The sequence below is a fragment of the Chenopodium quinoa genome, unplaced genomic scaffold (assembly GCF_001683475.1).
Source record: "Chenopodium quinoa cultivar QQ74 unplaced genomic scaffold, ASM168347v1, whole genome shotgun sequence".
Classification (NCBI taxonomy): Eukaryota; Viridiplantae; Streptophyta; class Magnoliopsida; order Caryophyllales; family Amaranthaceae; genus Chenopodium; species Chenopodium quinoa.
The window spans coordinates 1905364-1966227 of NW_018742418.1; the positions used below are offsets into that span (position 1 = coordinate 1905364).

The window sequence follows — 60864 nt, forward strand, 5'->3', positions numbered from 1 at the left end:
TCACTATCGATGTGATAGCTACGTCCACGGGCACCGAGATCGAATGATTTCACTATAAACTGCAAAGATTACAAAGATGATTCTTGTATTTCTCAAGAACGGCTTTCACTCTGTCTCTCTTACCCTAATACTGATATTTGGGAGTTTTTATATTAATCCCTAACATAAAAGATACTTGGGCAAAAAGATAACATAAAAGATAACTTTAAATCGTAAAATCCGCGTTCCGTATTTTTCCTTCTCCGCCCGGTCAGACCGGGCAAGGTCTGCCCGATCGGGCGCGAGAAGAAAACTCCATACGAATGCTTCAACGTATCTAACCCCCACCGCCCGGTCAGACCGGGCAAGGTCTGCCCGATCGGGCGAAGGCTCGCCCGATCGGGCGAAGGCTCGCCCGGTCGGGCGAAGGCTCGCCCGGTCGGGCGCGAGAGCAGCTTCTTCAACGAATTTGCCAGGCACCTCTTCTTCTTCCGCCCGGTCAGACCGGGCAATGTCCGCCCGATCGGGCGGACAAAGCTACGAAGTACGAGTCACCTAATATACTTATCAACACAAACAATCTTAAGTGATTGTCTACTTCGCAGCATTTGCGATACAATTAAACAACAGATAGCAGGCTGGTTTACGAGTTCGGGTGGTGGGGGCGGGGTACTTGTCGGAGCGTATTTTCCATGATTTTCTATTGAGAGTGAAGGTGAGGGGGTTGGGGTTTTGACCAGGGGTAATTGAGAGTGAGAGTGAGGGGGTTGGGTTTGGACTAGGGTCCAAGGGTGAAGGTCGATGGAGGGGTTGGGGTTTTAGCTAAGGTAGAGTGGTGCGGGTTACGCCTAAGGTTTAGGGTGGTGGGGTAAGGGTTTCGACGAGGTGGGGGGTGATGGGGTTGGCTGGTCAGTGAGTTGGGATAAGGGTGAGGGCGTGGTGGCGGTGGATATCTAACAAGAACTCTGTCATAAGAGGAGAGGATCAAGATTGTGTTTTCCATAATCCTTAATAAATAACTGGTTCAGCATAATTCGTGATTGTCGAATTCTAGATGAAATCACAAAAAAACGTTAAACGTTAGCAAACGCCCAGTTAAGTGCCACATCACCAAGAAGATAGAATAACATTAAAATAACTGATTCCACCGCTGATATTTGCAAAATTGCCACTATATTAACATGGCTTGTTATGCCATATTAACCGGGGCTAGCTCAATTATAAAGAATCCCCAATTTCTCTCCTTAACCTTGCTCAGAATTATCCGATCTAGGATTCATACTTCTTGTTCCTTCTTTTATCGGATCAGGTACTCTCTCTCCCCAGATATTTTTTTTTTCCTTCTTTAGCGTCAACTCTTTTATTTTTTGTTTTGGTTTTTCTCTTCGATTCCTTTGATTTCTTCCTGTTGATTTTGATTCTGTTTCAAGGTGATTTGTTGATTCTTTTTTGGTTTTTTAATTTGAGATTTGATTGATTTTTCTAGGTTTCGGTTGATTGTTTATCGTTGTTTTATTTGGTATGTTGTGATTTTTTTAATTGTAGAATTGTTCGCGTGCTATTGACTTTTGAGTTAGAAAGATTAGGGTTTTGAATCATTGATATCATTTCTTATGTTTACCTTGTATGATAGATTGTGTGCTGGTAGATCCTGTTTTGTATGTTGTAGATTGAATGAAATTTGTGTCGTTTTTTATTTAATTAAATTTTTCCTAAAATTCATATTCATGGTTTTGGGGATTAGTATTAGCTTTTTTGATGGCTTAGAAGCTATTTGGTAATTAGATTTGACCCCATTTGTTAATTAATATTCAGTTGTGGTGAATTGATTAGAAAGTATGTTCTTTTCACAAATTTGTTGATTGAATTCTCTGCGTTTGGATTGTTTTTATACCTATATGATTGTGATTACGATTGTTTAGCTGTTCTCAATTATTTGCGGTTGTTATTACAAATTTAGGGAACGAAGATTAAAGAGGACTAACTCTAGATATGCTCATGGTTAAGTGGTTAACCTATGTTATTTGTTACAAAAGTATTTGTGTTTGAATTATTTTGATTATAATGCATTACAACTACTACTTTGCCTTATGGCACTTCAATATTGTACTCCGTATAATTTTAGGCCTTGTTTGATAATTGATTAATTTATTTGATTGCTTAGTTTGACTAGCGATTTGTATGGCTGGTTGACATTTATTTAGATATAATTATCAACTTTAGTGAAAAACTAAAAGCTACTCCAACCATCTTATCATTTCGGCTTAAAACTCAGGTTTTAGCTAAAGTCAAAAGCCATTGAAAAACTAGAATGTTGTTATTCCACGTCAAACTAAGATTAGTTCGGGTCACTTTGGCTATCAAGTCAATATCAACGGATTTCGGATCAAGGTTTTTATGAGTCTTGGTTTGGGTAAATTGGTTTGGGTAATCGGTTTGGATCAACTTTGCCAAGCCTAGATCTATGCAACATAGGACAATTGTTCCCAACGTCGTTTTGCTTGATGCCTGGACCTCAACCGTCTGAAATATACCTCTCAAGCAAATAAGCTCGACACTTTGAAGAAATAGAGAAGACAACGGCTTTGACTCTCAAATTTGCAATTCTATCACTCAGTTTTCCCAGTTCTTAATCTAATTCCAGGTAATTCCTATTGAATTTCTGATTATTCTCAATTTTCATCATTATTTCAATACCTAACTTTGTCGAACGATTCAATATCCCTAATTTATCCGAACAATTCAATAATTGATGACGTAAATCTTAAAAAAATAGTTAAATTACAAACCCTTTAAATTATTTGCAGAATTTGTGTTTTTTTTCATTGTTTGAGCTAAATATTGAATAATTATTGATGGGGTGATTGTAATTTTGTTGGGCAGTTTGTAGAATTGAAAGATGGATGATATTTTGGTTGCTGTGCTTTCGATGCTGCTTGTGTTTAGTTTAGTTCCGTTGTTTTTATGGAAACGTCGTCGGGATTCTAAAGCTGCCGATAGGCTTGATGAAGAGCCTCTGGTTATTCAATCTCTAACCCTTTTATTGGAAATTAGTCGGTCTTATATACAACAGATGTATTGTACATTATTTTTTGTTGTCCGAATACACATGAAAGTCACCCCTTTACAAAGTTGATTTTTATGTAATTTGGAGTGATCAAGTATGTTGTATAAAAGTATGACATTCTAAAACTGTTGGGAGGGGAAAAATGTTTGTGGAAATATGATGGTGGAATGCAAATGTTTCAGGTTCCTCAAAGGGAAAATGTGGTTCGGGCTACTGGGGCTCGTCGTATGCGTCGTAGGCCAGCAACCAGGGCTAGTACATCTACAGCTGCAGCAGCTGTTGAAGGTTGGTTTTACTTCTGGTCGAGGTTTATGTGACATGGTTTTACTTTGTATGTTGTTCCTAATTGGTTATATGGCCGGCTTGTAAGGAACTAGTCTGTTTAAATGTACTGTATGTAAAGTTTGCATATCGCGCAACAAAAGTTTTGTGTGATTTCTACTCTGTAATTCGTTACAAATTGTGAAGTACTTGTGATGGCCAATGCTGTGGTTCATATATGATGTAAATGCAGAATTAGGCGACGAGAGTGATGACGAAGATGCTGAGGTTGAGAATGAAGCTAGGGGACGAAGGAAAAAAGATAAGAAACGACAAGAACGTGAAGCACAAAGACAGGTGATTTACTCCCTCATGTACTATGTATATCAGTATATTCCAAGTATATATGTAATGTCTTCAGAGTCATTTTATTATTCTAACATGCCTTATGTTGTACTCTTATGTCTTACCTTAGTTACCTAACCAATCACATATCATTCATATGATCTATAACCTTTGTCTGTTTCTCTATTAGCTGAAATTTGATGTTTTCTTACCAATTAAAAAATATGGAGGAATTTTAAGGGTCGTGACAATTATCCTTGATCGCTAGGTATTGCTGTAGTATCTGTTTGGTATTGTTCAGTTATCTATCAAAATACTGATACATTAGTTTCTGTTTTTTTCATTGTTTCTTACTGTGATCTTTCTTGAAGGCTGAACAAGCTTCACGTGACTCGAGGCTAGTCAAGCAAGATCGTTATGCAGAATCGCGAAGAAGAAAAGATGAGGAACGTGAAGCAGAAGAGCGACGAATGGTATGCTTTGCTTTGCTTGAACAATTTGGATTGTTTCTGAATTGGTTACATATTGAATAATGTGACTCCATATTTTTAGGAAGAGGAAGCTAAGGCTCGGCAAGCTAAGGAAGAAGCTGCCGCTGCATTAGAGTTTGAAAAGTGGAAAGGGGCATTCTCAATTGATGCTGAAGGCACCACAGAAAATGAGGCGCAAGAGAACCAGAATTTACTTTCTGACTTTGTGGAATACATTAAGGTAGGTGCTGTAGGTCTGAGTTACTCAATGAAATTTTGACTTGTTTATTGCATTTTGAAGATCCATCTCTCTGAATCTGAATTGGTGCCTTTTCAAGCCTTGTCCATTTGTCCCTTTTTCTGTTTTCTCAGTTTTGCAACATTTGAAGTCATGGTCTGTTTGTTGCTACACTAATGATTGTTAGCTGATTTGTTTAATTATCTTAAAACATGTGCTGTAAGAATGCAATCTATTATTAACAGATATATGCCTGTATTTATGCTTCCATTTCATAGCATTATCAAATATTAATATTATGTTCATCTTTACAGAAGCAAAAGTGTGTACCCCTGGAAGACCTGGCTGCAGAATTTAGGTTGAGGACTCAGGTACATCAATCAACTCTCTACTTCTAGGCATATGAAAGTAAGAGAGTAACAAAAATAGAACACAGCTACTTAATTGAAATGAGAAAATCATAAATAGTTCCATACTCATTCAGTTACGAGCATAGAGTTGTTAGAACAGTCAGGTATTGTTTGAACATAAGTTAAACCTTTTGTAATCATTTGATTGTCTATAACTATGTTACTTGGATTTGGGTACTTGTGTAGGACACGTTAGGTGTCCAAGTGTCAGAGTCTGCCTTTTAATGAAAAGAATTCCTTTCTTTCCACTCCAAAATGAAGTATCAAGTGTCCTTGTCCATGCCGGAGTTTTAAGAATTTGATACTAGTTATTGAGGTGAATGAAGAGTCAAAGTAATACAGTTCTATATACTGTTTCTTTCGTACATGCATTCCTTGTTTTACTAGGGTATCCATCTGTTATCTAGTTTTAGATTTGTTTGTATCTATTGGTATCTAATGTTTAATCTGCTAATGCGCTCACTTGTGTTCAATACAGGAGTGTATTAATCGTATCACAGCTCTAGAAAATATGGGTACGTATTAGAATCATTCTCTTCTTTTATTCCCGCTTTATTTATGGATTTTCTTTGGGATTGATTAATAGCATATTAGAATGGAGGCTGAATCATCCTGTATATCATACGAGCCATTTTGTAGTATTTCATCATGTATGGTCGTTGGTCCCCCACTCCCCTTCTACCCTGCTAGTGCTCTTCTTTAAGCTTTATATTAGGCTTTACTATATTTCATCATGTATGGTCATTGGCCCCCCACTCCCCTTCTACCCTGCTAGTGCTCTTCTTTAAGCTTTATATTAGGCTTTACTATAGTTTTGTTTGTCAAGATAATATTGGAGTATTGAATTTTCTTTATTGATATGATGCTTGGAATTTCTTGGAGTTCTGTGCTGCATGTTAGTTCAACCCTTCAGGCAAAATATGTGATGATTGTGAATTGTCTGGATTATAGAAATTTGAAATACTACTTATGGTGCAATTTTCTTAATGAAACAATTGGTGCTTTGTTGTTTTGGTCTAAAATTGCAGGAAAACTTTCAGGAGTCATGGACGATAGAGGAAAGTACATATATATCTCACTTGAAGAAATGAAAGCTGTTGCTGATTATATAAAGCGTGAAGGCAGGGTTAGCATCTCACATTTGGCTAGCAAATCCAACCAGTTCATTGACTTGGAGCCCAAAGTCCAGTATGAGGAAATCACCAGTGTAGATGAGATTTTAGCTGTTTGATTACACACTTAGTTTATGGAATCATATTGCCCGACTGACATGATTGCAGAAGAGCAGCAGGAAATATGAAAGAAAGTACGTTACCAACTTGCTTCATGTCTGTGTTTAGTTTTGCTTGTCTGTAGCGCTATGTGATTCACATAACACAGGTATGAAACTGGGCTACAAATACACTGGGAAAAAGAAGAGAGAAGGGGAGTGATAGGGTTTGAATAGAAAAGAAAAGGACTTTAGTTAGAACCAACCTTTATATTGTAACATCAACTTAAATATGTGAATTACTGAATTACTTTTATATGGAAAAGCTTCTGCTTTTGTGCATCTTATTGTGCTGTCGTTTGCTAATTGAATGCAGCTTATGCTGATTGAGCTATTGTATTTGGGTACTCACAATTCTGCTTCAATTTTTCTTGGTCTCTTTAGGATAAGGGAAGCTTGAAGGCAAGTAGCCTAAGCTTATCTGAACTAAATAACCAATAGAGATCATCTGAAGTTACATATTTTCTTATATCAACATATCTGAACATATTGGTCTGTTTTGATCTTATTAGCACTTGCGCCCTTATTTGAACTTAGTTTTCCTGAAAATATCATATGGATGTTAAAAAGCCTAATTTATCACGAAAATCTAAACCTACTGCTTGGCTGCTTGCCTCATCGTTCTTTCTTCTGAGTCCTGTTATAGCTTGTAATCTGAGGGTTTTTTTTTTTTTTTTTTTTTTTTTTTTTTTTTTTTTTTTTTTGGTATGCTTAATAACAAAGAACTAAAAGAAGGGGAAAAGTAAAATTTTCCAGTGTTGATGAAGCAACTAAACTCTGTTGGACCATCTTCTTCAATGCTTTTGGATGCCATATTTTTTGAGTAAACATAAGACCTGAATTGAATTGGCTGAGTTTGCTATAAAGCTACACATCTATTGTAGACAGTTACATTCCGAAATATAGCATTGGGGAATCAATACTAATATTTAATAACAGGAAATTTTACAAACAATCTATACTGCCACGTGTCCCCTCCCATTATTTAACTTTTTTTTTTCTTTTTTTTATCCTTTAATTATTTTTTGTTCTTCATTTCATCATGTCGCTTCGGCGCTTCCCCTGCAAACCAAAAAAATCAGAGTTTTCATTTGTTGCTAATTGATTCTTATTCACCAACAAAAAGTCAATTTTAATGAATAATAGTTTTCGTTTGCGTCTTTTGAATTCTCTTGATTTCACAATATAATCTTTCAAGCTTTGAAATTTTTCAATATGAGATTATGACAAATCTAATTTCTCTACAAAACTCTTCATAGTTGATAGTTGATACCCATTCGCTTTGTATCGATAGTGATGTTATCCTCTTCACCCACAAAAAACCAGATTTTTTTATCTTCTATTTTCATGTTTTTTACTCACCAACAATGGTTTCCAATCTGAATATCTCAACCGAGAATGGTTTATCAGTGTGAAGAATACTGAGTCAATTGAGGAGGAGACCGGAGCTTTTATTGTGGCAACTTTGGCCGTGTCTCAAGCGCAGTCTAAGAAAGTTTACGACTTCAGAACTTACCCTTTGCCCCCAGAGACTTATACCAGAGGCGTCGAGGATGGATTGCGTGAGATGGCAAATCATGTATTTGATAGATATGCTGATAGGAAGTATTTTGGATTGAATTAGCAGCTACTTCTCTAATTATTGAACAATTTTAGCATATAAGGTCACTAGCATTTAAGTTTCACCAAGCGAAGAAGATTGTTCTCACTCTCGTCTTCAAGCAGCAATTTACTAGTCTCCCTATCTTTCTGGTGCTTTCATGTTTTGCTGCTGTTTTTGGATTTAATGACTTGTTTTGTTGGTTGGTTTTGACTTTTGAGCATCTTAATGCTTAGCTTTTATTGTGATTTGCTGTTATAACTTTGAACCTTGGTTGTAAACTTGTAATATGCTATGTGTTTATTTGAAACTTGTCACTGGTGTTTGTAGCTATTTAACGAAAATTTAGCTTGAAATTTTTCGAAAGATTGGAAATCTATCTATGCTAGACACTTGAGATTGAATCAGAGTAAGTAACATGACCTACAAAATCAGAAGAAAATGCAGGCCTAAACTACAAGCATTGCGAAGTGAAATGATTGAATGCTTACCTCTACTATTCTTGGAAAGCCACTCCATGGATCTGCTGGGTTATTGGCATCTGCATGCAACATACGGCTCCATGGCAATGTTAACTAGAAAATTTCGTCTGTGTTAATCTAGTTTCTTCATTGGCTAAGCTCGAAACCGGTGGAGGATATTATCTCAACCGAAAACATACTATATTGTGGTAGTATCGGCTGATCTAAAGAGCAAGATATATGACTTCAGAACACACCCTTCAAGGCTTCAACCACAAAGATTATGGATACAGCAAAAAAAACATTGTTTGCAAAACATGGCTATACTGTCATCTACTGAAGAGAAAAGGCGTTATGAATTAAATTAGCTTACTTCCCTTGAAATTAAGTTTAAGCGTTTTTAATCATGTCATGGTTTACCTTTTCATGCCTTTGATCTTACATTTTGCTAAATTAAATGCTACTAGTATGTAATGAAGAGAATGTTAGAATAATTCAAGGAGAAAATACAAATTTATTTTCATGATAAAGAAAAAAAGTTTATCTAATTTCATTTAGGTAATTAAATGTGAGCCCCATAGATCTTGATTGTCATGTTAATTTAGATTTTATATTGATTTATTTACAAAAATACCACAAGATAAACATAACTCTGTATTTGTGTATCATGAAGATAAACTAAGGCTTAATAATATAGAGTATTGTAGTAAAATTATGTCATATCTTTAACAAAAAATTCTTGCATTTCTGAGTTAAAGGAGTGTTTGGAAAACATGGAAGTTTATCCATAATATGGCTACATTAGTACATTTGACAGTTCATACCAAGATATATACTTGACAGTTGCAGCTTAACCTAGTAACACAGCCAACAATATCAGCAGCTGAAACACCCTGAACGGTAAAGTACATACACACAAATGCTTGTGAAAGGCCTTTCCATTGGGTTAAAAACAAGCAGTTTCATGTGTGCACATTTTTAGGTTTGAATTTCATTCATCAAACAATCTTCATAACAAGTGCAGATGACTGAGTGACAGCCTCATTTTTATCGGCATTTGGTATTTCGGGTAAGTATACATCTCAGTAAGACATACAAGGAAAACTACGTGATATCATTGGACAGCTGATGTCAAGACAAGTATACCTCCACACTAGCACTTTTAGGGATATTGCAGACTGGGCAGACACTAATGAATCCATCACATTCCTTGCACACACACAGGTGCCTACATGGCATCAACAACATCGACACTTCTCGGGTTCGGCAAGCTCTGCAGGCCAAATGCTCGGTACTGGGTCCAGCAATGGATTTTCCCCGTCCTCCTGCCACCGTTAGGTAATTAGTCGGGTCAATGTAAGAAGTTGCATCATCAACCTCACTGTCTCCAAATCCTTCCTTCCCTTGGTCAGCACCTTGAGAAATTGCATTCTGAAGATTGTTTTTGAGGATATTGACCATAGACTCATTGTACTTAGCTCGGTAATGCCAATTATGTGCATCTGTTGCCACCTGCTTTATTCGCTCCATAAGTTCTCTGTTCTTACGGTTTATAGTTTCCAACTCCGTCTCCTTTTCTCGAAGCTTCTTGCTTATGCCATCCTCTATAGTGTTTAAGAATGAGGCCATGTGTCTTTGCTTCATGTCTCTAACACCCTTTGCTAATTGCTCTTGCTGCTCAAATGTCAAAATGGTAAATGTTTAGCAATTCTGAACTTCCCTCAATGCTAATAGGAATATATCTAAATCTATGATTGTAGTTAGTGAGCAAAAGCAAAAATAAAACTTCCCTCAGAGACAAGCATGGTAGTCATTGCTATGCCAAACATGAATTTAACAGTTCGATGTAGAAAACAAAAAAAAAATAGTTCGATGTAGATGGATGTGTATACCTGAATTTTGATGTACTGATCAAACTCTTCCTTTTGCCGTTCAAGCTCAATCCTTATATTGTCACCAAGTGACATGAGGATGGAGGGTGTTGCTGTCATACTTCCACTAGCAGAAGTGACAGATGAGTTGGGCTCATCATCATCATATGAAAGCCTTAGCCCAGTTGATACTGGATTATGGTTTGGAATGCTAGCGGAACGGTCAACTTCATCCTGGCAGAGGTTATAATTCAATGAGATCTGGAGCTTCTGTTGCCTTGCAAGATCATCAGCCTCTCTACCTCGTTTGTTTGGCCGGAGAATAGATGAATTATGGTCATTCCCAAAATAATTTACTGGGTCAACTGTACATCCGACGGGTACTGTCAGAGGTATTCAAGTGAGAAGACAAATAAGTGGTAGCTCAGCATAAAGATAATTAATAGTATGCAACTCAAAAATCCAATCAGATGAATTATTAACAACAATGAAATTATCAGTACGGTTGGATATGTGAACCACAAAGAGAAAATATAGATAAAAACATATTTAAGAAGACACAGCAATCTGTACAGCCCAAATTCCATAAAGCACTCTTTCATGCGAGAGCAAGGTAGCCAAGTCCATATGTTAGGCAGCAGACCAAGTAACTAAACCCCATAATGTGAACCTTCTGAGCAAATATTTTAGAAGTTATTTATCATGTTGACTTGTGAGTAAATGTAACATACAATAAGGAAGGTGTATCAACTTTTCCCTCTCAGTCCATCATTGATAATATCTCATTTTCATCTGCTACCTTCATCTATTGCAGTTAGAAAATGTAACCGGTAACTCTTCTTGTTTTCGGTTACTTAACAAAGTTCCAACTTCCAAGGCACCCAATAGGCAACATCAAGCATAAAAAGTAAATAGAGCGAACTACTTTTCTTGTTTTCTTCAGGTTAAACTTCAGTGAGGTTAAAAGCTTTGCTCTAATTACCTGTTTAGGTGTTCTGACATATTGACAAATAGGTTGAGGTAGCCTATTTCGGAAACTTATGGGAATCATATCATCGGCTATTAGGCTGGACAATGACGAATCTGCTGTTTTCGAACAAGCTGAGCTAAATTGCATGTTTATCAACCTCCAAGATCAACTTCGATCACTAAAAACAAGATATACCCATCCATGACGAGGGATGGAAACAATTGTGGTTGCTACTGAGGGGAAACAGATGGAAGAGAGGAATGTATGATAGCTGATGAAAAGTAAAGAAAGCGAACAAAAAATGTAAGATGAGGAATTTACAAGTTTACAGCAAGCAGAGGGGTGGATTTTTGTAGTCAAACCTCTAGCTATACCACATGCATTTACCAAAAAATGCACAAGCATGATGCCACAACAAGCCCAAACCTCCAATTAGCTAACTGAACATGATTTATTTCTCTCTTATCATCTTAACAGAATTATCAAGGAATTCAACAAGGGTGAAAATTGGTTGTGCTGACCCAACAAGGGTGGAAATTCAACAAACGTAACGAGTACAAGATCGCAATACGCTACTTATTTATGTTAAATTAACCCAAACAGTGTGTTTCTAGCGTACTAGTACACGTGTTCAGATAGTACATTCCCAACACTGGTTAAGACTCTGTCCACTTCTTTCTTTATCTTAAGTCTATAGCATTATCTCCAGAACTTCAAGGATAACTTGGACACATACACTAAAAATGTTAAAACCTTATAATATATCATACCATATAACATAACCAAACCGTCATGCTTCTCAGACAATTCCTTTTCATGCAACTAGAGTTAAGACGATAAAACAGAAGAAGATACAAAGGCGAACAACCAAAAAAAATACTATGATAGCCTTCCAATTTCTGTCATTCTAAGGGACCTTAAGTGCCTGTCGATGAATACACGGAATAATCAAATTTGGCTCATGTAGCCGACCCCACTTATGGGATTAAGGCTTTGATTGATTGATTGAGGAACCTTAAGTGTAAAAAGGAATTAATTCATTATCCACTCATGCAACCAAGCTCCAAATACTAAGACTTGAGGCTGGAGAAGTCTATCACGTCAAACTTCCAACTACTTTATTTCCGATACCCAACTAACCCTTTCCTTCTCTAAATCTTCAAAAGTAGTCAGAAATCTAATCCTTAAATATATTCAACCCACGGGAAATAACAAAGAAAACCTAATGGAACAGCTCAGAGTAAAGTAAATGTGATGAATGCAGGAGGGGCTTGGGAAAATAATATCAGTACTTACAATTCCCAAAGAGCTGAAGTTGGTGGTTTGGTGCATTATTATTCAGCTGAAAACGATTATCATCCAGAAACATGGGAAGCGCATGATTGCTGTTGTTACCTCCATACATTTTGATTTATTAATGTGCAATTTCAGCTTAATTTTACAGGCTTCTTCCTTCCCAAATGTTTTCACAGACAAGCAGCTCCTGAATAATTTTATACAAGAATGCATATGTTAGTATAAATTCAAGATTGCTATCATAAGTAATTTCAAAACATCCTTCCAACACATCATTAACTACCGGGAGGATTTGTGGGTTGAGTCAAGCAAGATAGGTAATCAAAAAGCAATACTAAGCCTTGGCCAAATAAGAGAATTTCAATGAAAATTCTATCATGAGATAGATCAAATACGAAGTATGAGTCAAGGAATGACATGGTTTTGCAGATTGATTCAAGTTTGTAATGCATGCAAGGGTCAGGCAGTAGTATTACTAGAAACAAGTGCCATACGCTAATACTTCCATTAATTAATTTTGTCAGCATCTCTAGACCATATGAACAAACATGAAATGAAAAATCATACTTGTATATGTGTAAACACTAATTGAAGTGGTTAAGCAGTCAGTCACATGAAAGAAAATTCTAACGAGTCACAAACCCCAAAGATACTCACATGGATTGAAATCCGGTAAAGATGCTTAAATGACACATGACAAGATGTGGATTCCTAGCATGTATGCACTGTAACTAGACTTATTCCCTCCCTCAACCTTTCGTGCAAACAAATTTACAGCTTTAGCAAATCATATCTTCACTTAAGACATGAAGTTAGTCCATAATCCTGCGCACCAAAGAGAGGGAGGCACCACCCGGCAGAAAATGGTTGAACCCTGAACCTCCTCCATCCAACCCAAAATAAAAAGAGGGGGGGGGGGGGGACGAACAAAACAAAGGATCGCCAGGGTCCAGGGAAAGCTGTTAATGCCTTGATATCAAATTGGTGGCCAACTATATGAACTTCCTATTACTAAGATGTCAAAGTGTTGCTTAACACAGCAATCAAGTCACGGCTATGATCATTCAATCTCCTAAACACAAGCAAAGCCGCCCAAATTGATTGCATATCAACCAACATCAAGATGGTCTTTCCCTCTCTACATCTAGTTCCTCCTACAAAACTCATCCATTATCCCTTTCATCCATATCCTTATACTTTTCACATATTTAGGATTGACCACATATAAGGCAAGATATGAAGATATACACATCATCAGCTTTAAAAGGGAGAAAATCTACATAAATTCATCTAGTGATACAAGAATCAACACAAATGTAAGCAGATACTCATCACTTGGAATATACCCTAAAATGAAGAAACTGCTAAAATTAAGATAGATAAGGTAATTAGATGAACTTTCAAAAAAAAAAAAAAAAAAAGTAATTAGATGAACCCTAAAAAAATCCCAGCTTTTGTTAGTCAACACTCAACATGAACCAATTAACCATCCCAAATCAACCAAAGAAAAAATAAAAACAAAAAGAAAATCCTTAGATTCCCTTAAAATATAATCACAAACATAGATAAACAAGCTCATCAAAAGCAGGGATAAGAAGAAATTAGTTTATTTTATAATTAACAATAAAATAAATTGATTACCTTTAATAATTAATCTCCTTTGAATTCAACTTCAGCAGAAAACCCAAGAACAGATCCTGCCATTTTCAATACACATCAACAAAATTAGGGCACACCCCATCAAATAAAAAAACCTAAAAATGAGCTTCATCCCATAAAGATGAAATCTTTACCCAGAAAAAATAAATCAACAAAGAACAAAACAAGTTAAAATGAGCTAGAAAAATCACAAACCTGGAAAAATGGGTATGAAATTATTTACAGAAAGATAAAGGAGAGAGAAAATTGATCAAGAAGAAGCGTGAAATGCCATAAATAAGATAGGAGAGCTCATAAATTATGCACCCAGAAAAATGAAAGAAAAAATGGGGGGACAACAAAATATGGAAAAAAGAAAAGGGAAAAAAAAAAAAGGGAGAGAAATGAATTTGTGGGAATTTTAAGGTGAAGAGAGAGAAAATGAGAATAATTGAGAGTGTGGAAGAAAGAAAAGGGGTGGGAGGTGGTGCAGGTGCTCGTGCTTGTGTTGCCGTTGTGTGTTGGGTAATGGTACTGGTTTTACGCAAACTCAATTCTTTCTTTTGAATTTAGCATAAAAATAAAATACACTAAGAAAAAGTATTGTACTGTATTGTTTAGTTGGTACACAAACTACATGATGATAAATGAGTAGAATAGTTGGTATAGACTTAATGTGAAATTTGATGAATCAATAACATAACATAATATTAAAACAAAACTTTCTAATATTTTATTTTTTTCCCTCCAAAACTTTCCCTCTTTTTAGAAAAAATATTTTACTTTTGAAATATTTTATATTTTTATATTAAAATTATAATAATATTATTTCTAATATTATATATTAAAACTTCCCCTCCAAAACTATGATTGTATTCCTTTTTATTTCGTATTTTATCTACTTAAATTAGTTATATAAGATTTTAAAACCTTTTAATTAAGGGAGAATAAGCTATAATTTAGATGGTTGAAATATGAGGGAGAATATAAAATAACGGAGCCAAAAATACAATATTAATATTTTAATTACCATTATATATATATAGTTGTACAATAGTGGGGTTCAATGGAGGAAAAAAAAATCTGAATTAGTTTTTTGTTAAATATTTTTGTGATAACTTATCAACTTATAACTTTTTTTTCCTTAAAAAAATCTATTAACTATTACTAAAAACAGGTCATGCTTACATCAATCATTTTGGACATATGTCAAGCTATCATTAAAAAATTCCGGAATACAATATATGACGTCAAAAGTTTAGCCTAGTTTTTGGAAGTATATTTTAAAACTTTTTTTTGAACTAAAAAAAATATTTTTTTTTACAAATATTATACTTAACTTATTTTTTGGAAGTATATTGTATAACTTTTTTTTAAAATAAAATTAATTCATTAAAAAGTCATACGGCATCCACATTGTATATTTTATTGGGAATAACATGCATTATTAATGTAATATAATGTATACTATTTTTAAATATTTTTAATACAACTAAATAACTAATCAACAATAATTTTTTTTTTTCTCAATTATAATTTTTACCTTATTATTTCATTTTTCTTATATGCATTGCATTTTTGTTTATTCTACATGAATTGTCTCACTTTTTATATTACATCACAAATTAATTATGGGAAAAAATATTATTAATACCGTAAATCGTACGGGCACTAATCTAGTTATGAATATGACTCGATAAAGTTTTTTCTTTGAGAATTTTATAAATAAAAATAATACGGAGTAATAAATAGTTTAGGTATGTTATCGTTAAATTAAAAAGTTGTGTACGGAAAATAATTAACAATTTATGTTCTTTAGGTCTTTTTTGTTTGCTTGAAATGACATAAGGAGAGTTGTTAGATCGAGATTGGTTTGCCTTTTTACCGCTATGTATGCATGCTAGAGATTAATTGCCGAATGTATCTTAGGCTCATAACTTCAAGAAGACTACAAGAAAAAAGGAAATCAAATTAAACATAATATAGGTTCAAGTCATATAAGCAATCCGACAAAAGTTAATCATATTTACATATCTACAGAGTTCTACTAGACTTGTAATTTGTTTTACCCATCAAAACAAGGTTAACCCCCACTGCAACCATGGGATTAGAGAAGTTAAAATATCGATATTTGCCTAGGTTCAATAGACGTCTTGGCCTATTAATTCCTGATCCGATCTAGTAATCCAACCCGACCCAATCTGATTTCAAACTTGTGTTGCTGAGAGATTATTCGAACCCAGCTCAGCCCAAATGACCCAAAACTAACCCGATTTGACCCAATCATCATATTTTGTAATTACCCAAACAATTCAAACCATTCTAATCAGACGATTCAAACGACTCGAAATTTGACCTGAACCCGACCTGTTGATCCGAATTGACAGGTCTAGATGTCTTACGTATTTGCTTAAGCATAGTAACATCTTATCAATATACATCTTGTTGTTTCCATTTTGAAAACATTTTCCCACATTGGGCCTTTCATGAGTAACATAAATCTTAATTTCTGTAAAATCAATTGATTAAGAATTTGAATTATATGAGTAGTGTTATATTAAAGAACTACACTTGTCTAACGTCAATATATATAGGTTAGTCTACGAGAAACCATGATTGTTACCTTGGTATCAATGAACTACACTTTTCAAAACTAAAATAACTCAGATAACCTAATCCATACTCAAACTGTGTCCAAAAACTAAATGATCCAAAACTAACCTTACCCATAGAAAATCTGCATCTTAAATTAAAGATATTATTCTTAGCTCGGTGAACATGAATCCACGTCAATTTTTTAATGTAAATTTGGTGGTAACCTAATATGAGTACGAAATGTAACAAGTGATAAGAAATCTAGAATCATAAAATAAAATGCGCATTCGTGGTAATAAACAAATGGAATATGTTCCTAACATGATTAAGGGTATGCTCTTGTACAAGTCGTAACTTATTATCGTCAACCTCCCATATCGTCCCTCAGTGTTGCCCCATTCTCAAATTGATCAGGATAAAGTAAATATTAATAGGAAAATTTAACAACAACAAATCAACCTATGAGCGGTTCTCTCATAATGGACCAACCTTTAAATCTTCCCAAATTAAACACAAGTTTTATTTTATTTTTTTTTCCCAAAATGAACCCAACAGGTCACCTTACCTGTTATACCAGGTAAAAATCCACTTATCATTAAATCATTGGCTAATTTTGTTTTTGTTTTTTTTTTAATTTTTTAATTTTGACAATTTTTACAAAAAAAATATAAAGAAAAAGAAAAAAAATAAATTAAAACCACCCTTTCCCACCACTGCCAGCCCCCCTCCCCACCAGTCACCCCTTTCCCTACCAGCAGCCAACGCCCAACCAATTCCCCTGACGTCGGCGACTTTCAACGCCACTGTAATTTTCGCCACCTACACCTTAACCTTCACCACCATCACTTCCACCCATTGCACCACCACCTATGTACACCACCAACAACCATAACAACCAACAAAACCACCATACCAACCCTCCGAAACCACTATACCAATCCACCGAAAACACCATACCAATCCACCCCACTACCACCAAGATCCAAAAACCCACTTCTTTCACCATTACCACCAAGATCCAAAAACCCATTCCTACCCGATAGCGATTTGGTCGAATGGTTTGCTTTGCTCCGAAAGCAAGGGGAGTGGGGCCAATGGAGAAGGGGGTTTGCTCCGGCGAGCAAGAGGTAGTTATAGGGGGTTCCGGTGGTGGTGGGAACTGGTTCACGTGGGAGATCGGAGGAGGGAGAGGGATTGATTCTTTTTTTTTTTTTTTTGTACTTTTTATAAAGGTTTTTAATTAAAAATAATAATAATTAAAGAAAAATTTAAAAAATGACTGGTTGTACAGGTCGCCGGTCATTTGGGTTCATTTTGGAAGAAAAAAATGAAACTTGTGTTTAATTTTGGAAGATTTAAAGGTTGGTCTATTATGGGAGAACCGCTCAAAGGTTGGTTTGTTTATGTTAAATTTTCCAAATTAATACTACTTTGTTTTTTTAATTTTTTTTTTTTTTTTTTAATTCATGCATCATTTTGACACCTATGTGATAAATTGTTTTGTAAATTGTGCTTACTTGTTGAAACCCCTATGTATTCCCGCATAAACAACTTCATGTGATTTCTAGAACTTGTTTGGTTGGTAGTAAGGATTTACAATTAATGGAAATTAAAATTACTAAGGTAATTTATTTCTCGGTTTTGTAAGAAATGAAAATTCCCATGTATTTTGAATTCTCCCACTCGTGTATTTTATTGTCAACTAAACAATAAGCTCTTATACAAATTTATAGAAATTTTCAACTCTCATATTTTAAGCACAAATTCTTATATATGGCTAGTCACACCCCCATCATGGGGGTTACTTCTTTAGCAAGGGCGGAACTAGAAATATATATTAAACGGGGTCATAATAAAAAATTTGTACTTTTAGAGGGGGCCGAATATCTAAATTAACCTATTTTTAGCAAAAATTAACAATTTTTTTTACTTATTTTTAAAGATAATTAAAAATTAACGGGGGTCATGACCCCCACCGGCCCTGTTCATTAGTGTTACAAGGGTTTCTCAATAAGTATTACAAGGGTTACTTCGTCAATGATATAGAGGTTACTCAGCTAGTATTATAGGGATTACTTTATTATCTTACAAGCGATAACGTGGTATGGCCAGACCAACACAGAAGATGAACTGATGTTTCAAAGCCCTTTTTTTTTTAATCAAATAAGATTTTTCTTTATACATTCTTGATTGAGAGTAGTCAACTAGACTCTAGATAATTCCCTCCTAATTGTTCACCCCAAATAGTCGACAAGCAACTCTCTAGATTTAAAGATTCATAATAATCCTAGATCATTCTCTTATAATGACGATGAAATTTATTTATATATTTAATTAAATTCTGAAAAATTAAGCAAATTGTTTGATTTGGGGAAAAGGTAGGACCCACCACCGGCAAAATTCAGGAATCGCGCTCATCAGTCATTAACTACTCACATCAGTCATCACGCTGCCCACCCTCCTTCTCCTTCTCATCTTCCCTCCCTTCTCGTTTTCCCACCAATTTTTTCGTCTTTTTCTACCTTTCTTTTTTTTAGATTTCCTTTTGAATTTTCTACAATCATTATTTATTTATGTAAAAGTGATTTTACAAATATACCCCTATACCTCAACTCCCAAGGTTTGATTCCGAATCCTGACACTTTCCACTTGCTTGTCGTCTTCTTTTGACCTATACTTAAAGGGTATTTCCGTCTTTTCACCTCATGAAAAGAAAATAAAAATAAAATAAACAATTTTGTTTAAAAAAAATGTTTTAGTTATTTTTAAATTAATTTATTAGGTGAGGTGGAATGGATACGAGTAAGCACGATAATAACGTGGGTAAAGTTAATAGGGGAGATTAGTGAGTGGTTAAGAAGGTGGGTTATGTAAATGTGGCATGATTTTTTATGATAAAAGTCAATTGCATCCAACTAGATCATAGAGAAAGAGAATATGTTCATTTTGGACCTGCCCAAATTCATGTCATATGCCAATTATGTCACTTTTGCTTGGACTTTTATTATTTGGATCTTTTATAAAATACTATTACACTGATTTCATATTAGACTGATTCCATATTTGCATTCACTTCCCTTTCTTGTAATTATTACTCTTATCACATACTCTCTTTATATTCATAAGTTCTGTTCACTTTTCGTTTTCATCCGTTTTTTAAATTGTACTTACTTTTACATTATTTCTTTTATGACAACTTATTATTACAAAGAGCTTCAATGTTTTTCTAAGTTCTAAAACATACGGTATTAGAAGTCAGTTGGTTTTATATATGTTAATATTGTATATTTGTCAAGTTTATCTGGTTAGGAGTTTTAGGCAAGTTAGGTCTTGTTTTGTATTGTGTATATATATGTCGCTAATATCAATACAAATGCTGAGCCGATTTCTCCAATCTTTCTTGAGTTTAATATGGTATCACAACCTCTCTAATTTAGAGAATTTTTTTTTCGATCCTGGTTTGTTCATCACATTAATTTTTTAATTCCGCAATTTGTGAGATTAGGGCTTCATCCTCTCAAATATTTTTTTTATTGTTGGGTGTGTTTGAGGAATTAGGGTTTTCCTTCTCCTTGAATTTCTTGGTTTGTGAGGGGTGTCTTATGTGCAGCGCTGGTGTGTTGTGTGTGTGTGTGGTGTTTGTGGTGTGTGTGCTGCTTGTGCGGTACGCATATTGGTTGCGTGTAGTGCTGCGTGTGTGGTGCTCTACGAGCGTTTTGGTTGGTGCGTGTGGTGCTTTGCTTGTGGTGCTATACAAGTTTTGTGTGTGATGTGTGGTGCGTTGCTTTGGTGCGGAGTGGTGTGTTGTGCGTGTGTGTGTGGCATGCTAGTGTGTGTTGTTGTTGTTGTGCGCTGTTGTGTTGCGGCGTGTAGTGTGATGCGTGTGTGCTGCTAGGTTGCGTGTGGTGTTTGGTGTCTTGTTGTTGCGATGGGTGAGAAAGGTGGATCAAAGTACGAACCATTTACTAATTACTACCTACCTTAGCGAAGGGTCTCAGCTGATCATTTGTCCCGTGTTGGTTACCGTCGATAATTATGAAGAGTGGTCTCTGTTTATCCGCAACAATCTTCGTTCCAAGAGCAAGCTTGGCTTTGTTGATAGCACAATCAAGAAGCCGGCTGCTAAGTCTGCCGATTATCATCAGCGGGGTATTGTTAATTCTACTGTTGTTGCTTGGATTTATAATACTCTTGATGCTAGTATTCGTCTACTGTTATTATTCGTGTTGATGCTAAAACTTTGTGGGATGACTTACGTGATCGTCATTCTCTTGGTAATGGTCCTCGTATTTTTGAACTTAAGCATGATATTGCTGATTGTAAGCAAAGGGGTAGTTCTGTTGCAGTTTATTATGGTGAATTGAATAAATTGCAGAGTTTGTTGTCTAGTTATGTGAAATTGCCTAAATTTACTTGTTTCCCCGCGAAATAATATGCTAAGTTGCATGAAAATGATTTGTTGCATCAGTTTTGTCTTGGTTTGGATCCTAAGAAGTTTGGATTTGTTGTTTCCACTTTGTTGATGAGTGATCCTTTGCCCTCTATGAATGCTGCTTATGCTAAAGTTGTTGCTGATGAGCGTAAGTAGTCTGTGTCTGAGGCTCATGAGGCCTCTTCCTCTACGGCCGTTGGGTTTGATGCAACAGGTACGGCTTCCGGTCGGACATCGGAACGGAATGAGTGTACTTATTGTAAGAAGTTTGGTCATGACAGGGACCATTGTTATGATCTGCATGGGTTCCGGATGGGGGTCGTGGTGGTCATGGTGGCCGTGGAGGTCGTGGCGGTCGGTCGTCTGGCAAGGGCAAGGGTGAGTTTGTTGGTGCTGTTGGTAGCTCTCGTGGTTCTAATGAGCAGGTTTCTGATTCTGATCGTAGGAGTGTTCCTACGATTTCTGGTACTCAATGGAAGGAAATCATGGCTGCTGTAAAGGGTGTTAAGTCTGGTTTTTTGTCGGATGGTACTACACTTGGTACGTACAATTCGGTTGAGTGGCTCATTAACACTGGAGCTTCGAATCATATGTCTGGTAACATTGACTTAGTTACCTAATTATATGATATATCTTCGCCTATTGGTTTGCCTAATGGAAAGAGCACGATTGCTACGAAAGAAGGCAGATTTGTTTTGTCTGATGGTTTAACTCTTGATAATGTTTTATATGTTCCTGCTCTTAAATGCAACTTGTTATCTGTGTCTCAATTGTTAGAAAAACAATGTTATTTTATTATGTTCACTGACAACACTACTTGAAATAGGTCGATTTCCGACGGAAAGTATGTATTTCCGTCGAAAAAATCATAAATTCCGACGGAGTTTTCCGACGGATTTTCTATTCCGTAGGAAAGTTCCGACAGAATTTAAATCCGTAGGAAAATATAGGTTTTCCAACGGAATATAAACTTCCAACGGAAATAAAATCCGTCGGAACATCAACCTTCCTACGGAAATAATATCCGTAGGAAATTTCCTACGGATTATTCCGTCGGAACATTAAATTTCCGACAGAATATTCCGTCGAAATCTAATTATAAAAAAAAAATAAAAAAATAAAAACCCTAAATACACGGACCCTTCCCCAACCCATTTTATTTTCACTTTCCTCTCATCTTCTCTCTCACCGCCCCTCCTTCTTGTTCTCTCTCCTCTTATCTTCTCTTTCTCTCTCCTCTCTTCTAGTTCTTTCCCTTCTCATTTCCTTCTCGCCTTTTCTTCCATATCCTCCTTCTCGCCTCTTCTTCCATCTCCTCCTTCTCTCCTCTTCTTTCCCCTTTTCTGAACACCTCAACGTCAACACAACAACCACACCATCGTGCAGCGACAACAACAACAACAACACCAGCAGGCAGCCGCAACGACACAACAACACCAGCAGGCAGCCGCAACGACAATAACCCACAACTGTAGATCTAGGTCTTTTTAAAAAAAAAAAAAAAACAAATTCTGATTATAATTTATTTTTTGATATAGTTGTAATGTTATTTTATTAATTTCGTAAGATAATTGTATATTTATTTATTTGGTTTGATTTCAATTTTTTTGTTTATTTTTTTCGATTTTTGGTTTTTGTCTCGATTGTATTTTGGGGTCGGGGTTTCGTTGGTAGTGGGTTTGTGGGTTCGTTGTGGGTTCCGATTTTGGGGTTGTGGGTTTCGTTGTGTGGTCTGGGTTAGGTTTCGTATTTTGGGGTTGTGGGTTTCGTTGTGTGGTCTGGGTTGGGTTGGGGTGGTGGGGGTGTGGTCCGGGTTGGGAGGGTGGTGGATCTGGCTTGTTGTTTAGGGTGAGGGTGGTGGTGGTTGATGTTACGAGGTGGTGATACGCCCTGCTGGAGGTGGTAGGGGCGTGTTTTTTTTATTTTTTTTTAGCAGATTCCGACAGAAATTCCGTCGGAATATTCCGGCGGATTTGTATTCCGTCGGAATTTTCCGACGGACTTTCCGGTGGCCGGAATAGCTCTTCCTACGAAAATATTCTGTAGGAAATCCACCGGAAAACACTGTTCCGACGGAAATTCCGTCGTTTTTCCTACACATGGGTTTACGACGACCTGTTCCGACGAAATTCTGTCGGAAACCGGCAGTTCCGACGGAATTTCAAGATATTCCGAGGGATTATTTCCGTCGTTGATTAGCTGTTTTCTAGTAGTGCAAGCTATGCGTTATTCAGGACCACAGTTTGAGGAACCTTATTGGAGCTAGGGAGCAGTGTGATGGGATCTATATTTTTCGTCCAGTTTGTGCTCGGAATCTGCAGGCGAACAAAGTAGTTATTTTAGATGCAAGTTTGTTATGGCATAGGCGGCTCTGGCATCCGTCAATGCAAGTTGTGAGCTCTCTTTCGGGAGTTTCTAGCAGCAGTAGTACTCGTAGTAGTAACTCTAGTTGTTCTTTTGATTGTGACATTTGTTTTATGGGGAAGCAACCCCAAAAATCGTTTCCTTTAAGTATGAATAAAGCATCTGAAATTTTTGATTTAATTCATTGTGATATTTGGGGTCCGAATAAGATTGCTTCTTGTTGTGATGCTCGTTATTTCCTAAGCATTGTTGATTATTTTTCTCGTGCTACTTAGGTGTTTTTGATAGTTAATAAATACGAAGCCTCTCAGTTGATCCGTGAGTTTTGTGCCATGGCTAAGACTCAATTTGGCCGAAAGGTGAAGGTGGTTCGTAGTGATAATGGCCAAGAGTTTCTTAGTTTGGGGTCGTTCTTTGCAAAAATGGGCATCTTGCATCAAACGTCGTGTGTTGACATGGCTCAGCAGAATTGGTAAAGTTGAACGTAAGCATCGTCGCATTTTAATCGTGGCTTGGGCTCTCCAATTTCAAGCAAAGTTGGCCAAGTATTTTTGGGGTGAATGTGTTATGACTGCGATTCATCTGATTAATAGGACTCCGACTCCGGTTCTTAATGTAAGACCCCTCATGAGTTTTTTCTTTTGTCAAGTTCTGTCTTTTGATAGTCTTCGGGTCTATGGTTGTCTTTGTTATGCTGCTAATCGTCCTCGGGTTAAAGACAAGTTCGATTCTCGGTCTAAAAAAATGTATGTTTTTTGGGTATCTGAATGGAAAGAAAGGTTGGCATCTCTATGATTTGGATACACGTGAGTTATTTGTTAGTCGGGAAGTGACGTTTTTTTAAGACAAATTTCCCTACCTTGAGTCACTTCCGGATGAGCGTCGAGTTTTGTGGGAAGCGTATTTTGCGACGCCTCCTCCTCAGGATACATTTGAAGATGAGTTAAGGCCCTTAGCAGCTAGCTTCGCAGCCCAGCTGTGGTGCACCGAGCACAGTCACAGCCACGGAGGTCACAGTGCTGGCCGTGGCGTCCTACAGCAGCAGCTGTGCGCCAACTAGTTTGCAGGCCAGGCAACGGGCGCTGACCAAGCAACAGCCCAGCAGCCTGCGGCGTCTTCTCAGCACGCTGACTATCCAGCGCCCTAGGCGTAGCACCAACCAGCAGCCAACAGGTACTGCCAGCCTACTGGAAACTCAACGGGCGCTGGCCGAGGTGGTTTGCGGCGTCGCAACCCCCTGGTCAGCCTACTATTGTTTCGTCTTCGTCTTGTGATGCAATTGGTGGTCGTAATTTTGTTGATGGCTTGGGTTTAGTCAATGAGCAAATTATTCTTGATGAAGACATTTCTATTACGCCTTTGAATTTGAGGGGGAGTTCTTTGTCGTCGGAGGAGGAACTTGGTCGCGGTCATCGTGGCATGACCAGCGCCCACTGCCTGGCCTACGGGCTGTGGCATACGGGGCTGCTGCTGTGACTGACCACGGCCAGCTAACGCTGCATGGTCTGTGGGTTGAGCAGACCCTTCCGCGGCATGGCTGTGGCTGGGCTCGGTCTGTCGCCGGGCTGCGGACCCTGCTGGTTGGGATGAGTTTGCGTCACCGTTTTTCGCATCAAACACCATTGAATCGACCTCGACATCATCCCAAATAGGAGGATTTGCAAAGTATCGTTCCCATTGTAAACGACATGCATTGGGAAGCGATTCAAGACACGGGAACTTGTCTTTAAAAAATTGCACATCCCGACCAATAAAAAATTCACTTGCATCCAAACCAAAAAGACGCCAACCCTTCTTTCCATGTGGATACCCAACAAAAATACACTTCCGGGATCGAGAATCAAACTTATCCTTAATCCGAGGACGATTTGCAGCATAAGCCAGACAACCAAAGACCCGTAAACTATCATAAGACAACACTTGACCAAACAAACACTCATGAGGGGTCTTACCATTGAGAACTGGAGTCGGAGTCTTGTTAATCAAATGCACAACGGTCATAACACACTCACCCCAAAAATACTTAGGCAACTTTGCTAGAAACCGTCACGAGCCACATTCAAAATGTGACGATGTTTACATTCAACCCCGCCATTCTACTGAGCCATGTCAACACATGACGTCTGATGCAAAATGCCTTTCTTAGCAAAGAAAGACCCCAAACTAGGAAACTCTTTACCATTATCACTACGAACCACCTTGATTTTACGGCCAAATTGAGTCTTAGCCATAGCACAAAACTCACGAATCAACTGAGAAGCTTCATATTTTCCAACCATTAAAAACACCCAAGTAGCACGCGAAAAATCATCAACAATGGTAAGAAAATACCGAGCATCACAACTAGAAAAAACTTTATTCGGACCCCAAATATCACAATGAATCAAATCAAATATACCAGATGTTCTATTCATACTCAAAGAAAAAGAGTTGCGGGGTTGCTTCCCCATAAAACAAATGTCACAGTCAAATGAACAACCAGAAGTACTACTATGACCATGACGAGAAACTCCCGGAAGAGAACTAACCACATGCATTGATGGATGCCCAAGACGTCTGTGCCATAACAAACTTGCATCCGAAACCACCACTTTGTTTGCTTGCGAATTCCGAGCACGAACCGAACGAAAAATATAGACCCCATCACACTGCTCCCCCGCTCCAATCAGGTACCTCAAACTACGGTACTGAATAAACGCATAGCTTGTCAGTGAACATAATAAAATAACATTGTTTTTCCAACAACTGAGACATAGATAACAAGTTGCATTTAAGAGCAGGGACATATAAAACATTATCAAGAGATAAACCATCAGACAAAACAATTCTTCCTTCTTTTGTAGTCATCGTGCTCTTACCATTAGGCAAACCAACAGGCAAAGAAATATCATACAAATCAGTGAAAAGATCAATATTACCGGACATATGATTCGAAGCACCAGTGTCAATGAGCCATTCAAATGAATTATAGGGACTAGGAGTACCATTGGAGGAAGAATTGGACTTTGAACTCTTTACGACCGCTAGAAGTTCATTCCATTGTGCATCTGTGATTGTAGAGACAATCCCACGATCAGCTTCACTAAGATGACTAAATGCACGATTTGCCGAAACCCCCATTGAGAGAGACACGCAAAAACAAAGCACTCGCACAGCAAGGTCAACACACCAAGAACTGCACGCACCAAACTGCAGCAACAACAAGGCAGCAACAACACCACGCTGCCATACACAGACAACACACACACCAGCAATAACGAGTTGAGGCAACACCAACACCCACTGCACGCACCACACAAGTAGCACCTCACGCAGGAGAACAACAATGCTAGCACGCAACAACGACATTGCAGACACCGCACAATACCCACTGCACAGCACACCTTGCGCACCACACCACAACGCGCACACACACTGCACGCACACAGCAACACACTACACAACACCCACATAGCACCGCAACACAAGCAGCACTACACTACACAACACCCACACATCACCGCAACACATGCAGCACTACAAACCACACAAACAACACACGCAGCAACACAAGCGAGCACTACACCTCACTTGCGCACCACGCACGCAATACCGCAACACCAAGCAACACCACACTCTCGCCAACAACACAAGCAGCACCACACAACACCGCAACAACACACACCTTACGCCTAACACTACACTCGCAGCACCACACGCAAGCAGAAATGAGACAGCAGCACACCACAACTAGGCAGCGCACCAAACTCAAACCAAATCAGATATAACCAAACTAGACAAATGCAATACGCTCTTCAAATTAAACCAAACCAAATCAGAAAAGAAAAAAGGGTAAATAAGAGCCCTAAATTTGACAAAACCAACCAGAAATTAGGGAAGAAGAAACCCTAATCCTAACGTAGATGATAAAAAAAAAATCGAAGAAAATTGAAGCCTTAATCTCACAAAATTTGTGGAATAGAAAATTAAGCGGAAAAAACAAACCAGGATCGAAATGGAAATTTCTAGGAAAAGTAGAGAGGCTCTGATACCATGTTAAATACAGGTTTGGGCCACACCCGCAAACCAAGAGAGAAAGTCCACTTTACAAGTACAAAGAAGGTTTCATCCTAAAACCATATGGCAATAGGAGGTTTAGCCCCTTGCTTTATAAAGTATTTGACTTTCTCAACTTTTATCAATGTGGGACGCTTACATGTGTTATTTGGTAGGATATACTTCAACACTCCCCCTCTCATGTAAGGTCCCTTTAACTCAAGGATCACATGATCCAATTCAATTTGGTCCAAAATACTTTACGCCATTAAAGGTACCAAACCATGGGCCTGACTCTGATACCATGTCAAACTCAAGAACGATTGGAGAAAATGGCTTAAGCCTTGTATTGACATCCATGACAATATATACAGTACAATACAAAGGAGACACGACTCGCCTAAAACTCCTAAAAGATATACATGCCAAATATACATATTAACATAAAACTAACCGTATCAAACATTAAAAAAAACATATCAGCCAACAAAAGGAATATATCGACCAACACAATATCAGCCAACAAATGAAACATATTAGCCAAGCCTGCTGCACGTAATTATGTGTACGACAGCCTGCACACATTACCTTCTCACACTTTTATTAGGGTGATTTGCACAATCTACCTCAAGCAAGAAAGAATGCTAATGTTTGCTTTTGGTAAACATGAAATTTATATCCTTAGTAATCCCTTTGTATTGATTATCACAACAGTTTAATGACACATGTGTTAATAGTTAATACACGTACTTGACTTAAAATATACTCGTACTATGTATGCAATTATGTACTCATTCTGTTTTCTCTATATTCTACTTATTTTCATTTTAATTCGTTTTTCAAAATTTTACACTTTATTTTTTTTCTTTCATGACAACTTTTTATTCATATTTTTGTCAAATATACCTACACATTGTGGGATTCACTTAATACTAGTAATTTGAAATATATTAAGGTGTGTTATATTTAATTGATTTTTTTTACTTATTTGAACTTATTAAAACTTTTCTTGTAAAAAAAAAGAACTTATTAAAATTTATTTTAATAGCAATGTAAACTTTGTTGGCCCTTATCAACTCTTGTCAAAGCTTATTTTAATGAACTTATTTAAACTTATGAGATCTGAAATAAATGAATATTTCGTAAATAGAACAGACATTGCTCTACATTTCTCTCGTCTTTAAAGCAAAAGTAGTCACATGTATGATTCTAATTTTCACTTTTTTTTTGGTTTTATTTCTGAAACTATAATAAATGAGTGCGAATGAGCAATTATTATCATAAAATCAGTTGTAGCGTATACCTAGCTACTCATCATATTTCATATTTGCTCATTTGTACGAACTGTTGTTCATTTGCACAAAATAAGCAATATTTTTTAAAAGAAATGAACAAATATTTTTCAACTCATTAACACGAAAAAAAAAAAAATTTGTCTTCTCATTTTCTTGAAATAAAAAACATTTTTACTTATTTAGTTATTTTTACTAAATGAATATTAAATTATTTTTTGAACATTTATATAACAAGACTTATTTTCTCAAGGTTATACGGAGTAATACTTTTTTTTCTAAAAAAAATAAAAATACAGGGTGATACTTATTTTCACTTTCAAAATTTAATAGATTAATATTATCTCTATAAATTTATACGATACTTCTATTTCTTTATTTTTTTTGAATGGAATAGAGAGGGGCGATTTCATTAAATAATAATAGTTATTCGGCACTTACAATCATCTCTTAAGAGATCTAAATTTTCAATACAAGTATTAAACACCCCTAAACTAATGATGTTTGGGGTAAAAAATATCCCAGACACGTGGCCCAATGGCCAAGTGACACGTGGCACCCAGCCATTGGTCAGCAGGGCTCCAATCCCCAGCTGACACGTGTCCAATGAACCCTAAATGGGGAACCAAGGCTCTCCTCTATAAATAGTGGAAGGACCCTCATTAATGGGACATTCATAAATACACACACCAATCTTGAGCAGTAATAATTGCAGAATTCTTCCATTACGCGAGAAGTAATTTCACTATTTACGCCCACTTTTCCTCCTGTACGTTACTGACTTGATCGTCGGAGGCGGAGCTCCAACCAACCGGAGACTTCGTGGTTTTGCAAGTACAAGCGGTGAAGGGCATTCTCGGAATTGTAACTCTCCCACAGGACACATCAAAAAACCCCGAAACAAATGACATCGCTTCTGAACAGCTCCTGAATAATTTTAGGTGTCTTTACATCGTTTTTATGGAGCTCCATTGATGTATAGTAGCAAAAGTGATAAAACTTGATTGGTGATCAGGATCGACAAATTTGCAAAACGAATCTTCTAAATCTACACCCCTATACCAACAGACCCGCAATTTCACAAATTTGCAAGACAAATCTTTCAAATTTATATCCCTGCACACACGAAAAACAAATAAATAAACAATATTAAATATCCCACCACTAGGGAAACGATTAAACCCTACATGGAGGGACTGACTATAATCACCATACTGTTGGTGATCTTTATTGGCTAAAAACAATAAACTGAAGAAGAATTTGAGGCTTACCATCAATAAAAATCGATGGCAGCCTCTAAGTATTACTTTGGTGGCTAGGTTTGAAGAGAGAGAATAGAGATTTATTTATTTAATTTTTTTTTAGTCCCTCCTATTTGAGATAAGCTGCTGCCTGATTGATGGAAAGTGGAAACCTCTAAGCAATATTTTTAATTCTATTAGAAGAAAAAATAAAACGGCAAGAAGTGCAGCCGGTGCAAATTAAAGCAGTGGCAACTTAAGGGCCCCACTATGACTCCTTCATCATTATTCATCTTTGGCGGGTAAATTTTGGCGGGTAAGCTAAATGACGAGTTTGTTGCACCTGGCCCCACATTTGGCGGATTTCCAACACACATTTTTTTTTTCAAATATTAAAAAAATCTTAATTAATGTTCTTAAAAAAAAAAAAAAAAAACTTAATCAATGCATTACTTCGTACTGTTCATTTTTTTAAAATTACGGTTCGTTTTTACTTGTCCTTTTCTTTAATTACGATGTAAAACTTTAACGATCAATAAATTTAATTCTTCATAAGCAAAAATTATAGAAGTTATATATTATGATACTCGTAGTACTTATTGAGACGAATTCACAAAAGACGGTCAAAGAAGAGGTGATAAATAGTGTAAAAGTCAAATCGAGTCAATTAAAAAAAAACAAAAGACTCAAAAGGCGGTCAAAAAAGCGGTGGTGAACAACATAATAGTATTACATTTATGTGATCAGACTCTACTCATATACGACAACATGAATATGCATAGTCCATAAAGATTCAATACGATAATTTTCATTTAAAAACGTCTCAATAATTGAAAAGTTATGAGTACAATGCTCCAACCCTCCTCTTAATCCATGATTATTATTATTATTATATTAATTGGATATTACTAACTAGTGTCCCGGAGTGTTAGATAAGTAATTTAGTACTTTCCATGTTTCAATAATATTACAACAATGAGACTTTTGCACTATTCAACACTTTTATTTGATCATATAATATGATTTATACTTTAAGTAAAATATAGTCATGCCATCATGTGGGATATTATTAGATTCGTCTCATAAAATATTTTTACAATGTCAACCTTTTATAATTTTTACTCTTATACATTTATAGATTTCTAACATGTAAAATGTGCTTTGTGATGTGTAATTTCATTTTTGTTGCAATATTATTACAACGGAGGAAGGATTAAGTTTTATGAATGCATGACAAAATCACGCGTCGAACGGTGTAATTAATGTTAATTTTAATTTAATATTTTTACTTTTAATTCTCTTATATCTAATGCCCTTAAAATGCTCGTTAGCTTTTGCCTTATTATTATTTTTCAACCGAACATATATAATTGGAAAGTAAATGCTTCCGATCACATCCCAAAATTAGGCAATCCAACGAAAGTGGTTTAATCACATTCCATGACTATTATGCTTATTAACCACTTAAGGTAGGCATGTAGAGAAACGTAAATAATAAAAAGCAAGTTGGTTCCACAATATTGCATTGATTCGTTAATTTAATGAAATTTTAATTTTGGTGGAATGATGATTTGTGCTAACAAAGAATAATCCAGTAGGTATATATATTAAACAGGTAGATAACCTTCAATTAGGCTGGAACAGCTACCAATTATGTACCTTGCTTTCAATTACACCAATTCCATCCTACTTAATTATTTAATTAATTAAGTATTTATGCACCCAATAACAAGACAACAACTTATTAACATTTTTCTCCTTTTTTTGTTTGACGTGCATTTCTTTTTATAAATTAAGATTATGGTGGACAATTTTTCAACAAGATATGCGCATTTTCATTTCATTATTTATATCGTAAGATCAAGGTGCTTCATGTTGTGCATATCTTTATTTTCACGCGGTAAAGTTTATTAGGGGCCTTGCATGGGAAGTCCATTGCTTGTACTTTCTTTGTTATTGAGAAGCTCACAATTGATGACTTGACGTTTGAAAACAAAAAGTCTATTACTTACACGGTGTGTTACCGTAAAATCGGTTTATTGGTAAAGATTTATGTGAGATCGAAACATATCAATTTTGGAATACAATTAGATGAATTAAAAAAATCATTCCAAAGGCTATAAAAATTACTTGTATTTTTCAAAAAGGCTACTTACATACTCTAATGATATGTGTGAGAATTAGTGAATTACAAATATATCCCAATGCAAGATTTATACGGAGTATTAATGATAGAAAGTTGATACTTAAAATTATACATACAATGAGACAATTTTAAAAAATACTTAGGAAAAAATCCGGATCGGGTTAGACCTGTGAGAGGTTCCAGTCCAATAGGATCCTTCTCCTTACCATTAAAAAAAAAAAAGATACTCCGTACTTAGGAAAAAACATTGGTCAAAGTGTTGGATATGAATAATGAAACAGTTAAATTGGGGTATTTTTATTTTAAAATGGAGAGAGTGTGTGTTTTTTGCTAGATGCAAATTTTGTACGTAGTACATTTTTTTTTTGTAAGAAGGGGGCTCCTTAAAGGGGAGAGATAAGGGAAATTCCTCAAATGAGTCCCATAAAACTTAATCCCTAAATCTCAAGGTTACGAGGTGGAAGCGATGCCACTATCCATCACCTCAACCTCACATTTTGTACATATCATGTGATGTTTTACTGATGAATTGATTATACTACTCGTATCAAAAAAAACTTTTGGTCGGGCTAGTTCGGAGTAATTTACTTGGGCTTTAAATAAATTTCTTTCTTTCTTTTTTCTTTTTGATAAAATGGGCCTTAGATAATTAGCAGCATATAGCCCAAATTACTTGATGACTAAACAGTCACTTACATACCTCTGCAAATTTTTAGCTAGACTCGGGACCAGCCATAGCGGAATCAAAATGAACATTTATTAGAAAAAAAAAAAATATGAACATTTACTAGAAAAAAAATTGAACATTTAGTAATTGAACATTTCAATATATAAAAATGAACATTTATAATATAAGAATAAAATAAAGAGACTATGAAATTGAAAAAAAAATAAAATTTATACATCTAATATTATATAACTAGACATTTCAGTTGTAAATAAAAATGAACATATTATGTTGTTGCTTATTCATCAACATTTTTTTAAGCTTCAAATTCTTGACTAAGGAGCAGCCCATTATGAAGAGTTAAAACTTTCAAAAAATGCAAAATTACCACCATAACAATTTTCTTAGAAGTCTCCTAAAAGGTTTCATCAGCCTATTGGTTAACAAAAAAAGAACCACTATGTCATCAACAATCAACTTGGCACTATTAATTACCTTACACTAAAAAATTAATGGATCTATCTGCTCTATAATACATCGTAGCCGTTGATCAATCAACCCTATATATATAAAGATGATGAGATTAGGGGACCATAAATTGTATACATTGTATGCGTATTATACACTTAGAATTAAGAAGGTGGGACCCATAACCCAAAAATGTTAAGCCAAAAAAGATCAAGGTGCACCGTATGATTGGTCCAGTGGTTGAATTGTAAGCCACGATGGACTAGTCTTTATCTCCCAATCATCAATGAAAATAAACACAAAGTCTAAGGCCTAAGATAAAAGAACAACTACACCTTATCTGATCTATCTTGTTCTCGGCTACTTCTAGAGTTAGGTGTATCTAAGGGTATTTTTAATTTTTTTTTTTTTGCTTATTTAATCAGTTTTGCTCAAACTGATAAATGAGCAGAAAAAATCGATTATAAAAACTCATAAATATAGGTGTACTCGAAAACAACTAAGATATGGAGATATCTATGATCTATCTATCAACAATTCAGGACCAACATACAATCTTCTTTTTTTCTGTCCTACTTCACTTGTTAGCTTATCTTTAAAAAGATGAGGTGAATCTTGTAGTTTGGATTTCTAGTGCTTTTTTGGCCCTTCACTTAGATATCTGTGGATAAAACAACACTCACTCACCCCAATTTTTTGGGGCTTTAGACTTACTATTAGTCTATTATACACCTAACCAGCTAACCTAATTATATCATATATTCTCATATCATATAAACCATGCACTAGTATAGTATACATACAAATTAAGGAAATATCTTAGACTAGCTTCTTTGATCTACTTATATATACACCTCATATTTTCTATCTCCATATTATATTGTAGAAAAAACTTGCACTTTTTTGATTTCTTTTTCCCTTCTCTTTTGTTTCCATTTGAATAAAAAATTTCCTTGATTATTCCTCTTCTATTCTTGGGAATTATTTGATCTAATTCTTCTTTGAAGATATTGTGTGTCTTGTCCATTTCTGAAGGTTGGAGTTATAGAAATATGTATAATGACTACCATCGTCATCACTATCACTCCCAACCTTGTTTGCATTGCCACCCACAAAGCTACATTAGGATGGTAAGCCGCCTCACTCGTCTTCCTTTTTAATTTGATCTTCCCTTTGGTCTGTAGAATAGATCAAAACAGTTTTGTTGATTAAGAGTAAGGTTGGTTGAGGTTGATCTTGTAGGTAAAAGACTAAAAACCAAGAGTATATATAGGAAAAAGCGCGCCTTACCCACCATGGCTTAACCTGACCTGGCCGGACAAGGCTATATTCATTAATAAGGGAAATTCTCAATGACAACCTAAATTAATTGTTTATCTTGATGAAATGATTATGTTAGAATCTTGTTAACATTATATGAAGAATATATATATATATACTAATATGATTAATGATTATTATACAATTCTATTGATGTATATATACAGGTTCAACACCTTATAGAAAGGTGTTTGCTTCTTCAAATGGACCGCGACCAATGTATTAAGGCTTTGGCAGAACATGCAAAAATCAAGCCTCTAATTACACTTACAGGTTAGTTCTTCTTTTTTAATCACTATATATACATTAATTATTAGTGTTATTCTTTTCATTTTGAAATTAATAACTTTGCTTAATGAAACATAATTTTTTTTTTAAATAAAAATAAAAATACTACTGATTTCTCTGGTTTATTGTATGCATGGCATGCACGTACAACCATATAAAAAAGTACCAAAGCTACGGGCCGACTATATAAATAATACTGGTATTGTTGTTGGCTCCAATTTTGCAGTGTGGAGGGAACTTTTGAAAGAAAACAGGAATTTTTTTCAAGCATATTTTCATGGTGTTTCTCCAACTCCGCTCATAAGTAAGCACTTCACATTTTCATAGTTATTAATTACTCAATCTGTTCCAAAATGATACTTAGCTTGTTAGGGATTAACCGGATTATCTATTCAAATAACTACATATTGCCCTTAACGTTATACATTCGTATTACATAATTTATTTTAAACAAAGTCACTCTAAATTATTACGAGTATATGAGAAGGGAAAAGGATATTTGTGACATTTTGACTCAATTCTTTAATAGACATACAACCTCCAATCATATTTGTTATATGATGTGGTCTATATATATATATATTTTTTTTTTTTTTTGCAGTCTATATGATGTGGTCTATATTAATTATGAAGGAAGTAGTTCTATCCATGTCTTAACTTGGAAACTTAATTAGCTTTCAACATACACCGTACCGTATATATGTTTAAGGAGGAGTATATCATCTAATAATAATAATGGTGTAATTCCCTTCCTTTTTCTTATTTTATTTTTATTTCAGATAAACATGTTCAACAATCACCAAGAATCACAAGAAGGCGATATTGGAGGTGATCACAGATATATCATAAATTAGGAGCTAGCTAGCTAGATAGTATATAGTTTGATATAGCTCTATCAACCAACATCGATAAAGCTCTACGATCTTAGCTTGTTGATGAATTCATTGTGCCTAAAAAAGATCAATGATATGATGCCATATATACCAGAAATATGTAAAACAAAATTCTATTGCCTTGGCATCTTATTAGACATATATCATATATGGATCGGAGATTATTCACATAAATATAGGTATATAGTACGTGTATGTATGCAATGTTTATATATAGTTTGTTGGTTTGATTTAGAAGTGTTATGTTTCTTTTCAGTTATATGTATTGATCTGATATATGTCCATGCTTCTCATGCATGCATGATTTATCTCTCGATTTTTTGCATATGTACTAGAAAATTCATTTTACAAGGTTGATTCGTTCTGTTTATACATTATTACAGCACAAATTAAACTCTTCATGTGCTTTTTTTTTATTCATTTATCTTAATTTCAAAGACTAAGCCGAGCCAAAAGATAGATACAAAACTGATTCAAAAGTAACTCGATAGTAGAACCATTATTTAAATACACAGATTATTGGGTGCGGACTGCCGCACCCAACAGTTCGTGCGGCAACATTAACCCTAATTGAATGATCATCAAAGCATTACCGGAAAAGTACGCCGGGAATCCATTGCAACGAAGGAGTAATCGTCGATCAAAGATCGAATAAAAAAAAACTCAGATTCAAGATTATCAGACCATGCCTCACGGATCTTAATCGATTGAACAAAGGCCATGAATTGAAGAATCCAGAACTTATCGAATTGGAAGGATTCTTCAATCGGTCGCGATTCGCTGGTGAGGTGCAATTCGGTCGCAGTTGTTGTGGACGGTGGTGAGGTGTGATTCGCCGGTGAGGTGCAGGTCACAGGGGACTAGGGGAGGTGCAATTACAGTCGCGACTGTTGTGGATGGTGGCTGGTTGGGCGAAAGTTGGGCATTTGGGGAGTAGTCGGTGGTTTGTGCAATTATTGGTGTTGGTGAATTGGGGTTTGTTGTTGTATGTGAGTGATGCGGTGGGTTCGGTGGACGGTGGGATCGGTGGGTTGGTGGTTGGCTGCGGTGGTGTGAGTTTGGAGGTGGTTCGGTGGGTTGGTGGTTGGATGCGGTGGTGTGAGTTTGGGGGTGGTGAAGAGTGAGGGAGTGCGTGAGTTTGAATTTGGCTGATACATTTGTGTTGTTGGTTTATTTTGGGTTGTTAGCTTATACATTTTGGGTTCTTGGCTAATACATTATTCATATCAGCCATTCAAATGAACATATAAGCCAATTGATGTCTGATATCAGTCAACATTAGGAACATATCAGACATTAATAAAAAAACGTATCAGCCAACAAAAAGAATATATTAGCCAACAAAAGATAGATATCAGCCAACAAGAAGAATATATCAGCCAATACAATGTACTTATCAGCCAATAGAAGGAACATATCAGTCAACAAATGAAGCATATCAACCAACAAAATGATGAAATCAGCAAACATAAGCAACAGGTAAGCCAACAAGCCAACAAAATGAAACATATAAGCCAACAATTAAAATATACATATCAACCAACAAATAAAGATATCAGTTAACTAAAGAAACATATTAGCCAACTGATGTCTGATAGCAGCCAACAAAAAGAACATATCAAAAATTAAATAAAAACCATATCAGCCAACAAAAGGAATATATAGCCAACACAAAAACCATATCAGCCAACAAATGAAACATATCAGCCAACAAGTGAAATATATATCAGCCAAACCTGCCACACAAAAATTTTCCTGCGGTAGTCCGCACCCAATACCTTCTCATTTAAATAATAGATAAAAATCAATAGCATTAGGAATGTCTTAATTAGTTTGCTAAATGTTAAAATATGACTATCATCAAGGCATAAATGAAGTCGATGAGGAAACTACCTGAAATCCTAGCCTATTTTTGTCCTTTTATCTAATATAATTATCTAATATAATGATCTATGTTGGGACCCTTTGATATATATCTAATCAAATTAAAGATTAGTATGTACCTTAACCTAAATTGAAGAAGCTAATTAATGTGGAGTTTATCGTCTTATTGTGAAAAGAAAACAAAGAAAGGAACCTTCTTTTGAAATTTGATTGGTCAATTATATTACATTTTGATAAAGATAAAATAAACGTGGTTCAAATGCTTCAAACTAATAGATAAAGGGCAGAATTAATTTTGTCCTTATATTTTATATATTTTGCTCAATTTATATAAATAGACCAATAATAAGGTTATTTGTGAAGATGGAAAAAGGGAAGATTACTTTTGGTAGATTTGACAACTGAATATGTTCTTTGGTGTAATGAGGTGTGGTGGGAATATGATGTAAGAGGTGGAGCCATATATTATATTGTGATATAATTTGAGTATATGCACTAGGTTTACTTCATTCCACTTGGCCAACCCTAAATCTTATGATTTTATGTGGATAAAGGTTTTAAAATTATAAAATTGGGAAAATTATGAAGCACATATCGAGTGGATTATAAGATGATAAGAAATGAAATATCTTATATGGAGTAGTTATTCATCATTGCTCTCTTACAAAATCCTTGAAAAAAGAAGCTAAGGAAGGTATAACTAGAAATCATTGAAAAATTAACTTGATCAAGAATTTGTTTGATATCCATTTTTTTCCAGCTTAATTTTGATTTGAGGCTGAAGTTAGGTTTCGAGTCTATTATTAGATATTAATAAGTCGTTTTATTAGATCAAAGTACATGTGATGAGATCTTCAATCAATCACAAAATATATACTCCGTAATTCTTTTATTTCGTACATAATATATGTTTATGATGATATCTAATTCTTTATCTTATATGTTAACGTGAGATTATTGTTGAATCCACTTAACAAAATTGTCCAACCTATTGATCATGATGAACTCTTTAATTATGATCGGATAATCAAGTATCAGTCATCTTTGTTGGATTAAGGTACATATATATATGTTTGTAGTTCTTCAATTCATTGATTGATCATCAGATCATGTCCTTTTCAATCACCCCAATTTGAATCTATCTTTCTTAGGTCTCTAGTACAATAGATGGACTATTATATAGTTGCATACAATAGCTTGAAGGCAGGTCACTTGTCTTTCGCCATGTTAAATTAGACTCTTTGTTAAAGTAGTTCAAGTCTTGATCATGTATGTATAATGTATATCATGTAATAGTTCTAGTGGACAAGAAAATTAACTACTACCTCCGTTACATATTATTTGCAACTTTTGAATATTTTTATATCTCACATGCCCAAAAGTTGCAAATAATATGTAACAGAAATAGTATGATATTAGTAGATTAAATATATACTTGTATATTATTGCTAAAACAAGAACTAGCCATTTCCAAGAGCATGCATTCAACTAAAAAGGTCAAATTCATTGGGACTCTTTATTCCTAAAACTCCGAAATTCAACATTTTCCATCATTTTTTTTTGTTTATTTTTACAATAATAATCCTTTTTTTTTTTTTTTTTTTTTTTTTTTTTTTTTTTTTTTTGACAACTACAATAATAATCTTAGCTAACTAGTTAAGTATTAATTGAAGTTGTAAGTTGGAGATGTCTCGATCAATTTTGAGGTTGTCTCTGCATAAGATCATTGAATGCAATTCAACTAGCTTAGCTTAGCTTTGAGGGCTTTCTTTCACTGAATCTTTTGCCTTCTAAATGGACCTGAAAACCTTTACCAACAGAAATGCCATTTTCATGTGTCAGTTTTCTCATTTTTTACCTTAGAAAATGTACGTACAACTTGATCAAGCTAAGTTTTTCACTTTATTTTAAGAAATACTCTCATCATATATAGTAAGTGCCATAAATAATGAAATGTGATGTTTACAAATCTTTGATTATGACTTGATAGGAATCCAAGAAGGACGTCAATATACATGTAATTCTAAATAAAATAACCCTTAAGACAGGTCACAGAGTACTACAGAGTCCAATAAGAGTATAAACCTGTATGATTTGTGAGGCTGTTTGCCTAACTCGGTTAATTGTTAGTCACCTAACAAGCTAAGGGTACTTATATAAATGTATAATGTAAAGAAACAAACCTAATTTGACGTTTTGGCCTAAATTGAAAACCTGCCAATGATTTTTAGCTTTTTATTGTCATCCTCCACCAAAAAAAAAAAAAACTAAAAATCTGTAAAAAAAAAATTTGGCCTCGTGCATCCATTATTTTGACATAACAACCAATGATGCCTTAATCTAGTGGTTAAGACCGAGAGCCGTGTATCGGTGTATATGTACGATAGCGTCGATACTGAAAGTCTATTATTTGTAATTTGTATGCCCTTGCAATTCTTTCACACAAAAATTTAAATATTTTGACATACAAAGTAAAACATATTGGGGTGATGATCTGATCTATGATCCAAATTGCCGATATTGGGGGTATGGTAGTTATAAATCAGAATTTATTGTCCATAACATTAGACTCATTGAAGTGATGTTCAATTAATTTATTGAAGAATTTATAATAGAGACATTCTCAAAGTTGAAGAATGTATGAAATTATATCTTAGTCCCATAAATTTAACATGGAAATTAGCTTACGTACACTTATAGAAATGCATGCTAATAATGCTACAATTCAATAAAGAGCTACAATGTCCGACATGCATATATATGCCAGAATATTTTCAACGTGAGATTATTCAGAGAAGGAAATTCTGAGTTATTTGATCATAAATTAATTAATTTTAATGATTTTATCATAAAACAGTACAATAATAGTACTACTATTTCATTAATGCATTAATGGTTCGTTCATCAAACACAATAGCACTTAAATAGAACTCGTACATACACACACGGGGCTAAAATACTACCATATGCATAAAACCTCTAGATCGTGTGAACTGAGACGCTCCCATTTTCAGTCTCAAATTAGTTGCTTAGAACTCAACCCTAAAGAAGATTGGTTAATGCGAAAAAGAAGAAACTCGGTGAGCTTAATCTTCGTCGTCTAAGTTTTGTGTCATGCTGTTCTCATGGCTACCATTATCTTCATCAACTTCATGTTGGACCGACGGGAAATGAGCCCACTGCAAAATCATTAACAAAGAAAAAACAAATCAAATAAAGCAAAAAAAATTAATATAGCTAGACATTTAAAATTTTAATTTTACACTTTAAAATATAGCTAGACAAAAAAAAAAAAAAAAAAAAAACAAATCAAATAAAACTATAGCTAGACATTTAAAATTTTAATTTTACTCTTTATCATCAATTTATAGATCAAATAAAAAAGGTGACAAATTTAAGCTTACGTTTTTAGCAGCAGTGCTAAAGGCTTCCTTATGAGTCATATTAGGATTCCTAGCCTTCAACCTCCTGATTTCTTCTCTATTATTCAAAACACACATGTTAATTATTAAGGGTTTATTATTTATTTATATATACTAATGAATTAATTTATTTCTATATATCATATAGTATAAGTAGATGCTTGAATGAAAATTTAAGAATAAATAATAACGTCGAATTTACATACTTGATGAATTTGTTGTAAGCTGATGGTGCCCTTCTTTTCTTTTCTGGAGCTGCCAATTAATTAAAACAACAACAATATTTGTAATCACGTTAGGTCATGATACTACAGCGAAAAAAATTCAATAATATATACATGAACATCAAATTTGAAGTGTATACGTTTATTAACAATTTGCTCAATTGCAATGTTATCTTCATCATCCTCTTCCTCATCGTCATTATCTTCTTCCGAAGAGGGTAACATGGACAAAGTAGTACTGTGCCTGTCCATAGCCTTTGATGTATCTACTTCCTCTTGGTGCTTAAAATTTACCTATGCAAAATTAATTAAATCATGATACGGGTAAACTTTTTCTTTATAAAAAACACATGTATTTCTAAATCAATAATTAAGTTCAATAAGCTAGGTTATATTGTCCGAAAAAAACTTTAGATTACAATTATTCATAATTTTGTGGTGTACAAAAGTACTTGAGGTCTCTTAATAACAAATATATACAAGAATATCGAGTTTACTTAGTATTGTATTTCATTATATTGCTAATAATTAAAAGATGAACATTTTATGATTTCTTTAAGTGAGGACAATTTTCCATTATTATTTGTGATAAAAGGAAACCAAAGTAGATTATATTATAAGAATGATAAATAATAGGGAAAAACATTAAAAATGTGGCTATTTAGATAACTATATGGGAAGAATTAATTTCGTAAACTTAATTAGTATTACCTGATCTTGGTTAAGGGCAGAAAAAAGATGGAGGGGAACAAAGGAAGCTTTCAACATGTTGACTGAGAGAAGACCAGTGCAATGACCACACCTCACTGTCACCACCATTGTCATGCTACTATATGGCACACTCACCTTCCCAGTACAAAACGACAAAAAGGAAATAATAATTAAAGCACAGATATATAGACTAATCCGGACCTAATTAATCAGGATGAGTATGTACGTTGTTACATTAATACTTCAAATTATACTATCAACAAACGTCGTCACCATACATTTGTTCAGGATGTATATATGGAGGAGTACTTAATTAACTACGAATGTATGTATACAAAAATATTGGTACGTAAAAACATTGGAGCCATAAGATTACCAGTAAGATGGTGGTACAAAAACTGCATTGAACGTAACATATTTGTTCTTGAGTATCAAATAAACGGTTAAGTGTTGCCATTATTCTTGATGAAGCTAAGGTCAAGAATTTAGAGAGAGTAAATGGGGTTGGAGGAGGTGAGAGTATGTAATTGTGTAATTGTAGGTTTTAGGGTTCTAAGAGTAGGAGCAAGTATGCACAATATATATAGAAAAAAAAAATCAGACTTCATTTAAGTGAGTCATGTGTTTTAACATACCAGTATCTATGTAGCTAATAATAATGTATATTAATTTATTCCTAGGATATAAATGTATCCAACATTATTATGAATTATATGATGAAAATCTGTGTTTTTAGAATTTAGCTAGGGACGACAGTGAATTGTAAGTAATGATTCTTATATGTATATGGTACGTTAGATTTGGCTATCACCAATTTATCATGTACTTTAATCAATTTTTTGTTTGATTGTCATCTATAGGCAATCCAATTTTCCTTTTGGTTGATCTAATTAATTAATAAGAGGAGCAGATTAATTAATGGTTATACTTTGTATTAGAATCGAACTCTTAACCTTTATTTCATCATTTGGACAACACACATATACTACTAAAAACTATCTTGATCAAATATTTGAGAAGCCTTGTACTCTAGTTTAATTACTAGCATCGCAAAATTGATTGGTATATATATGCATGTGCCTTATTTTATTTGAATTTATCAGCGTGCCTCTCTAAATGTTTAAAATAGACTTGCAGTGATAATGGTTGATCAAAATTCCACATTCAACGAGCAAAAATGTATATTACTAATGAAGAAAATGAAGAATGACTCTAGTCTAATACTCTTTGACATATGTAAAATGCCAAATTGGCATAAAAATTTCATTGAAGCTATAAACCCTTTAAAAAGATGGGATAACGACATTTGTAATGATTTATGACTCATCAAAACATATGATTTTTCTAGCGTCATAGGTAACATTATTAGTCGGCCTTGCAATTCTAACCATCACACCAAAATATTGGAGCACTTCTTCATTATATTCATAGATTTCTTACTCAACCAACACATAAATTTTTGGAAGTCTTGCTTGGATTGAAAAGCAAGTACACTCTCAAAATTGAGAAATGAGAATTTCGACCTCACTTAGAGTTCTGATAAATGCATTGAATTCAAGTCACACACTTACTTCCAAAGTTCCAAACATTGACACACTTGGTAGGCATCACATAAAAAAGAGAGATTTCCAAAATGTTGTTGGTTTGATGGTAGGAAATTAAAGGAAAAAGGGGACCAATGTCTTATTTTGTTAAGTGTTATTTTCTGCCTCCCTATATCTTTGTGTCATTATTTCTAAATTAGGGTTTAGTGAGATGATTTTTTACCTTATTTAGGAGGGGATGAAGTTTCTAGAAATGTGTACAAAAATAGAAAAGAGGTATCTTAGGATTTGTCTTTACATGAAACAAAGAAATGTTATACTTATACCTGCATAATTGACCATAGTCTATGAAATATATGAATGAGTTGAAAACTTGAAAAATGCTGATTTTTTTACCTTCTATATTTACCTTAATTGGTTTATGTCTTGTTCTTTGTGTTTCTTTCTATTATCTGTTTTTGAAATTTACCCCAAATTTAATTCTCAACTACCTACAATTTCTGCTAGGCAAAACCAAGTCTATTGTTGCACGTGTATCTCACGTGAGAAAATTTTTTGGACTTGTATTTTGTGGTCACATCATTTGTTCTTTTCTCATTATTTTGTCACTTTTTTTTTTTTTTTTTGGGTATATAAGATAAAAAAGAAAAAGTTCCTGTCGAGCCAGTTCTCCCTCACTGGTCAACTCGATCCAAGTTGACGGACTAGACAATTTAAGAGAGTGAGAAAAGGTAAGGGAACCTCCTTCCCTCAAATTTTCTCTAACTAGTAGGAATTAAACCTCCAACCTCATGATTCAAAGGTAAGGGAACCTCCTTCCCTCAAATTTTCTCTAACTAGTAGGAATTAAACCTCCAACCTCATGATTCAAAGGTGCTCTCATTTCACTAGACCAATCAATTGCCTCTACTAGCATTGTAGCTTTGCTAGTTTGTATTCTCATGTAGATATTAGTATAATATATATAATGGAGCACTTAAAATATTTGCAATCAAGTTTGTCGCTGACCACAAATGTATCTGACAAGAGAGATGATACCAATCTCTAAGATTGGATAAAATCTCATATGCACAACAACGCAAGGATTATGATACGCTACATACACATAGAATGTGTTTGGCAAAATATAGTTATGGAGGTATAAATACCTATTTGTAATGCACACTGCTGACTGCACTACAAACTTGGTTTGTAGGTGTGAATTCTATATATATAAACAAACAAAAAAACACTACGCATGGTTATATGGTATGTTCCTTTGCTTTCTTTGTCAAGAACAGTTGCGCCACAAACCTAATTAACGAACACAAATTACTCAAATAATGTACCTAAAGAAGTCACAAAGTATATTAAATAATATCCCATAAACATCATATAATGAAAGGTGCATCCAATTTCTATTATCATAACACCCAATTACTAATACTTGTAGTAAAAATCGTACCTTTTAACCTTCAGGATGCAAGTTCAATCCCTATTAGACCTTTGAGGTTTGAAAATCTATATTATCCTCCCCCCACTTTCAACATGTCTAGTTTGCCAATGCGAGATTCCAAGATTCCAGTAAGACGACGATGACAACAACAAAGACGGTCGGCTAACACGAATCTTCATACAAAAACGTCCAATACGACAATTCTTCTCATCTAGAAATAAAGGGGCCTAAAAGACCCAAAAGTTTAGGACAATAGCCCAACATTAGTTACATTACAAACCCAAAACTTATAAACCACTCTCCTCCTACCCAAATCCACAAAAAAGGCGCTAAAAATATCCTATCTTCAATGGCAATCTTAGCTTCACTTCCCAACCACAACCACTTCTCCCCTCTTCCAACCACCGCACAACCACCGCCATCTTTCTCTCCACCAATTCCAATCCCAAAATACCCTCCAAAGCAAAAACCCCAATTCCCTAAAACCCAATCAAAACCCAAAAATCACCCTGCTTTCTCCAAAATCCCCCACAACAAAACCAAATTCTTCAAACCCATTTCATCCCCCACCCCAATAATCCTATCCCCTCCTTCCCCCGAACCCGAACCCGATAATGGTATTGATAGAGCTGTTGTAATTGGGGATTCCGGGGTTTCTTACCATCTCCCCGGAGCTCCATTTGAGTTCAAATTTAGCTATTCAGAAACCCCAAAGGCGAAACCTTTGGCGATTCGAGAACCGGCTTTTTTGCCCTTTGCTCCACCATCAATGCCGCGCCCTTGGACTGGTAAAGCGCCATTGAAAACAAAAGCTGAGAAATTGTTGAAGAAGAATAAGAAGATTCCTTTGTTTGATTCTTTTAATCCTCCTCCTCCTGGTATGAAGGGTGTTAAGAGAGTTGATATGCCTGGTCCTTATAAATTTGGGGAGTTTCCTAAAGAAGTGATGAGTAGGAAGGAGATTATTGGGGAACCCTTGTCTAGGGCTGAGAAAAAAGCTCTTGTTCAACCTCTTCTTAAGGATAATCGTCAGGTTAATCTTGGTAATTCAGAATATTTTATGCCCCATTTTCTTTGATTTTATCTGATTATGGCTTACATTTATGTGGGTTATTGAATCATGCATTTGTATGATATAATGAATTTGTTGTTTTCCTTTTCCTTTTCTACAATGAGAATATTTCTTGATTTACCTGATGATCTGGTAAAGTTTTATGTGGGTTATTGAAAAATTAGCTCTTAGGTGGATGTTACTCTTGAATTTATGATAGCTTTGGAAGTGAAAGAGTTATATTTTTGGGGTACATGGGATTTTATTAGTGATGAGTTAATTGTATGGGTATCTTCGACGGGTAATCGAATTAGAATGATAGTTTAGACCTTTGATTTTAAGTGTATAGTTGGAAGTAAAGAAGAATGTTGCATTCTGTGGTGAATGAGAAGATATGACATATTTGAATTGGGTTTGTAAGGAGATGGGTACGATGCCTGTTGGGTTGCTGTTAGTGGGACTTTTAAATTTTTAAGCTAGACTAGATATTATTGTGTTGTTTTTGATGAAATATTGCTCATCGATGGATAATTGTCTAAACTTTAAAGTATAATCTTGTTTTAGGAAGAGATGGATTGACACACAATATGTTGGAGTTGGTACATACTCATTGGAAGAGACGGCGTGTCTGTAAAGTGAAATGCAAAGGTGTCCCAACTGTTGACATGGATAATGTGTGCAAATGTCTTGAGGTTTGTTCTTTGAAATTCCATGTCCCCACTTCATTCCTGGGTATCTATTGTATTTGAATTGAGTTAACGAATTGTATCCTTTGGTTTTGTATGCTTTTCATGCTATCTCCTGGCAATCATTGAATTTTATCATACTGCTGAAAATTGCGACCTTATCTTCTTTTGAGTTAGGAAACAACTTGTCCTCCTATAAGTATCCTGCTTTAACCGTCATATATACCTTATTTAGGCTTCTACTGAATTGAAATGATACGTGTATGTACATAGTTATTTTTTTGTATCAAACTTCTTTTAAAAGAACAAACAAAAGGGAGGCATAGAGACAATTACAGTATTTACTATATCATATGAAGTGGATAGGCTATGGTCTATAAGCTTGTGATATACCACCAATGTTAGACATTATATAATTGGCTTACAGCGTTCAGGATTGTTGAGTATGTTGACTTTAAGATGATCAGTTTTTGTCTAAAACTATAAGGTTCTAAATCTTCTAATAGTTTATTCGAATGGACATTCTCTGTACTAGATGTTGCGTTTTTGCATATTTACCAAGGTGTCTGAAGCAATCAGTTTGAGATGAGTTTATTTTCTTGATGCTCAGACTGTTCTTAACAATGTTAGGAGAGAACAGGGGGTAAGATTATACATCGCGCCGGTGGTGTAGTTTACCTGTTCCGTGGACGCAATTACAACTATCGCACTCGCCCACAATATCCTTTAATGCTTTGGAAGCCAGCTACCCCAGTTTATCCAAAACTTATTCAAGATACTCCTGGAGGCTTGACAAAAAAGGAGGCTGATGAGTTTAGACGAAAAGGAAAAAGCCTTCTGGCAATATGTAAACTAGGTAATGTTTGATTCTGCATACTTTTGATCTAATTTCTAGTTAATTTGCTTCTTATCTTGACGCTTTTGATGTTTGGGACTTGATACTTAAAGAGACATGACATCACTCTTGACTTTCCAGTCTTCACCTCTCTATCATTCCCGTACCCAATATTGAGTCCACGTATTTTGCTCACTTAATATCTCATGTCATAGATTTCATAATTTTAGTTTTTCTTGGTTCTGTGACATTGTTTTTCTGCCTGATTTGCTGCATACAAAATGGTGATTATTTGTGGTTACCCTGCCCTTGTCTCTTCTACAAATCTACAATATCTTTGTAGATATACTTTTTAGGGATAACCCACTACTTTTTGATGTAGAACACCCAAGGGCAATGTATAAATCGACATTTGGTTCAGTTTTTTTTATTGTCAGGTTCTGCAGTCTAGACAGTGATGTCTGGTGAACAATTTGTTTGACTTCAGGCGTGCAAGTTTTTTTTTTTTCTTTCCTTTTGAGCTCATTTATCCTGAAGTCCAAATTCTTCTGTATTTGCCTCATGCTTTCTTGATTTCTGCTGTTCTTAATATGGTCTACTCCCATGTTTCATGTCTCAAATACTTTGGCTATGCTGTGAATTTTTGTGTTGACTGCAAATTTTAACAATCCCTGTTGTAGTGCTGCAGTTTTATAATTTAATTTTTATTATCTAGTTAATTTATACAAAAAGTTTGGAGGGACTACAGAATGTAAAAGAGGGAGCAGTTTTACCTGTTGTATTTAGCCAAGCTCATTTACCATTCCCTTTGGATCATCTTAGTTTGTTTTGTGTAATGTAGCATGTCTAAATATCTTTCTTATGTTTCAGCAAAGAATGGAGTCTACAATAACCTTGTCAATGAAGTGAGAGAAGCTTTTGAAGGAAGTGAACTTGTTAAGGTTGATTGCCGAGGACTAGAACCCAGTGACTACAAGAAGATTGGGGCAAAACTAATGGTGTGTATACAGCTTCCTTAGTATGGCCACATTTAATTTACGATTTCTTACACTAGTAAGCTGGTTAACATTATAATCCATTGCTACGATTTCCTAGTCTCATTTTTTATGGGTCACATTTTGATGGTTTCTGTTACTTTTATGACCCATATGGTGGGAAATATTGAACGATGGCTATAAAAATGAGTCTGTTACAAATTTTTATGGGAAATCTCATGCTAAAGTCTATGGTAATGCAACAACACCTACTTCTGTTACTCTTTATTACCACTCAATACTATCTCTAAAGTAAATGGATAAGAGTAACTATGTGTTTTCTTCGTAAATCTTTATTATTCCCTCCGTTTTTTTTAAATGCATCACTTTTCTTTTATGGGTGTTTTTTCTTAAATGCATCACTTCTATTTTTGGTAACTTTATATTATATTTTATCATTTCTCTCTTTTAAACGCCACTTAAATTATTTTATTATTTCTCTCACTCCCATGGTCCCCACTTAAATTATAAAAATATCTACTCTCTCTTTCATGGTCCCCATCTTATTTTTCCTATTATAAATTATCCACCTACTCACAATATTATATTACTCTCTTAAAACTCCGCGCATCACCAAGTGATGCATTTAAAAAAACAAAGGGAGTACCTCTCAATACCACCTTTTACCAAGCGAAGCTTGGTGGAGTTGGTGGGGAACTCACCTTGTGACTTTGAGGTCACGAGTTCGAGCCCCACCAACTACATCTGCTTGGGCGTAAGGGATTCCCTTACCTCCCCCCTCTATTCTCAAGTGTTGACCCGCGGAGTTGGGGTGGGTTAACCTGTGAGAGGTGCTGGTTTAGTAGGGTCATTCATCTTAGCTTAAAAAAAAAAAAAAAAAAAAAAAAAAAAACCACCTTTTAGCGGTAATGGGAATTTGTGAATATAAACATATATGTTGGGTTACAGTTATTTTATCACCTTATATACAGCTTACACAAACACATTTTTATTTCTACAAATTACTGCTTAACAAACATGTACGTAGTAGTAGATTTTACACATTTAAACTAGTAAACAGGTTAATGTTGTTAATTTTTTTGTGTTTTTTTTTTTTTTTTTTTTTAAAAAATTTTTATTTCCTGTTACTTTTTTTGTTCTGGTTTCCTGTAGTTACTCCTATCCATTTGGTTTATGTTTGTTAGTCCTGGAATGTATGAACTCCTTTTCCGCTGGAGGGTTAGTTCCTTTTATGCAATGCAGTGCTGAAAGATTCCAATTTTGCATTGAAGTTTCTCGTTTAGCTTGCTATAATACAGGAAGTACTGCTGATGTTAAATTGATTTAGAGAGGCTAAGAGGATTTTGTTCTCTAGTATAGAATTAAGGCAGACTTATAACTTGAAGGGCTAACTTAGTATTACTTGCTGTTCAATCACTGCAAATAAGATATTATGAGCCTTATAAGACTTGCAAGACGAGGGAGCTAATTTCTTCATATGAACCAAGTGTAGTATACTAGTATAGACAGATTATGTCACAGCTTTGCTGTTGTCGCAACAGAAGGGACATGGTCAGATTGTATTGGGATTGGACTGCCAACCCCACCCCCACCCCCTCTTTTCTATCTCAATAGGGATTGATCATGAAAACTTATGCCTACAGTTTGGATATGCTATTAATGTCCACTTTTTCTTAAGTCCTAGAGAAGATATTTATTCAGGTGTCACATATTAGTCAATGCAATTTCTAACCAACACTTGCATTTTAGTTGTCATTTGTGCTGTAAATTTTTCAATTGTCCAAGTGAACAAAATGCTTGCTTTCAAATATGAACCTTACATTGAGACTGGAACGGGCAATCGGGCAGGCAGGTTTCCCTCTCAATTACAAATATGATCAATTTTTTTCCTGCTATAGATGCATAGGCATCTTATTGACCTAAACCCATGTCATATCTATTCAAAACCCTTTTATCCACTCGCTTAGGCTTAGAAAGGTTCCTTCTTGTTTTGGTCCTGACATCTTCTATCAGTCAATTACTCGCTGTGTAATTTTGTTGCTAAACATGGCATAATTATGATAATGCTGGCTGGCTTCAATTGACTGTGCGTTCATAATTTGAAAATGTAAGATTCTCTGAATTACTTTAGCTATTTACAATGGTTAGTAGCTGGTGAAATGGACTAGGCAGTATCTGATTTATTTTCATAGCTTTGATATGGATTATGAGATGATCATATGTCGTTGGCTCTATATAGATTTCCTCGATTATTAAAAGATGCAACTTGGCCATATTGTGTTGCAAACATGAAATCATGAAATCAACTGCAAAGTGGTAGAGAGTGACATTTTTCCTGTGTGTGCAACAGGAGTTGGTTCCCTGTGTGTTGCTTTCTTTTGATGATGAACAGATACTAATGTGGAGGGGACACAACTGGAAGTCTATGTACCCGGACACTCCAACAGCCTTGCTCACCCTGGATGCTACTGTAAATGGTTTTGGTGCTTCAGGTATGTCTGATTAAGACTACTATCATTTTGATTGTATTTAATGTTGATCGACTTTTCAAATCACCACAAGTGTGCATATCGGATCCTCACACTCCAACAGGGGTATGGACACTTCACAATGCATTTTAGACGACGAAAAAGGGTAATTTTCATTATATAGCTCCGAGCCTCCGAGGCTGACACTTGGACACATACGCATGTCTGACATACTTACAAGTGTCCAGATTACAGTTAAAATATAGATGCTGGATGCCTCAAAGTAGTCAACGAGGCAACAAAAATGAATTACACCCGAGTGCTGGGTTTAGTTAGAGATCTTTCCTTGGCGTCTCTAGTTGAGCTGTAGCTGTATTCTAGTGTTTGTCAGATTTTGATGCACTTACAGACCAAGTTTCCTGTTTTTATTCATGTTCAGGAAAATCAGGCAAACCCAAAACTGTAATCTCAAGCCCAAGAATGATGTCACTATGGAAACGTGCAATTGAGTCAAATAAGGCAGTTTTACTCGACGAGACTGATCTGGGTCCTGATGCTCTTTTAGAAAGGGTGGAGGAATTTGATAGGATGACACAAGCAATTGAACATTCGTATCCTGCTCTAGTCCATGCAGGTGAGGGTGAATTATCAAATTTGGAAACCAAAGATGAGGTCTTTAAAGACGATGAAGAAATTAATGATTACTCCAATGATGAAGACGACGAGTTTGAAGATTATGGAGATGACCTGTTTGAGGAAGCAGAATCACCTGGCCCTCTAGGTTCTTTACCAGTTGATCTGATAGTAGAGAGATTGCATAGGCAAAATCAATAATTATGTGGGGATTAAAATTGTAATACCAAATCTGATATGGTGATACCTATGTTAACTGTCCTCTTGTATCTTGTGCATAGACTGGGGTGTAAAAATAGTTTGTACATAATAAATTAAAAGACTACTAATTATGATAATTACTGTTGGTGAATTAACTTCTTAAACCAAAGAAATTAACAAGTAAAGCAGAAATTTATTTAAATTGCTTGTACGGTAGATATTATCTCTATATAAAATGTATTCATTTTTACTGTGTTCTAAAATTTTCCATACACATTTACCTAAAATAGTTTTCCAACTCTTTTTTTTTTTTTTTAATTATCTTTTAAACGAATATTATTGAGTTTTACCGAAAAAGTAATGATAAAATTGATTCATATCGAAATAATTGATATTAAAGAAATTACTTTAAAACATCACTTTAATTTTTTTTTTCAAATTTCTTTTTATTTTGTTTATTAGACTAATGAAGTATTAGATATGACCATAAAATAAATGTTGTGTACAACAATTATATTATATGTCTAATTCGAAAATGTAAAATATCAATCAATTTTTTGTTATTAAATTATTAAAAAAAATAAATATCTTAGTAAATACAAAAAAGCTATGATCTTTTGCTGAAACACTTTATTAAGATAATAATTTTATCACATTCGACATTCATAAATAAGTTGTATTTTAAAAAACACGTCAGAGATAGTGACAAGTGACACATTCTTTTTTTTTTTTTTTTTTTTTTTGGATAAATAGCTCATCGACAAATAAAATTTTAAGGCAATAAACAAACAATGATCAAACTAGAATTATTGGAGAGCTTTCAAACACATTTTTCCTATAATAACAAAGAGTGACGATATCATGTAGAGCATCAATCCATAAACAAAAAATGTACTACTAATAATATAGGTTAGCGTTGCCTAATTATTGATTGTTATTGCCTTTAATGATCTAAGTAGTATTTATTTCCATTGAAATTATTTTATTGGATATAAAGATGATATATTATTTAATTTGTAATTTAATTATATATTTACATGTATGTTGCCAATAGTTTTACTGTAGATTTTAGTTTGTTGTTTGATTAATGTTTTGATGTTTATTAAAACTTTAAAAGGCATTTATAAATAAGTCTTTAGTCATATAGTCACTAGATTGTATAATTTTATTGGGAATAATATGCATTATTAATGTAATATAATGTATACTATTTTTAAATATTTTCAACTCAACTAATCAACAATAAATTTTTTTCTTTCTCAATTGTAGTTTTAATAAATTTTGCCTTATTATTTTAATTTTCTATATGCATTGCATTTGTTTATTTCACATGAGTTGCCTCATTTTTATATTATATCAAAATTCATTATGGGAAAAAGATTATTATTACAATGCATCGCACGGGCATTAATCTAGTAATTTACGAAGTACGAGGTATTTGTAAAATAATTGGTTGTACAATGTCCATAATTCAATCAAAGTTATTTAATTGACTTATTTACTCAACCTTGCTCTCTCTCGAATGATCAAATGAACCAAAATCGGCAAAATGTACAATTAAAACTGACATCTTTCTTTGATAGATGTTGAAGTATAAACTTTCCAAACAGCACATGTAAGTGTTTCACATTGAGAAAAGAAGAGAGAGTTAAACACTTTATAAGGCTAAGGAACTACTCCTTTTATTGCCTTTGATCTTATGAAGTGGACTCCCTCCGAGTGAGGGGGAGTGAAAAAAGAGAAAAAAATTTAGCTAAGTTAAATGGATTTTGTAGAAAATAACACCACAAAAATCACAGAAATTTGATTATAACACCACATATTTTAAAACTTTTATTATAACACCACCAAAAAAACCCAAAAGTTTGATTTTACCACCCACTAACGGATTTTTGGGACCACTATGGACATGTATCAATTAAGTATTGGTTTAAAAAAGAGATAATTAAAAAAAACAACCCTAACCAGCCACTAGCCACCACCGACACCCCTTGTCCCACCAAAACCAACGAGATCAGCCCAATCACCACCCTCATAAACGACAACAACCACCCTAGTCCTTTCAATCGCCGCGAATACGAAATCCACCGCCCAGAAATCGAACGCCAATCTAAAAGTCGAACGCCCAGAAATCAATTTGGTTTCTGGGTACATACGGGTTTGGGTTTAGGTGAGGGTGAGAGGAGTAGGGCGGTTTGTGGGTTTAGGTATGGGTGCGGGTTAGGGTTTCGGCGACGTTTCTGGCTAAGTTCGGCGACGGTGGTGGTGATGCTGTTGTAGTAGGTGGTGGCGGCGTGATGTTGCTGTGCTTCGGCGGCAGTGGTGATAAGGGCGATGGAGTTATCGAGGGATAGGGCTGGTGGGGCGATGGAGTTTACCGGCGGCTTGGTTAGGCTTGCGGCAGTGGGGCTGGCCGGCGGTAGTGTGAAGGGAAGCCGACAGTGGTGTTGGTGGCTGGGTTAGAATTTAGGGTTTTTTTAAATTTTAATTTTTTTTAAACCAATAAACAATTGACACGTGTACATGGTGGACCTTAGTAAACGGATTCCATCCAAGGATCCGTTAAGTGGTGGTGAAATCCAATTTTTGGGTTTTTTTTTTTTTTTTGTGGTGTTGTAATAAAAGTTTTTTTTTTTTTTTTTTGTCAAAATCGTGACAATTTTATGGTATTAATTTCTAAAAAAACCCTTAATTTAATGCACACCAATAATTTACACCTCACATAATAATTCCACGTGTTATATGAAGATTTTGTGACACACTAAAAAAACAAAAATAAGTCGATATTACGTGAACTTTTTAGACGCTGCAAAAATCGACCCACGGCTCCTTCATTGGCGTACTTTCATTTGCCTTTTCTCTCTCTTTCCTCCCCAAAATATCACCCAAAAAAATTAAATTGCGGGTGAATTTTGGGGTGTGATAGACTGTTTGTTACTGCTATCAATCCACTCAACTCTTCTTGTTCATCTTCCTCCGACTTCATCTCTCCTCCGAATCCTCTGAATTCCCACTTTTATTTGGAGTTTTCAGATTAATTATCTAAATCAGGTACTTTTTCATTTCTTGTTTTAGCATTATTTTTGTGAATTTTTTTTATTTTGTTTACTGATTTCTTTTTTAATACGAGATTTTATGATTTTTTCAAGAACCCAGAATTTATTTTGTTCATATTTTGCTCAGAATGTTTGATTGTAATTCTAATGCTGTTTTGGTTGTGTTATGTACTGTGATTTTCTAATATAGTCGCCCCTAAATTTGGTAGTTAATCATGAACGTTACCCTTATATCGCGAAAAGTCACTCTTGTCGTATCATATAACTATCTTACACAAGAAATGCTCGACAATATTAGGTTGAGGTTTTTATTACTCTTTTCATTTTTAGTAATTTGTTGTTTTGAATGCCAATGTGCAATTACTTGTCATTTGTGAATTGTCACTTGTCACTCTAGATTGCACTTTAAAATCATGTTTGAGCTTGGCTTAATAAGAATTTTCCGAGTTTGAGCTTGCTTGATTAAGCATCTTGTCATTTGTGGTTTGTTACTCACTCTAGGTTATACTTTAAAATCATGTTCGAGCTTGGCTTAATAATAATTTTCCGAGTTTGAGCTTGCTTCATTAAGCATCTTGTCATTTGTGGTTTGTTACTCACTCTAGGTTATACTTTAAAATCATGTTCGGGCTTGGCTTAATAAGAATTTTCCGAGTTTGAGCTTGCTTCATTAAGCATTGTCATTTGTGATTTGTCACTTTGTCACTCTAGATTAAACTTTAAAATCATGTTCGAGCTTGGCTTAATAAGAATTTCCGAGTTTGAGCTTGCTTGATTACATTTGTGATTTGTCACTACTTGTCACTCTAGATTAAACTTTAAAATCATGTTGAGCTTGGCTTAATTAGAATATTCCGAGTTTGAGCTTACTTGATCAAGCATGTTCCAACAGTAGGTGCAGAAACATACTAATGTTGCTACTCGACTTTGTAATAGTATAGTGTGGGTTTAGTCTTGGTATCTTTTATTTCTGTATTTGACTGATAATTAAGGACTTAATTATGTATTATTTGTTTAAATTCACGAGCTTTCAGGCTGAATGCAGAGTTTGAGTTTGGCTCTATAAATATTCAAACTACTATTTTAAGCTCAAGCATGGCTCATTAACAAACAAATTCATTTCAGTATCGAACATTAACTGTACTGTTTCTGAACTGTTGGTTTAGAACACTACTCGTAACTATCAAATCCTGACTACTTGTGTCTTGTTTACTAACACGTATTTTGAGATGGAAGGAGTTTAATCTATTGTTTAACCATCAGGTTACTATAGTTAAATCAGTGTAGGACCCATTCTGTAATCGATCTCTTGTAATGTTATGTTCTTGCATGAACTGTACATCTGCACTGCTTGTCCCAAAACAGATATTTGCAAATAGATATGATGTACAAAGTATATATAGAGTTTACAACATTAATGATCCTTCTTATGCAGGCGTGTTAACAAATAGGCAAGTAGACCATGGCTACTGATACAACAGACCCTAATTATTGGTTAAACTGGAGGTTTCTTATTTGTGCTTTATATATCTTGGGCATCACGGTGTTTAGTACTTTTCTTATATGGAAATATGAAGGCAAAAAGAAATTAGACAATGAGAGGAGAGAACGCGGAATTATACCAGTCGGAGTTCTATACAAGGATGAAGTTTGGAAAACATGTCTGAAAAGCATTCATCCTGCCTTTCTGCTTGCTTTTAGATTATTTGCTTTTGTTTTGCTGTTGGCAGTGATCGTTAGCAACACTATTGCTAAAGGACCTGGAATCTTTTTCTACTATACTCAGTAAGTTCTTGTGACTTTCTTTTGTTTCTTATTAAATTTCATACTTTCTGCTGATTGCTCTTTGTTTTTTTTCTACGAACAGGTGGACCTTTACGCTGACCACCATATACTTTGGGGTATGTTCTACTCTAACAACCACCCAAAACACTTATTAGCAAAGAGAAATCTATATGAAGACTTTATTATGAACTCCTAAACTGAAGGTTTCTTTAGCCTTGACGGCAGTAAGAGCACATTACCAGTAGAAATAACTTGAATCCTGCATAAGAAACAATTGTGAAGGAAACTTTTTTCTTGTTTAGGCAGATTTTTTTCTTGTCTTTTTACCTTTATTATTATATCTCTGAATGCAATTAGCTGAGTGTCTGCACCTGCCCTTCTTTCAAGGTGCATTGATCTTCTCCCAATGTTTACATTCTGTGTTGGTTTTGTGATGTGACTTTATAGTTTGCATCTGCATTCTCTCTTTATGGATGCTGGCGTGATTGTGGTGAAGATTGTCACTCCAAGGCTGCTTCCCAGAATATTGATGCAGAGCCAGGATCTAATGTTGCCCCAAAGCTCGAAGGTAGTGCGAACACATCTTTTGTTAAACAGCTTGATTATTCAAGAAGTTCATGTTCACCACGTTGCAGGTTGTACGGGTTATCTTCTCCAAATCATGTACCAGGTTAGTCAGTTTCCTATTTTATTATTTTCTTATAGTTCCCCTTATTCCCAAGCCTTGCTTAAAGTGGGATTCATGCTGGATAGTGGTTGTTGTGTACGGAGAAGACTTCTTTACTATTGGATTACATTATTGTATTCAATTTTGGGCAAAAAAAATATCTGCATGACTGCATCTATACAACTGTGCATTTGCATAATTTATAAGTTATAAGGATCTCGTTTCTAATTTCTTGTTCTCTTATACATTTTACACAGGTAGCTGCAGGTGCTGTGCTGCTCACCGATGTTGTATTTTGGCTCTTAATTTACCCATTTCTAACAGGCAAAGATTATAGACTTGCTTTTGTGAGTGCAAAATCTATTGATTCTGCTGTATCTTGTTTCATTAGTTACTGTATGTCTATATCTGCATTCTTTGCAATATGTAAAGGTGCCAATGTATATTCACATAGCAATCGCATACAGTGATACAGGCACCACATGCATGGTCTTGTAATTATGTATCTGTTCTTCTGGGGATATATGCTACAATAACAATCTGATATTTCTCATCATATATAGCTAGGTCTAAAATGGATAAATATTGTTAGAGAAAATAGATGTTTTTAGTAGTCCAATACTTTTGAAGGGTCGATCAAGTAACGTACTAACATAGATGAATCATGAATGTAGGACTGAAGGGGAGGGGGGGCGGTCAGCAAAATGAACAGACAGTATGAGTTTCTTTTCTCAAATAGACTTACCTAGTGAAACACTGTTGGCTTTAGTGATTGTAAATTGCAAAAGTGAGAGCTTTAAAGAATTAAGATAGCTAATTATGTTGCATGATTGGAAAAACTTGAGGAATTTTGCTCTTCTCAAACTCAATTATTGGAAACTTTTTGACCTAGAGGAAGGAAGGTTGTTAAATTGAGCACAAAGTGGGCAGAGCGTAAGGAAATAAATCGGTTTATTATTTGTATAAAATTTTAAGAAACCAATTATCTGATGTACGCAGTTGCACAGTTTCAAACGCAATTTTATTGAAGGTAGATACGTCGTATATATTCATGAATTTCTTTTTTGGTCTTCTGATTGCCTTTCTTAATTTGAACGCAGTTTGATGTTAGCTTACATTCTATCAACTTTCTCATCCTTGGGGACTCAATTTTGAATTGCATGGTAAGATTTACTTGGTTATTAAGAGCTTTGTTGTTTTCTTGGGGTTGAGAGACATTGGATTTAATTGTTATCATCTTTAATTGGATTACCAATTCTGATATTTCAGAAGTTCCCTATGTTCCGTATTGCCTATTTTATCTTGTGGACCGGAGTGTTTGTTGTCGTTCAATGGATAATCCATGCTTGTGTTTCCCTCAAGTAAGTTGTCATCTTTATTTAGTATTTCACAATTCCTTTATGTAAAAAAAAAAAAAAAAAAAAAAAAAAAAAAAAAAAAAACAAAAAGAAAAAAAAAACCCTTCTAATCACTTATTTCTTAATTTTGTAGGTGGCCTTATCCATTCATGGACTTGTCACCTCCATATGCTCCGATATGGTAATTAGCTCCCACCTATATTATAATGCCTTATTGCCCTTTAATTATCTCTTTGCTTATGCAAAGCTGACTGCATTTCCCTTATCTTTTGTATACTTGTATTTTAAGTAAAATGTTTGCTAGCATCATGTTTTTTAATCTTCCATTTATGCAAGCTGTTATTACCTTGTTTATGCTAGAAAGAACAAGGCAGCTGAATTGAAAGCTCAGTAGCGGATTCTTGAATATCTCCTAAATTTAGAATTTGCTTGCATCATTGTCAATGGTGCCTGCTCTTTTCTTTAGTTTGGTTTAATTAAGTGAATTTTATTTTTGACAATTGTTCAGTGTCTTGAATATTCATTTTTGGCATTGGATGACGAGTATCTCTTCTTTATCATCATCCTATTGGTTGGGATTAGAGCTAATCAACATATGTTTCTGTGGTACAGGTACGCCACAGTGGGTTTGTTGCACATCCCATGCTTTGGAGCCTTTGCTCTGATAGTCAAATTAAAGCACCTATGGCTTTCAAGATCATTTTCAGAGTCCTATCAGGGTATAAGGTGATAAGAATTCGCTCTGTCAATTTCGTGCAAGAAAATACATCACCTTGTAAAGACTGATCACACAGTTTTCCTCCAACCGGCCTGTGTGCTTGAGATGGATAGTCTCGAAATTTGATTTCTCCATCCTTTTCATTTTTTTCATTATTGATAGTATCATTGATTCATATTTACTCTCCCTGTAAAGCTGATTTTTATCCCCCCAAAAAAAAACTGGCTGTAAGTATCAGTTATTAATTTTATTGAAGTATCAAGACTAATTGCAGCAAGTAGTTTTTACTTGGTATAGCAAGAGACTGTGACTTGTATTTCATATTTTCGAGCACCTCAGAAGTGCCATCTTTGTATAGCCACATGACCTTTCTCGGGGCATTTGATTAGTCTATAATCGGTATTGTGTTTTCAAGTGTCCAGAAATTGACTACCAGCAGCTGGTTGTTGAAGAAGTCTGCAAGTCTAATAAGAGCTATATTACTCTATTGTTATTACTCTTGATGGCTTACATAATAGTCAAATTATTGATGTGATAATTAGTTTCAGAATTATTGCATGTTAAACTTCGTATGAGGAATTTTGTGAGAGTAGCAAAAGTGACAGTCACTGTGCTTTTAGACTCAGTGGAAATTGGGAATTTTGAAGTCGTTATAGGGTTCTTAATTATTTTTCACTTTGTTGTCATTTATTGAAAATCTGGTATCACAATGGACTTTGTCCATTTATACCCAATTTCTATAAGAAAAATAAATTTTATTTATCATGTGATAAAAATGATGCTATGCATTTATCATCTAAGGAGCATGGATACTTGGACACATATTAGACATTGTCACTCATTGGATACGTCCTAATAATTTTTAACACTTCAAATGATGTATCAGGTATAATTATTTATGTAGACACTTGTAGGACGTGTAGAATACTTTTTTTTGAGACACTTGATGACATCTTTTATAGCTAAGGTCTTCACATTAAATGAAAATTTTCAAATGAAAAGAACAAGTAAAAAAGTGAAGAGATATAAAAGATGATAAATTTTTAATTTTTATGTCGGAGTATATACTACAATAATTTTAGAGAATAGAGAAAATTAAGTGCTTTTGAAATATCCGTATAACAATATGAGTTTCGAATTGTCATATCTTGTGTGCTTCTTTTTCGACATGACATTTCTCCTGTTTATATTGTATTTGTATACATATCCGTTTTCAAAAGAACATGACATCTTTAAAGATCTCCAACCTCTTATTAATACTCGTAACTCTTTATTAGTGGTTGGCAATTAGTTGAGGGTTAGATGCGAATTAGTAATTTTAGGTCTTAATAGATTTCTATAACTTATCCATCCTATGTCTAGGTGTAACACTAATAGGACTTTACAATGATACTAACATTCTCAATTACTTATGTACAAACTCAAGAAACAACTAGTAATTTGTTACTTCTATTCAAAGTCATTATTTATGAAAGCTCCTGAGTATACTTTATATTTTCAAATTCATGATTTATATATATTACATCTTTTTTTGAGAGTGAGGGATAACTCAGTTGGTAAGAGCTTTTCTCCCG

The 60864-nt window shown here is 34.8% G+C and overlaps 6 protein-coding genes across 11 annotated transcripts; 4 read left to right on the plus strand and 2 right to left on the minus strand.

Moving 5' to 3' along the window:
• Positions 1-911: 911 nt before the first annotated feature.
• On the plus strand, positions 912-6327 carry LOC110708915 (DDRGK domain-containing protein 1-like). Of its 5 annotated transcripts, XM_021887148.1 has the most exons (10): positions 914-1288; positions 2255-2623; positions 2863-2998; positions 3229-3331; positions 3561-3664; positions 4024-4125; positions 4205-4363; positions 4675-4731; positions 5249-5285; positions 5799-6327. In XM_021887148.1, the coding sequence occupies exons 3-10, from the start codon at positions 2879-2881 to the stop codon at positions 5999-6001; spliced, it is 885 nt and encodes a 294-aa protein (XP_021742840.1). In that variant the 5' UTR covers positions 914-1288; positions 2255-2623; positions 2863-2878; the 3' UTR covers positions 6002-6327. The 5 variants fall into 5 exon arrangements, with proteins under 5 accessions (XP_021742846.1, XP_021742840.1, XP_021742834.1 ...); XM_021887154.1 differs by lacking the exon at positions 2255-2623 and having other exon boundaries at positions 912-1288; XM_021887142.1 differs by having other exon boundaries at positions 914-2623.
• Positions 6328-8806: 2479 nt separating this feature from the next.
• LOC110708988 (probable BOI-related E3 ubiquitin-protein ligase 2) lies at positions 8807-14445 on the minus strand. Of its 2 annotated transcripts, none has more exons than XM_021887223.1 (5): positions 14093-14445; positions 13880-13935; positions 12239-12425; positions 9994-10337; positions 8807-9775 (listed from the first exon to the last, which is right to left on the minus strand). In XM_021887223.1, the coding sequence occupies exons 3-5, from the start codon at positions 12345-12347 to the stop codon at positions 9233-9235; spliced, it is 996 nt and encodes a 331-aa protein (XP_021742915.1). In that variant the 5' UTR covers positions 12348-12425; positions 13880-13935; positions 14093-14445; the 3' UTR covers positions 8807-9232. The 2 variants fall into 2 exon arrangements, with proteins under 2 accessions (XP_021742915.1, XP_021742909.1); XM_021887217.1 differs by having other exon boundaries at positions 9994-10355; positions 14093-14439.
• Positions 14446-33834: 19389 nt separating this feature from the next.
• On the plus strand, positions 33835-35899 carry LOC110709003. Its single transcript, XM_021887233.1, has 4 exons — positions 33835-34246; positions 34604-34709; positions 34951-35028; positions 35504-35899. Exons 1-4 carry the CDS (start codon positions 34169-34171, stop codon positions 35554-35556), a joined length of 315 nt encoding a protein of 104 aa, XP_021742925.1. The 5' UTR covers positions 33835-34168; the 3' UTR covers positions 35557-35899.
• Positions 35900-40311: 4412 nt separating this feature from the next.
• Positions 40312-42462, minus strand: LOC110709025 (axial regulator YABBY 4-like). The gene is made up of 6 exons (XM_021887248.1): positions 42235-42462; positions 41859-41993; positions 41288-41441; positions 41130-41178; positions 40906-40981; positions 40312-40680 (listed from the first exon to the last, which is right to left on the minus strand). The coding sequence occupies exons 1-6, from the start codon at positions 42313-42315 to the stop codon at positions 40588-40590; spliced, it is 588 nt and encodes a 195-aa protein (XP_021742940.1). The 5' UTR covers positions 42316-42462; the 3' UTR covers positions 40312-40587.
• A 2543-nt stretch (positions 42463-45005) lies between these two features.
• Positions 45006-51843, plus strand: LOC110709012 (CRS2-associated factor 2, chloroplastic-like). The gene is made up of 6 exons (XM_021887243.1): positions 45006-45880; positions 46453-46580; positions 47205-47430; positions 48280-48407; positions 50755-50896; positions 51312-51843. Exons 1-6 carry the CDS (start codon positions 45187-45189, stop codon positions 51704-51706), a joined length of 1713 nt encoding a protein of 570 aa, XP_021742935.1. The 5' UTR covers positions 45006-45186; the 3' UTR covers positions 51707-51843.
• A 1727-nt stretch (positions 51844-53570) lies between these two features.
• On the plus strand, positions 53571-59758 carry LOC110709038. Its single transcript, XM_021887253.1, has 10 exons — positions 53571-54757; positions 56198-56547; positions 56630-56663; positions 56995-57115; positions 57183-57217; positions 57472-57561; positions 58315-58377; positions 58484-58575; positions 58706-58753; positions 59185-59758. The coding sequence occupies exons 2-10, from the start codon at positions 56225-56227 to the stop codon at positions 59300-59302; spliced, it is 924 nt and encodes a 307-aa protein (XP_021742945.1). The 5' UTR covers positions 53571-54757; positions 56198-56224; the 3' UTR covers positions 59303-59758.
• Positions 59759-60864: the final 1106 nt, after the last annotated feature.

Coding starts and splice junctions, on each gene's coding strand:
- LOC110708915 (XM_021887154.1), top strand. CDS start 2,879: ATGGATGATATTTTGGTTGCTGTGCTTTCGATGCTGCTTGTGTTTAGT. Junction 4,126..4,204: donor AAGCAGAAGAGCGACGAATG/GTATGCTTTGCT, acceptor CCATATTTTTAG/GAAGAGGAAGCTAAGGCTCG. Junction 4,732..5,248: donor AATTTAGGTTGAGGACTCAG/GTACATCAATCA, acceptor TGTTCAATACAG/GAGTGTATTAATCGTATCAC.
- LOC110708988 (XM_021887217.1), bottom strand. CDS start 12,347: ATGTATGGAGGTAACAACAGCAATCATGCGCTTCCCATGTTTCTGGAT. Junction 10,356..12,238: donor ACTTCAGCTCTTTGGGAATT/GTAAGTACTGAT, acceptor TACCTCTGACAG/TACCCGTCGGATGTACAGTT. Junction 9,776..9,993: donor ATCAGTACATCAAAATTCAG/GTATACACATCC, acceptor ACATTTGAGCAG/CAAGAGCAATTAGCAAAGGG.
- LOC110709012 (XM_021887243.1), top strand. CDS start 45,187: ATGGCAATCTTAGCTTCACTTCCCAACCACAACCACTTCTCCCCTCTT. Junction 46,581..47,204: donor ATGTGTGCAAATGTCTTGAG/GTTTGTTCTTTG, acceptor TAACAATGTTAG/GAGAGAACAGGGGGTAAGAT. Junction 47,431..48,279: donor TCTGGCAATATGTAAACTAG/GTAATGTTTGAT, acceptor CTTATGTTTCAG/CAAAGAATGGAGTCTACAAT.
- LOC110709038 (XM_021887253.1), top strand. CDS start 56,225: ATGGCTACTGATACAACAGACCCTAATTATTGGTTAAACTGGAGGTTT. Junction 56,548..56,629: donor ATCTTTTTCTACTATACTCA/GTAAGTTCTTGT, acceptor TTCTACGAACAG/GTGGACCTTTACGCTGACCA. Junction 58,378..58,483: donor ACTCAATTTTGAATTGCATG/GTAAGATTTACT, acceptor CTGATATTTCAG/AAGTTCCCTATGTTCCGTAT.
- LOC110709025 (XM_021887248.1), bottom strand. CDS start 42,315: ATGGCAACACTTAACCGTTTATTTGATACTCAAGAACAAATATGTTAC. Junction 41,994..42,234: donor TTTGTACCACCATCTTACTG/GTAATCTTATGG, acceptor TGTACTGGGAAG/GTGAGTGTGCCATATAGTAG. Junction 41,442..41,858: donor CTGCCCTTAACCAAGATCAG/GTAATACTAATT, acceptor AATTTTGCATAG/GTAAATTTTAAGCACCAAGA.
- LOC110709003 (XM_021887233.1), top strand. CDS start 34,169: ATGTATAATGACTACCATCGTCATCACTATCACTCCCAACCTTGTTTG. Junction 34,247..34,603: donor CACAAAGCTACATTAGGATG/GTAAGCCGCCTC, acceptor GTATATATACAG/GTTCAACACCTTATAGAAAG. Junction 35,029..35,503: donor TTCTCCAACTCCGCTCATAA/GTAAGCACTTCA, acceptor TTTTTATTTCAG/ATAAACATGTTCAACAATCA.